This window comes from Oryctolagus cuniculus, chromosome Y (genome assembly GCF_051225735.1).
Source record: "Oryctolagus cuniculus isolate XC-2025 breed Fujian yellow rabbit chromosome Y, ASM5122573v1, whole genome shotgun sequence".
NCBI classification, from domain to species: domain Eukaryota; kingdom Metazoa; phylum Chordata; class Mammalia; order Lagomorpha; family Leporidae; genus Oryctolagus; species Oryctolagus cuniculus.
In genome coordinates, this window is record NC_142889.1 from 9,902,825 (window position 1) to 9,974,913 (window position 72,089).

At 39.0% G+C, this 72,089-nt stretch overlaps 3 pseudogenes; 2 read left to right on the forward strand and 1 right to left on the reverse strand.

Annotated features, from left to right (window-relative positions):
- Positions 1 to 8,429: 8,429 nt before the first annotated feature.
- On the reverse strand, positions 8,430 to 18,882 carry LOC138848728 (inducible T-cell costimulator pseudogene; annotated as a pseudogene).
- A 3,095-nt stretch (positions 18,883 to 21,977) lies between these two features.
- Positions 21,978 to 23,830, forward strand: LOC149119208 (RNA-binding E3 ubiquitin-protein ligase MEX3C pseudogene; annotated as a pseudogene).
- Positions 23,831 to 28,122: 4,292 nt separating this feature from the next.
- On the forward strand, positions 28,123 to 38,271 carry LOC149119209 (tripartite motif-containing protein 77-like; annotated as a pseudogene).
- The last annotated feature ends 33,818 nt before the right edge of the window (positions 38,272 to 72,089 follow it).

The following is a 72,089-nucleotide window of genomic DNA, read 5'->3' on the forward strand; positions in this document are numbered from 1 at the left end:
GTGCAGGGCTTTTCAGCTTAGAGCCAATAAGATCTGTGGCTCTGACCTGGATATCCTTTGACTCCAGGGCAGGTCCATTTCCAGGGATCCAACTCTTGGCTAGCAGAGCTGCCAGGGCTCTTCACAAGCTGACTTCTGCTGAAGACCAGGCTTACCACATTGAAAGCCACTGCAGTGGACTGGCCTGTTGGGTCTCGTTGAGGGCAGATCACTGTACAGAACAGTCATTAATAGGCCTGCCACCCATCTCTACATTTCTGATGCTTTCTTTTCCTCCTGGTTTTTGTTAAAGCAGGCCAGAGGATGCAAGTCAAGGGGGTGCTCAGGTCACATCTCTAATTGTCTGTGGCCTAAACTAGAAGTGTATAGTCACAGGCATGTTATATAGTAGTTTATTTTTAGGTAGACAATGCCCATGAGGAAAGCTATGTCCTTATTTTAAAGTTTACTTTTCTGAAAGGGAGGTCTTTTCTATTTACTGTTTAATTTTCTGATGGTGAAGTAAATCTAGCTATGAAATTATCATTTAAGTTCTAATTTTGGCTATGCTATTACAGAAAAATGTTAGCCCACCTCTTTTATAAGATCTAAAATCAAATTTTGCATCTTAGGGAGTCCTTCAGGATAAAATTAGTTTCCTATCTTGAAGAGAACAGAGAAATGACAGAACAAGTTGGCCTTAGAATAGAGAAATGGGGGTGCCAGTCTCAGATTGCTTACTGACAACAGCAATATCACATGAAAACTTAGAAAACAGATTTAACCATTAGATAACAACTTAAGAAAACATTTACTAGAAGGTCCAATGCCTTCCATAAATATTAAAAATACATATTTGGAAACATCTCTTAAATATCTAACATGATGTAGCTTGTTTAACCAAACTTAAGCACAAGCATATAAAATGTCTTTAGTTTCTTTCCACAAACAAAATTGAAACATCTGAAACAGAGATTCAGGTCACATGAATTAAAATATATCTTTGAATAATTTTAGCTATTTAAATTTATGGACAATCTTTTATCTATAAGCCAATTAAAAATAAAACTCAATAAATTTTCCAATGCAGACATATTGACTAGATTTGGGTTTGGTTTGCTGCAGCTTTTCTAGGTCCTTGAGATGCGCTGAAAGCTCATTTATTTGGTATCTTTCCCATTTCTTGATATAGGCAACTATTGCTATAAATTTGCCTCTCAATACTGCTTTTGCTGTATCCCATAAGTTTTGATATGTTGTGTTGTTGTCTTCATTTACTTCCAGAAAGTTTTTTATTTCTCTTTTGATTTCTTGAATGACCCAGTGTTCATTCAGGAGCATGTTGTTCAGTCTCCATGTGTTTGCATACTTTCTGGGGTTTCCCGAGTTACTAATTTCCAGCTTCATTCTGCTGTGGTCTGAGAAGCTGCAGGGTATGATTCTAATTCTTTTAAATTTGCTGAGACTTGCTTTATGGCCTAGTATGTGATCAATCCTGGAGAAGGTTCCATGCACTGCTGAGCAGAATGTGAAGTCTTTAGATGTAGGATTGAAAGTTCTGTAGATATCTGTTAGATCCATTTGGGCAATAGTGACAAATAAATCTGCTGTTTCCTTGTTGAACTTCTGTCCGGATGATCTGTCTATTTCTGAGAGTGGAGTATTGATGTCCTCCAGTACTATTGTATTGGAATCTAAATCTCCCTTTAAGTCCCTTAGCATATCTTTTAAATAGACCGTTGCCCTGTAATTAGGTGAATATACATTTATAATAGTTACATCTTCCTGTTGAATTGAACCCTTAATCATTATATAGTGTCCCTCTTTGACTCTCTTAACAGTTTTTGTATTAAAGTTTATTTTGTCTGATATTAATGTGGCTACACCTGCTTTTTTTTGGTTTCTGTTGGCATGGAATGTCTTTTTCCAACCTTTCACTTTCAGTCTGCATGCCTCTTTGTTAGAGAGATGTGTTTCTTGTAGGCAACAAATAGTTGGGTTGTGTTCTTTGAGCCAATCAGCCAAACGGTGTCGTTTAACTGGAGAATTCAGACCATTAATGTTTAATGTGACTATTGATGCATAGTGACTTTGCCCTGCCATTTTCCCAGAGATTTTTTCTAGTATATGCTTTGAGCTTCCCATGCTCTTTTACTGGTAGGTGTTCTTCCTTCCCCTTCTTTCATATTGATGGCCGTGTTTCTGTGTTTCTGAGTGTAGCACATCTTTAAGTATCTTTTGCAGGGCCGGACGAGTGGCCACAAAGTCTTTCAATTTCTGTTTGCTATGAAAGGTCTTTATTTCACCTTCATTCACAAATGAGAGCTTGGCAGGATATAATATTCTGGGCTGGCAGTTTTTCTCTCTTAGCACCTGTGGTATGTCTTGCCATTCCCTCCTAGCCTGTAGTGTTTCTGATGAGAAGTCTGCTATGAGTCTGATTGGAGATCCTCTGAGAGTAATCTGACGTTTCTCTCTTGCACATTTTAGGATCTTTTCTTTATGTTTCACTGTGGTGAGTTTAATTACAAGGTGTCGTGGTGAGGATCTCTTTTGGTCATGTTTACTGGAGGTTCTATGAGCTGCCTTTTCTAGGATGTCTCTGTCCTTCTCCAAACCTGGAAATTTCTCTGCTAGTATCTCACTAAAAAGGCCTTCTAATCCTTTCTCCCTCTCCATGCCTTCAGGAACTCCTAGAACCCTAATGTTGGTTTTTTTTAATAGTATCCTGTAGATTCCCAACAATATTTTTTAGATTTCTAATTTCCTCTTCTTTTCTTTGGTTTGACTGTATGTTTTCCTGTGTTCTGTCTTCTAAGTCCGATATTCTCTCTTCTGCTTCACCCATTCTGTTTTTACGGCTTTCTAATGTGTTTGTCATTTGATCTATTGAGCTCTTCATTTCATTTTGGTTTCTCTTCACTATCACACTTTCCTGTTCTACTAGTTTCTGAGTTTAATTTTGATTCTTCCTTAAAATTTCATTTTCACGAGAGAGATTTTCAATCCTGACCAATAAGGATTTCTGTAGTTCAAGGATTTGCTTTTGAAAACTTCTAAATGTTCTTATCATAAATTTTTTGAAATCCGTATCTTGCATTTCTTCTATCTCATCATCTTCATAATCTTGGCTTGGGGTGTTTTGTTTATTTGGAGGCATCATAGTGTCATCATTAATCTTGTTCCCTTGACTTCTGTGTTTGTTGCTTGGCATAGTTAATTCTTTCGTCACTGTGTGTTTTTTTTTTTTTTCATTTTTTTTTATTTTATACGAAGTCCATGTTAAGTGCACTGCCTGCTGTTGGAGGAGCCTTGGAGGCTTGAGATGGGTGCGGCCTGAGAGCTCTGCTTGGTTCTTCCTTGTTAAGGGTGTGCAAAGGTGACACCCTCAGGTTATGGGTGGTAAATCTCTCTCTCTCTATTTATTTATTTATTTATTTATTTATTTATTTATTGTTTAACTTTTATTTAATGAATATAAATTTCCAAAGTACGATTTATGAATTACAATGGCTTCCCCCACATACCGTCCCTCCCACCCACTACCCTCTCCTTTCCCACTCCCTCTCCCCTTCCATTCACATCAAGATTCATTTTCGATTATCTTAATATACAGAAGATTAGCTTAGTATACATTAAGTAAGGATTTCAACAGTTTGCTCCCACACAGAAACATAAAGTGAAAAATAATAGATGATTTTTTTTAAATGATGACGAAATCAGATCAGAACTATTGTCATGTTATTTATTTATTCAGGGGGTAAGTAATAACGCACGGCACGGCTGTGCCAAATTGATGGTATTTAGCTTCCAGTCTCTGGCTTCTACCCAAAGAGTCTGTGTAGGCTCCTCTGGACTCCCACTGGTTGCCTAGGCTACTGAATTGTAGTGACACAGTTCCTTAGCTTTCCCCTGTTGATATGCAAATCCAGAGAGGGGTCCTGCTCTTTGTCTCTTGCGAATTCTTCAAGCATTGCAGCCTTGCAACCTTTGCAAGGTTAGGGGAAAGAGAAACCCCCAAGCTTTTTTTTTTTTTTTTCCTTCTTTCCGGTAGTGAGTTTGCTGCACTTTCCGGCCCCCCTCTAGATTCTGACCCCCATTTCCCCATGAATGTCTTGGGTTATTGAGCTCACCTCCCCTTCTAGTGCCGATGTGTGGACTCGGAGCCCTGGGCATCCCAACTCTCCCCGCTGTTGTCTGTGTGACATGCACTCCCCTTCCTGCACTGGCGCGCAGACCCTGCGGCTTCCGGGGCACCTGCGGCTCCCGCGGCTCGACTTCCGCGCAGTGGGAGACCTTGTTCTCCCAGTAGGTCCTCCGCTTCACAGCCACTCGATCCAGAAGAGTTTCCTCTGCAATATTTTCCTGGTTCTTTTTTTCTGAGGCTACCATAAGTCCCCTTTTATTAAACTAAATTTTCCCGGACTATCGGTGCGCGCCCTCACTATTCCGCCATCTTGGCTCCCCTAATTTGCCAATTTTGGCTTTGATTCACTGGGCCTCTGGGGTCTTTTGCAAAAACTGTCTATGCCAGTGTCTTGTAGGTTTTCCCCAAAGTATTATTTAATAATTTGATGATATTGAGTCATATATTTAGGTCTTTAATCCATTTTGAGTTGATTTTTATAGGGAGTACAATAGTTGTCTTGCTTCATAATTCTCCATGTGGAGACCCAGATTTTCCAGTACCATTTGTTGAAGAGAATATCTTTGCCCCAGGGATTGATTTTAGCTCCTTTGTCAAAATAAGTTGGTTGTAGATGCATGGATTGATTCCTGGAGTTTCTTTTCTGTTTCATTGGCCTGTCCACCTGTTTTACTGCAAGTACCTGGATGTTTTGATTATAAATGTCCTGCATTATATCTTTTTTAAAAAGATTTATATTTATTTGAAACTCAAGTTACACAGAGAGAGAGAAAGAGAGAGAGGTCTTCAATTTGCTAGTTCACCCCCCAGTTGATTGCGATGGTTGGAGCTGAGCTGATCCAAAGCTAGGAACCAGGAGATTCTTCTGGGTTTCCCACATGGATGCAGGAGCCCAAAGACTTGGGCCATCTCCTACTTCCTTCCTAGGCCATAGCAGAGAGCTAGATTGAAATAGGAGCAGCCAGGTCTTCAACTGACATCCATATGGGTAAATGGCACTCAGGCTAGGGCATTAATCTACATTATATCTTGAATTGTGATGCCTCCAGGTTTGTTTACATTGTATAAGATCACTTGAGCTATTCAGGATCTCTCATGTTTCCATGTGGATTTCAGCATCATTTTCTCTATGTCTGAGAAACTTGTCTTTGGTATTTTGATTGGTATCACATTAAATCTGTAGATTTCTTTTGGCAGTATGGACATTTTGATGATACTGATTCTTCCAATCCCTGACCAGGGACAATTTGTGCATTTTTATGTCTTCTTCTATTCTTTAATGATTTGTGAATCTCATCAAAAAGAGCTTTCAAATCTCTCTTTGAAATCTATTGTGATAATCATATTTTTTTGCTTGCTTTCTCCAAATTAAGAAAGTTTTCTGTAATTATTTCACTAAATAAGCCTTTTTATCCATTCTCTCTTTTCACACCTTCAGAAATTTGTAAAAACTGTATGTTGGGTCATTTCATAGTATCACATAAATCTCTGGTACTGTTTTAACTTTTAAATTTCTTCTTGTTGTTCTTTTTTATCTGACTGTATAATTTTCAGAGATTTGTATTCTAACTCATATATTCTTTGTTCTGCCTCATTGAGTCTATTATTGAGGCTTTCTACTATATTTTTTGTTCATTGAATTCTCATATCTAATGTTTCACTTGATTTCACTTTAAAATCTAAATTTCATGGGGAAACTTTTTTTTTTGTCATGTTCGGATTTTAGTTCATGAATTTTTTTTTGATTACTTACAATTCTATGATTAATTTTTTTTAATTCCATTCCTGGAATTTCTTCAATCTCTTCTTCACATTCTATTATTTACGAGTTTTGTTCCTTTTAGATCATCATGTTTTCTTCCATATTCTTGTTTCTTGAATTATTTCATTTATTATTAGGCATTTGTGGTGATACTTGTTATTTTTTTCCTCTGTAATGCCTTTTATCTTTGGACTGTGGTTCTTTGGCTTAGAAGAGTGTTCTTTCAATGAATTCCCAAAGGTATTCGGGGTGTGGTCATGGAGTTCTGCACAGTGCTTCAAGATGAGGGAGTGTCCAAGGTGACATCCAAGTTGAGTGTGGTAAATCTTTTTTTTTTATATAAGGAAAGATTTGTTCTGCTCTGTTGGCATATTCTCATGCTCACTTCCTCTCCTCAAAGGAGACCAATGCCTGTGCATGTGTCCCAGTGGTATAGTTTTCATCCTTGCTGCCACAAGAACAACACAAATAATCTATACAGTCCTCCCTGTGAACATGGATTCTGCAGCAATGACCCTCACCAGAAAATCAGGTAGCCCTGAGCATGTACAGCCACCCGCACTGATGTCTAAAGTCCCAGCCACAGCCTGCAGCCTCCCACATAGCCAGTGTTTTCACAGTCCTGTCACCTTAGGATCCCACAGTAATGTTCATCCAGCCCCCTGTCTGACTTGAAATTGGAATAATTGTTACTAGAGACTCTTAATTATGGGTTAGATAAGGAATATCAAAATATAAAATAAATAAATTTTAATGTTCCACAGCACAGTGGGTCACTAGAGGTCATAATAAGTTATTTTTTGTTTAGTTTTATGAAAACAGATATACTAAAATGACAAAATGGATTCATGGCAATGATCAAAGCATAGGGGAAATTGGTATATTATAATGTGCATAATAAAAATCATAAAATAGTTTTTGTAGCTATACACAAATAATGTGTCCATGCTATTTTTATTCTTTTTCTATATTAATTACTATTGTCAGGGACATCAAAGACCACTGTGATCAATGAAATCAAACGGAGGAGTTTTAAAAAAAAAATTAAAAAAATTCAAAAAGGCTGGCGCTGTGGCTCAATAGGCTAATCCTCTGCCTGTGGCGCCAGCACACTGGGTTCTAGTCCTGGTTGGGGTGCCGGATTCCGTCCCGGTTGCTCTTCTTCCAGGCAAGCTCTCTGCTGTGGCCCAGGAGTGCAGTGGAGGATGGCCCAAGTACTTGGGCCCTGCACCCACATGGGAAACCAGGAGAAGCAGCTGGCTCCTGGCTTCAGATCAGTGTGGTGTGCCAGCCTCAGAGCGCTGGCTGCAGCGTCCATTGGAGTGTGAACCAATGGAAAAGACAGACCTTTCTCTCTGTCTCTTTCTCACTGTCCACTCTGCCTGTCAAAAAAATTTTAAAAATTAAAAAAAGGAGGAGTCTTTACTAGCCAGCTGGTGGCTGTCCTGCTCATAGAGCAAGTCCAGAGAAGACAGCCCTGAACTGCATTTTTTTGGGAATTTTTAAAGGCAAAAACTACTGTCTAACAAGCAAGCAAGCAGCTGTACAGAAGCCTAAAATGTGATGGTTACAGGTGAATAAACAAACCACAATCAGGTATTATATCTATCCTGTGGAAAAATTTTCTTAAGTGAGTCTGTGACAAATTTCCTAAGTTTCCAATTTTTTAAGTCTCCCTGTCACATTCCGCATTGGTTTTATTTGGTAGTCAAGCCATTGATTCTTCCTGGTTTAGGTACTATATTGTATTCTAACTATCATCAACTTAATCACTTTTAGGCAGCTAGTCACATAATGGGTTCAGCATTTAATAACATAAGGGTCCATTACTAGCCTGTGTATTATTAGAATCAGTGGACCTGCAATGCCAATAGGAGAGATGTTTACCAGGGTGTCCAAGAGAGTAAACTTTCATAAACAGTTTTGGCTTGCCAAATTAAGTTCATTTTTGACATCTTTTTTACAGATTTATTTATCTGAAAGTCAGTGTTACATAGAGGAAGAAGGAGAGGCAGAGAGTCTTCCATCTGCTGGTTCACTTCCCAGGTGGCCACAACAGCCAGAGCTGCACCAATCTGAAGCCGGGGGAGCCAGGAAATTCTTCTAGCTCTCTCAAATGGGTGCAGGAACCCAAGAACTTGGGCCATCTTCTACTGCTTTCCTAGGCCATTGTATAGAGCTGGATTGGAAGTGGAGCAATCAGGCCTCGAACTGGTGCTTCTATGAGATGGTGGCACTTCAGGTGGTGGCTTTACTTGCTATACCACAGTGCTGGCCTCCATTTTTGGCTTTTTTAAAGAAAAAAAGTAAGATACTTGTTTTACTGCATTGCTAGAAGTAGGCCTAGACAAAAAGATTCCGTCCCAGTGAGGTCTGTTTGTTGAGCGCATGTGAGATGGGATTTCTATAAAGCTAGTTGCAAGCTAGTTCTGAGAAAGCATCAGCACCAAGAAAATCTGCAAATCCTGCTGTCCTTTAGAGTTACTAGTCCAGAACGAACAAAAAGTGAGCAGGAGATGGATGTGGTCCAATCAAGTCAAGTCAAACTCTGTAGTCCAGGAAACAAGGGACTCCTACTTCAAGTTGAGGGGACCCAAGCAATATGTGCCAAGCCCAGGTGCCAGAGAGTTCTGTTGTTGTAGATTTTTTAGCAGTGTTCACTGCTGTCATGAACATGTGCTCACTATTCTGATCATGCATGCTTGATTGATATTTCTTTTTTGTTAGCCAAAACATAACTATGCATCCAAAAATATACACTACTGAAAAAGCTGCATATCCTATAGGTACCCAGAACTTCAGTTGGCAAAAGAGCTGTGATTCCTAAGTATGCAAATATTCTCTGAGAATCTCTACTTGAAAAGGAGGAGGGTCAAAAGTTGATAGTTTGCAGAAGTAAACTGGCATGAGAACTTTCCAAATTATATAGGAAAAAAGAGACACTGTTGTTGAATATTGACAGAATTTTGGAGCATTAATGGACACCATGTTTCCACTTTCCTTTGTCTGCCTAAGGTCACAGAGGACTCATCTCTCTGTCAGCATCTGCATTTTGAATTGCAGGACAATCTTGGGGTATTTGCATGAAATTTGAACACCTCCATTGTGAAATGTAAACATCTCATACTAGGCAGAGTAATTGATTTCTCCTTAAAGCCATTCCAATACAGCCAAGTAAAGGTTCAGGTGTCTGGAATTCTCCACTGAAGACCTCACTGTAAAGCCCCATCTTTGCATTTTAAAGGCTGTGGCAGGGCAGTCACTGTGGCATAGTGGGTAAAGACACCACCTGCAGTGCCAGCATCCCAAATGGCTACAGGGTTGAGTCCAACTGCTCCTCATCTGATTCAGCTCTCTGCTATGGCCTGGGAAAGCAGAAAATGGCCTGAGTTCATGGGCCCCTGCACCCATGTGGGAGACCTAGAGGAATTTCCTGGATCCTGGCTTCAGATTGGCATAGCTCCAACCATTGTGGCCAAATGGGGAGTTAACCATGAAAGACCCTTCTCTCTCTTTCTCAGACTCTCCTTTCTCAGGGTAACTCTTTCAAATAAATAAATTTTTAAAAAAGCTGTGGAAGACTAGTTACAAATACTGATAAATTTTGAGGTTCCCTTAAGTGATATCATCTTTAATTTACATTTAAAGAAAAGTTTGTTTTTATATGTAATTATAATGAGCTACTTCTCAGCAATTTCCCTTTTATCTCTGTTATTTTATTATTGTTCTGACCAAATTACTGATTTTTATGCAGTAATGATAATATATTTTACCTCACAAAGTGTGTATCACTTTGAAACTATCTTTTCTTTGAATTTAGACGTATCACTCATGAGCATCTTTAGTATCTTTGTTAAAGGAAGTACTTACACTGTGAAGGTGAGTCATCAGATTCCTCAAAGTTCTATAAGTTGTCCTGATGATGTTCATATACACAATTTCTCAGGGCTATCTTTTTCCAATGTAATCATTCACAAGTATAAGGTAATATACTTAGTACATTTTTTATTGTTAAGGGACTTAAAATTCCATTGGCTTTAAAAGCTAACATATTTTGAGATAATTCTAATCAACAGCACATCTTTGATGTATAATTTTAATATTTTTACAAATATTTCCATTGTAATGTATTATAATAGTCTATTTTTACCAGCTTTCCTAATATCTCATTGCTGATTATTGCTCCTACTGAATTGCTCATTTTTACTCACAGTAATCATATTTTATTTCATAAAAATCAAACATGTTTTTATTATTGTCTTTAAGATTACCACCACCTATGTTTTTATTTAATATGCCAGTGTAATACAATCCTGCCTCTGTGAATTCATGGCCATCTTGATTGAGTGTTCCTTATGAGGTCATCAACTCCATCAAACATTTCTAAGTTGTGCTAGCAACCATCATTCACACATGTTTTTAGAGACATCTTAGACCTACGTGGTATTCTTTTCAGGTAACATTTTTCTTTTTTATATTTTCATGGAGTTCTAAACTTCCCATTAATATATGAGAGTTTCAATAGAATGTATTAAAAATCCATCTTTTGAGGTGGGCACTTAGGCACAGTGGGTTAACACCCTGGCCTGAAGATTCAGCATCCCACATGGGTGCAGGTTTGAGTCTCAGCTGCTCCACTTCCTATATAGCTCTCTGGTATGGCCTGGGAAATCAGTAGAAGATGGCCCAAGTCCTTGGGACCCTGCACTCAAGTGGGAGACCCAGAAGAAGTACCTGGCTCCTGGCTTTGGATCAGCGTAGCTCTAACTATTGAGGCCAATTGCGAGTGAATAATCAGATGGAAGACCTCTCTCTCTGTCTCTCTCTCTTTCTTCCGCTCTCCCTCTCTCCCTCTCTGTGTAACTCTTACTTTTAAATATAAATAATCTTTAAGAAATAAAAATAAAAAAAACTAAAAAATAAATTATAAAACCTTTATAAGATATACCAATAGCCACTTTTATACTGAAAAGTATAAAGTAGAAATCACTTCCCTTCAGCTATGGAACAAGAAAAGAATGTCCATTTTTCACCAATCTTATTCAATTTATTGTTGGAAGTACTAGCAATAACATTTTGAGAGGGAAAAGAAATAAGGTAATCAAAATTGGAAAGTAGGAAGTCAAAATAGCCATATTTGGAGCCAGCTTGGTGGCTTAGTGGATAAAGCCACTGCCTGCAGTACCCATCCCATATGAAATCAAACTTATGTATGATCAATAATGTAGCTTTGGATTTGGTTTGCTAATGTTTTGTTGAAAACTTCTGCATTTATGTTCATTAGCATATTGGTCTGCAGTTTTATTCTTTATGCGTGTCTTTGGTTTTGGTATCTGTAATGCCAGCTTTATGGAAAGTATTTTATAATTTATTTTTCTTTTTTTAAAATAGTTATTTACTTGAAAAGTAGTTATGGAGAGCTACAGGAGAGAGCAAGAGCAAGAGCAAGAGCAGGAGCGAGAGCGAGAACGAGAGTGAGAGCGAGAGTGAGAGTGAGAAAGAAACTCTTCCAACCAGTGGCTCACTTCCCTAATGGTTGAAATGGCCAAAGCTGAGCCAATCTAAAGCCAGGAGCCAGGAGCTTCTTTTGGGTCTCCCACATGGTTGCAGGGGCCCAAGGACTTGGGCCATCTTCTGCTTTCCCAGACCATTAACAAAGAGCTGGATCCAAAGTAGAGCAGCCAGGCTTCAAAACTGTACCCATATGGGATGCTGGCACCCAGGCCACAGCTTTACCCACTCCTGCCACAGTGCTGGCCCCTTACAGTTTTGTATACTTTAAAATATTTTGCAATAATTTGAAAATTATTAGTTATTCACTTTTTAAATGTTATGTAGAATTCAGGGCTTTCTTTGATGGGAAACTTTTAGTTACCACTTCAGTAGCATTTCTTCCTATGGGCTGTTTATATTTTCTATATCTTCCTTGTTTAATCTTGATATGCTATACATATTCAGGAATTTATCCATTTCTTTGTGGATATTCAATTTGTTAACACATGTTGCTAATAGCAGCTTTTTTTCTTCTTTTTTTATTGAGTAGCTTTTAATGACCCGGATATTCTGTGGTATCAATTGTAATGTCTACTTCTCTAATTTTATTTATTGATGTTTTTTCTCCTTTTTTATTTTTTATTTAGCAAATATAAATTTTCAAAGTACAGTTAATGGATTACAATGGCTTCCCCTCCATAATTTCCCTCCCACTCACATCCCTCCCTTCTCCTGTTCCCTCTCCCATTCCATTCACATCAAGATTCATTTTCAATTATCTTTATATACAGAAGATCAATTCAGTATATATTAAGTAAAGATTTCATCAGTTTGTACCCACACAGAAACACAAAGTGAAAAATACTGTTTCAGTATTAGTTATAGCATTACTTCACATTGGAAAATACACTAAGGACAGATCCTACATGAGAAGTAAGTACACAGTGACTCCTGCTGTTGACTTAACAATTTGACACTCTTGTTTATGGTGTCAGTAATCTCCCTAGGCTCTAGTCATGAGTTGCCAGGGCTATGGAAGCCCTTTGAGTTCGCTGACTTTTATCTTATTCCAACAGGGTCATAGTCAAAGTGGAAGTTCTCTCCTCCCTTCAGAGAAAGGTACCTCCTTCTTTGATGGCCCCGTTCGTTCCACTGGGATCTCACAGAGATCTTCCATTTAGGTCTTCTTTTTTTCTTTTTCCCTGGGTGTCTTGGCTTTCCATGCCTAAAATACTCTCATGGGCTCTTCAGCCATATCCAAATGCCTTAAGGGCTGATTCTGAGGCCAGAGTGCTATTTAGGACATCTGCCATTCTATGAGTCTACTGTGTACCCCGCTTACCATGATGGATCGTTCTCTCCCTTTTTGATACTATCAGCTAGTATTAGCAGGCACGTCTTGTTTATGTGATCCCTTAGACTCTTAGACCTATCAGTGTGATCAATTGTGAACTGAAATTGATCACTTGGATTAATGAGATGGCATGGGTACATGCCACCTTGATGGGAATGTATTGGGATCCCCTGGCATGATTCTAACTCTACCATTTGGGGCAAGTCAGCTTGAGCATGTCCCAAATTGTACATCTCCTCCCTCTCTTATTCCCACTCTTATACTTAACAGGGATCAATTTTTAGTTAAAATTTAAATACCTAAGAATAATTGTGTGTTAATCACAGAGTTCAACCAATAGTACTAGAACAAAACAAAGAGAAAATACCAAAATGGATAAAGTATTACATTGTACATGAACAGTCAGGACAAGAGCTGATCAAGTCACTGATTCTCATAGTGTCCATTTCACTTCAAAAAGTTTCCCCTTTGGTGCAAAGTTAGTTGTCACCGATCAGGGAGAACATACATTTGTCCATTTGGGACTGGCTTAATTCACTCAGCATAATGTTTTCCAGATTCCTCCATCTTGTTGCAAATGACCGGATTTCGTTGTTTTTGACTGCTGTATAGTATTCTATAGAGTACATGTCCCATAATTTCTTTATCCAGTCTACTGTTGATGGACATTTGGGTTGGTTCCAGGTCTTAGCTATTGTGAATTGAGCTGCCATAAACATTAATGTGCAGACGGCTTTTTTTTTTTTTTTGCCAATTTAATTTCCTTTGGGTAAAATCCAAGGAGTGGTATGGCTGGGTCGAACGGTAGGGTTATATTCAGGTTTCTGAGGAATCTCCAGACTGACTTCCATAGCGGCTGTCCCAGTTTCCATTCCCACCAACAGTGGGTTAGTGTCCCTTTTTCCCCACATCCTCGCCAGCATCTGTTGTTGGTAGATTTCTGTATGTGAGCCATTCTAACTGGGGTGAGGTGAAACCTCATTGTGGTTTTGCTTTGCATTTCCCTGATTGCTAGTGACCTTGAACATTTTTTCATGTGCCTGTTGGCCATTTGGATTTCCTCTTTTGAAAAATGTCTATTGAGGTCCTTGCCCCATCTCTTAAGTGGGTTGTTTGTTTTGATGTTGTGGAGTTTCTTGATCTCTTTGTAGATTCTGGTTATCAACCCTTTATCTTTTGCATAGTTTGTGAATATTTTTTACCATTCTGTTGGTTGCCTCTTCAGTTTCCTGTTTCTTTTATTACTCTAGGTGAAGGTTTTTCTATTTTGTTTGTCTTCTGAAAGAACTGGTTATTTGTTTTGTATCTCTAATATTCTTTTATATTCAACTTCATTTATGACTGTTTTTTATGTGTTATTTATTGTGCCCTGTGTATTTTGCCTGTGGTTTGGTTTTCTTTTTCTGGGTTTTGAGATGCATCATTTGACCATTTATTTAAGATCTTTCAAATTTCAATGTAAGCACTTGTCACTATAAAATTCCCTTTTAATACTTGTTTCCCTGCAGTCTATGCTTTCATATGTTGTGTTTTCATATGCATTTGTTTTAACAAATTTTCCACCCTCCTTTCAAATTTTTCAAATTATACATTTGTCATTCAGTCTCATGTTATTTAATTTTCATGTACCTGTGAACTTTCCATTGCCCTTTCTATTTTTATTATTGATGTCTAGCTTGATTGATTTCATTCTGAGAAGGTACATGATATGATTTCAGTCTTTTGAAATTTTTTGAGACTTGATTTCTTCAGCAGTAATCAGTGTCAGCATTTTCTACATGTGCCACAGTTTCTGTTCTTCAGCCTTTTGTGAATGTTATAGTATGACTTTTAAGTGGCATGAGCTTCCATAAGTCTTTAGTCCCTAGGGAGTTATCAGTCATACTGGGGTTTGTGATGTCTGTATCCACATTTCTGGTTATGCTACCTTTTTCTAACAGGAAAATAAGAGTATTTAGTGGCAATAAAATTATGCTGTGTGAATAAGGAATTCATCAGGTCCTGATATGTTAGCCTAGTACCCAGAAATTTAGCATCATGAGTTCATGTCCCAAGTCTGAGAAATATTAAGGAGATATTCCCCCAGTCCTACAAGGTGAATACAATATATGCTGATGGTTGTGCACTGGCAGGGCTGGATCTGGAGTACTGGAATGCGGCCTGAGGATTGTACATCAGGACTCATGGTAGAGCAAGCAATGGATAACAACAAATTGCAAAATCTGGAATAATTTAAGTAATAACATACATGAATTAGTATATGAACTTGAAAATTTTGTGGAAAATTGAACTAAGATATGTATATTTCAGTTCAAAATTTTGAAAACCATGTATATGATTCTTTTTTCATAATGTGTATTTTCTGTGAACTCTTTAAAGGCCCTATTATTGGATAATACTCAAAGTATAAAGTAAATATTCCTGAATCAACAGTGACATGAATGAATGATTTAATACATAAATAATGAGGGGAAAGTTCCTCAAGCCAAAGAATCCCAAATAAATTCCACCCTCAAAAATATGTGTCAGCTCTCTACTCCTTAAGCATGAGCTATATGTAGTGACCTCGTTCCAAAGAGTAGAGTGTGGAAAAGGGTTTGAGGAAGACACAGAGTAGCTTCACATTAGAGAAACCTGAGTAATACTACTGCCATCAGGTGTTCAAGTCAACATCAACAGTGATGTCATGTTGCCAGTGACTTATTCTTGTTGTAATGCAATAAAAATTTTGGCCTTATGCACAAAAACCCATAAACCCAGTATAATCATGAGGGGAAAAAATCACATGAATCCCCAATGAAGAACAGTCTGTAAAAATCCAAGGAAACCAAGGAAAAGTCACACAAATCTAAATTTTGGGTTCAGACTTAAGGAATATTTCAGACTTTTCAGGAAGAAAAGACAAATTGTGTTTCCCAGACCTACCCAAAGTGAAACTAACTAGAGAATATTTAAATTTCTTTTGGAAAATCAGTATTACATTGATAATGATGCAGGTTTACAAGGGCTTGAAATAAAAAATGAGTTCCTTAATAGTATCCCTTTCATAAACAGAGCTAGAAGTATCCTAAACAAAATATTAGTATAACAAATTAAATTGCATATAAAAACATAAAAGATCAATAGCAAGCAATATATAATAAAAAATGCAATTGTGGTTAAGATTCTCAGACAAGTCACCCCGGCAGGTAAAAAACTAAAATAAGAAAACCACATGATCATTTTGGTTACATGCTTAAAAGCATTTAGTAAATTTCAGCACCTGATTAAAAAAACTGTGAGAACAAAATAATAAATAAAACACAACAACAACAAAACTCCAGTGAGTTTCTTAATCAAAGCAATAGAGAAAGGAACCTACAACAAACACAACTAATACAGAGTCATTGAAATTGTTTTCCTCTGGGAGTACACCTAGACCCCGATGCCTGCACTCTTTCTTCAACTTTTTTTTTAAACTTTTATTTAATGAATATAAATTTCCAAAGTACGGCTTATGGATTACAATGGCTTCCCCCACATAATGTCCCTCCCACCCGCATCCCTCCCCTTTCCCACTCCCTCTCCCCTTCCATTCACATCAAGATTCATTTTCGATTCTCTTTATATACAGAAGATCAGTTTAGCATACATCAAGTAAAGATTTCAACAGTTTGCTCCCACACAAACATAAAGTGAAAAATAATAGATGATTTTTTAAATGATGATGAAATCAGATCAGGTCTATTGTCATGTTTAATCCCAGTGAGAGTCAAGTTGGGATTTGATAATTTCTTTTTTTTTACATAAGATCAGTTTAGTATACATTAAGTAAAGATTTCAACAGTTTGCACCCCCATAGAAACGCAAAGTGAAATATACTGCTTGAGTACTCATTATAGCATTAAGTCTCAATGTACAGCACATTAAGGACAGAGATCCTACATGAGGAGTAAGTGCACAGTGACTCCTGTTGTTGACTTTACAAATTGACACTCCTGTTTATGGCATCAGTGATCTCCCTATGCACCAGTCATGAGTTTCCAAGGCTATGGAATCCCCTTGAGTTCTCCGACTCTTGTCTTGTTTAGACAAGGTCATAGTCAAAGTAGAGGTTCTCTCCTCCCTTCAGAGAAAGGTACCTCCTTCTTTGAAGACCTGTTCTTTCCACTGGGATCTCACTCACAGAGATCTTTCATTTAGGGTTTTTTTTTTTTTTTTTTTTTTTTTTTTTTTTTTTTTTTTGCCAGAGTGTCTTGGCTTTCCATGCCTGAAATACTCTCATGGGCTTTTCAGCCAGATCGGAATGCCTTTAGGGCTGATTCTGAGGCCAGAGTGCTGTTTAGGACATCCACCATTCTATGCATTGCAGGAATAGTGAAATACAACAGCAAAAGAGAAATAAGATGTAAATTTCAACTCCTGAGCAGTAAAATAAGAATATATTGGATGATGTTCATAAACAGAGCTAACCCATGAAATGTAAAAACAAATACTGATAAATGAGATGATTGGAAACATAACACCCTGGGCCGGGGGTGAAAAGCCTTCCCATTGCAGGCAGGGCAGAGACCTGGAGAATGAAGTTTTGGTACTGAACCCAGAACTCCTCTCTTATTTTTTCCCATCTGGCATGTCAGCACTGTGAGGATGTTGACTGGTTACAATTGTGACATTGTGTGTGCTCATGGCTTTCTAAATTATCCAATTAGGAGCAGTGGCATAAACACCACATAATCATGTGGGATCATGACATATTAATTGTTGTCCAGTTCTATGGCAGAGAGATCCTTGCAGGGGGTTGTGCTGCTGGGAGATTCATCCACTGTACTCAAACGGTCTTTCCCCACAGGATTCTGCACACCTCAGTAGCCATGAGATGGTGAGTGTAGGGCAGGCATGTGAAGCTGGGAAAGGTGGTGAGGGCTCTGGAGCCTTTGGCCCTGTCTCACTGCTGGCACAGCACAGTGCTCAGCCCCTCTGTCCACAGTGTAGGGGCTGGGCTGGCACCCCGTCTCCAGGAGTCCTGTCCCTTCCTGGCAGGGACTTGTTGGCCCAGGAGCCTGGGAGTCATCTCTGGGCAGCTGTGTGGTGGTAGCATTGCATTTTCCCTGATAGTGTGGTGGGGACCAGGTGGTCACTAGGGAGAATCCAGGCTGTGTGATGGGGTTCATGCAGGTGAGGGGCTGCCATTTATGGGGTCCTTGGTTCCTCTTTTCTTCCCAGGGTGACCTGATTCCCCAAGTTTTCTGAGTATATCAGAGTGGGGTCTCAGTCCCACAACTTGACCTCTCAGCATAGCTTTTTCTGGGGTCTGACTCATTTTATGTTGCTGACATAAGTGTCCTAGACTAGGTAGATTAAAAACAAAGCAAGATCATTTGGCACAGGGCTTTTGCCGAAGTGTTACAGGGGCAGAAGGCCACTGTAATGTGGTAGTTGGATGTCATCTTCACCCTTACACATTACCATGACAATTGGTCATCTGTCTTTGAACTTTCAAAATAGAAATTTTAGCTAGTCACATTTAAGAGTGCTTTAAAAATTATTTCTGTTCCATGATAACCTTCCCAATCCCAAAGATGCAAATCTAGATTCTTAAATTATTTTTAAATTGTAATTCAACATAGGGTAATTTTTCAAGAATATGTGAGTATAATTGACAAAATTTGTATGTACTCAAGTTCTGTGACCTGATGTTTTGATATATTAGGGGATTTTAAGGCTTATGGAAAATTCATATTATCTTGTAATACCAATCTTCACAAACCTCTCTATGAAGGACTTCAAGTTTATGGAAAATTCTCCTTTTTATCCTTTTTAAATGAACCTTTTGTATCCTCTTGTACTTATACATTATGTAATGATAGGGCAATCAAACTAAAAAATCCATCCCCTTATATAGTTAGTATAAGAATAATTAAGATCTAATACTGTATTTATATTTAATATACTATGCTGTGTATTAGGTCTCAAGGAGTTAATTTACATCCTAACTGCAAATATGTGTCATTAAACTACTCTCTTATTTCTTTCATTCTCAGCCCCCGGCAACCACTATTCTGTTCTGTGCTTAAGTTTGATGTCCTAAGATTCCTCATTTAAGTGAGCTTGTGTGGTATTTATCTTACTGTGTCTTATTTCAAGCATTCTGATATTCACATTCATTCTTCTGAACATTACTGAGTTTTACTTTGTGATTTTAGTGAATATCTTAAAATGCCTTTTGCTTGTAAGATATGTCTTAGGTGTTACAAGTCTCATTTGCTCTTTCATATGCAATCTGGAATTTGTTCTGTTGTGTGTGTGTGATTTATTCAGCAAAATTTTCCTCTACACTGTTGAATAGAAGATTTAAAATATCTATGCCTTGTTCACATTATGTGGGAATTTACTATAGATTTTCCATAGGTGCCCTTCCAGTGGTGAGATTCTCTTCAATTCATAGTTTGTTTAGGGTTTAAATCGTAAGCTGAATTTACTCAGTTTTATCTCTATCAATGAATGTACAAAATCTAGATTTTCTTTTATTAGCATAGCTTATTATATTAAATGCTTGCCCTTAATATTAATATATTTTTAATATGAGAGGCAAAAGGAGAGAGAAAATGAGGGAGAATGATGAAATGAATGCTACTATCATCTGCAATGACCAGGTCTGGTTTGGAACTAGAACCAGAGCCAGAAGCCAGAAGACACAGACACAATCCTGGCCTCCTTTGTAGTGGCAGAGACCCAAATTACTTGTCCCATCACCACTTCCTCCCATACTCTGCATTGACAGGAAGCTGGAGTCCCATAAGTTTTGATATGTTGTTATCATCTTGATTCATTTTGAAGATTTTTTATTTCTCTTTTGAATTTTTCTATGTCCCACTGTGTATTACAAGTGTGTTGTTCAGTCCCCATATGTTTGCATATTTTCTACAGTGTTGATTTCCATCTTCAATACGTTGTGTTCAGAAAAGATAAATGATATGATATACATTATTTTGAGTTTGCTGTGACTTGCTTTATGGGCTAGAATATGTTCTATTCTAGAGAAATTCCCATGCAATTAAAAAAAGAATGCATATTCTTCAATTGTGGAATGAAATGTTCTGTACATATTATTAGGTCCATTTAGTCCATAGTGTAGATAAATTCTGTCATTTATTTGTTGATTTTCAGTCTAATAGATCTGCACATTGATGAAAGTAGGGTGTTGAAATCCTTCATTATTATTGTGTTGGAGTCTATATGGCACTTCAGACCTATTTACATTTGTTTTAAATAGGAATGCACACTGGAATTGTGTGCATGGACATTTGCCATAGTCACATCTTCCCCATTAATTGATCATTTAATCATTACTTAATGTTCTTTTTGTCTTTTAATAATTTTTAGTTAAATTCTCTTTTTTGTGATATTAAGGTGGTTATTCTATTTTTTATTTCCTTTAGCATCAAATAGCTTTATTGATTCTTTCATTTTGATTCTGTGGATATCTATGTTTTTGAAGTTTGTGTCTTGCAACCAGTAAATAGATGCATCTTATTTTTATCCTACTATCAATTTATCTCATTATTTATTTCAGGGAGCCTATTCTATTTTTAGAGGAAATGCCCTTTCCTCCACACATGCGGTTGAGTATGAAAGACATAGATGTGAAGCAAATGTGTAAACAGATTGCTCATCACCCAACATTTTCCAAGCTGTGTAAAAGGGAAGTGGCAAATTATGATTAGATTCAGGTAATGAAAGACACCTCAAAGACCTTTGTAAGATTCCAGACTCACTAAGGTTCCTAGAATGCCAAACACAGTTATCGACTTTGTTCTTTCAAGTGAAGACCAAGAGTCAAATATAATCCTTCAGACTAGTTTAAAATTTTTATCCATTGGCCTCATTTTTCCTTTCCCCAATCCTGTCCCAGACCCTAAGCCTCTGGTAGCCACTTTTCTACTCTTTGTTTCTAAGATATTATTTATTGAAGCCCACATATAACATGAAATATTACAATATCTATCTCTTTACCTGGTTAATTTTGCAATATAATGTACTGTAGTTTCACTCATGATTTGCAAATGACAGGATTATCTTCTCTACTAAAGCTGAATAGTATTTCATTGTATATGTACACAGATACCATTTTATTTATTCATCTTTTGGTGGACAATTAGATAACATCTCTATGATGATTGTGAGGAATGCTGAGGGCCAGCACTGTGGCAGAGTAGGTTAAACCACTGTCTTTTTTTTGTCAATTCAGAATAAATGCATAAATATGTAATTGGCTGTCAAAACCATGAATCTAATATGGGCACTGATTTGGGTCCCAGCTTACCCACTTCATGTCCTGCTCCCTGTTAATGTGTCTGAGATTGGGAGACCTTTTTGAAATTTCTGGCTCCTGGCTTCAGCCTGGCCCCTGGCTGTTGCAGCCATTTAGGGATTGAACCAGCAGATGCAAATACACACTCTGTGGGTTTGTGTGTTTGTGTGTGTCTGTGTGTCTCCTTCTCTCTGTAACTCTGCCTTTCAGTAAAGAAAATAAATCTTAAAATGATACTGATATGAACAAGGGACTGAAGATCTCATTTCAATACAGTGATTTTAATTCCTTTGGTTATATACCCAGGAAGAGGATTGGTTGGTTATGATAGGATTGGTTAGTTATGATAATTTTTATTGTTATTGCTTTGTTTTCCAAACTGCTTGTGCTGGTTTACATTCCTATCAACTGTGTAGTCTCTTTTGTCTATCTTTGCTTTTGGTGTCTGTGCTTTTAGATTCTTATCCAAGAAATTACTGCACAGAGCAATAAAGTTTCCCTCTGAGTTTTCTTAAATAGCTTTATAATTTTTGGCATTACATTTAACTACTTTGTCCATTTTCAGTTGATTTTTGTAGATGACCTGCAAAATAGATCTAATATCATTCTACATCATTTGCATTGTGTGGAGATTATCTTATTTGCATTGTGTGTTCTCAGCATTTTTGATAAAAAATCAATTGACTCCATTCTTGAGTTTATTTTTGGGCTTCTATCCTTTTCCACTTATCTGTGTATCTGAATCATGCTGGTGTTATGCTATTTTAACTACAACAGCTCACCCTGCCCACTCTGGCATGCAGGCCAGAACTTGTGCACCTCGCCCCGGTCGCCAGCCCCCCAGCTTCCCCAATAGGAAAGGTGTGTGCACTGAGCAGAGTTCTGGCCCTGTCTGCTGTAGGGCCCACAGCCCGCCGCCCCTTACACGGCAGCCGCAGTCTGGAGCTTGATGGGGAACAGGCTCCTGCTGAGGGCGCCCCTGGTCACGTTAGGCCTCGAGGATTCCAGCCTGGAGGAACACAGATCCCCGACTCCCTGGGCCCCGGCATCTGTGGAGGCGATGCAGGGCGAGGCTCAGTGGGTGGCAGGGTGGCCTCCTGAGGAGCGGGTGCGGCCCAGCTTTCCCGTGGTTCCAGAAATGGCCAAGCTGGAGCTGGAGGAGAAAGAAGTGGGGGAATAAGCGGAGCTGGACGGAGAGCTTCTAGAGGAGGAGCTGGACAAGGCCTAGAAAGAGGACTCAACCTTCTCTGCTGCTGCTGTCGCCACTTGCAGCCGCGGCCTCCCAGAGCCAGCCAATCCCATTGGGCCCCTGGGCTTGGTGCTGCTGCCAGCTGCAGGCTTTGATGCGCGATAGGCGGCTGTGGTGGCTGGGGTGCTGTACCGAGGGGAGGATGTCCAGGGCATGTAGGTGGTGATGCTGTTCCATGCCGGCTCAGGGGCGGCGGCCAGGCTGACAGGGGAGCAGGTGGTCCTGCTGTAGAGGAACAGCATCAGCATCAGCTCTAGGGAGTGTGTGCCAGTGCATAGCTCTGACACACCGCCAGGATCATAGATCACCAGGGTTGTAAAATTAGAGCAGTGAGAGCCAAGACAAACACATATATCAAGACTTTGTTCCTGGTGAAGAGCCAATGACTTGTTTGTGGTGTTGTGCTGGACAGAATGAAGATGTTGCCATGGCCAAAAGAGAAATCCTCTCAGCTGCAGAGCACTTCTCCATGATTCATGCATCTCAAAACAAAAATGACCCTGCCCTAAGAGGCCTGTAATGTAGTGCTTATCTGCTCTGTCACACCACCGTCCAAGTCAGGGTCCCCTATCATATGGTGTGATTAGTTGTTGGACCCAAAGGGGCAACTATTAAAAGAGTTTAGCAACAAACCCATACCTACATCGTAACTCTGAGCAGAGATAAGGAGCTTGTGACAGGGGTGCCAGAAAATGTGGCCTGGGCACAAGAAATATAGATGTGCCATGCATACAGGAAACTTTATAGAGCTCAATGAAGATGAATTATATTACAATTGCACCGACCTAAACTTTAAAGGTGGCACTCTTGGCTCTGCATGACTGCCTTCCAATCCAGTTCTTCCTAGCTACGCAAGGATGGTATCCATCTATTGAAATAGTTCCACAGATTCCTACTTTGGAAGCAATAGGCTGTCTGACTTCAGTCCAACAAGCCCATTTGGGACAGGGCAATTTTTATTTGTAGACACACTACCATCTGTGGGCTCAGATCTTGCAGTTCACTCTCCTGCCTTTGATTCTTTACCAACATCTGTTCAAACTATCTGGACTCCGTTTGAGCTGGTTAACCTACTCTCTGGCTTTGAGAGTGAATATTCTGGTAACATGAAGTTTCATCATAGAGGAAGACAACCATCTACTCCTTGTCTATCTACTTCATTTCCTGAGGGCGTAGAACACCCATTTGCTTGGTGGATTAGGAGCGACTCACATAGTACATGCAACTATGCTGGCCTTCAAGTATACATCCCTGCTTTTTCTAATGGTGTCAATAGTTACTATTCTTCCAATGGTGGTTCAACTTCAGGCTTACCTCCAGAATCAAGAAGAAAGCACAGTTGTGTGATTTGCTTTGAGAATGAATTATTGTTGCACTAGTTCCATATGGCCAAAACCTCTTCTGCATTGAACATGTCAACAAGATCTGTGCAAAGAAGAACACAAACATGTCCATTTTACCAGCCAGCTGTTACACTGGCAATCCAAATTCATTCTTCACTATATATATTTATATATATACACATATATTTATATATACATATATACACATAAATATTATATCTCTATATGAACTCATAAAGGCATGGGCATAATGGTACCCCCCCAACCTCCTAATGAATATCTATGACTGTTATCAGACTTTATTGGGATTAGGCTGCTATGGTACCACTAAACCTTAATGGTCTCTTGCCTATTAGTTTGGTTTATATTATTAATACTGTCCTTTAGACCCAGAGATATAGCTTGTATAAGAACTACTAAAGCTGAGGTTTACCTTAACTGAGTGAAGATTGTAGGATGTGTGAGGCTATGAGAAAAGTGTATACATTAGAGTAGGTTCCATGCACTGCTGTGAAGACTATAAATTCTTTCAATGTAGGATTGAAAGTTCTGCAGATATCTGTTAGAACAATTTGGGATATAGTGTCGATTAAATTTGCTGTTTCCTTCTTGATTTTCTGTCTGGTTGATCTGTCTATTTCTGAGAGTGGAGTATTGAAGTCCCCCAGTACTATTGTATTGGAGTCTAAGACTCCCTTTCAGTCCCTTAACATATCTTTCAAATAAACCAGTGCCCTGTAATTAGGTGCATATACATTTATAATAGTTACATATTCCTGTTGAATTGTACCCTTAATCATTATATAGTGCCCCTCCTTGTCTCTCTTAACAGTTTTTGTGTTAAACTTTATTTTGTCTGATATTAATATGGCTGCACCAGTTTGTTTTTTTTTTTTTTTTGTTTCTGTTGGCATAGAATATCTTTTTCCAACCTTTCACTTTCAGTCTGCATCCATCTTTGTTGGAAAGATGTGTTTCTTGTAAGCAGCAAATAGATAGGTTTTGTTCCTTGAACCATTCAGCCAATCTGTGTCTTTTAAGTGGACAGTTCAGGCCATTAACGTTCAATGTAACTACTGATAAGTGGTAAATTTGCCCTGCCATTTTCCCAATGATATTTTCTAACATATGCTTTGAACTTCCTGTGATCTTTTGCTGTGAGGTTTTCTTCCTTTACCTTCTTTCATATTGATGGCCATGTTTCTGTGTTTCTGTGTGTAACATATTTTAAGCATCTTTTGCAGGGCTGGAAAGTGGTGACAAATTCTTTCAATTACTGTTTGCTATGAAAGGTCTTTATTTCACCTTCATTCACAAATGAGTGCTTAGCAGGATATAATATTCTGAGCTTGCAGTTTTTCTCTCTTAGTACCTGTGCTATGTCTCGCCATTCCCTCCTAGCCTGTAGTGTTTCTGATGAGAAGTTTGCTGTGAGTCTATTTGGAGATCCTCTGAGAATAATCTGATGTTTCTCTCTCGCACATTTTAGGATCTTTTCTTTATGTTTCACTGTGGAGAGTTTGATAACATGTCGTGGTGAGGAGCTCTTGGTCATGTTTATTAGAGGTTCTATGAGCGTCCTGTACTAGGATGTCTCTGTCCTTCTCCAAACCCATAAAGTTTTCTACTAATATCTCACTAAAAAGGCCTTCTGATCCTTTCTCCCTCTCCATGCCTTCAGGAACTCCTAGAACCCAAATGTTGGTTTTTTTAATAATATTCTGTAGATTCCTGACAATATTTTTTAAATTTCTAATTTTTTCCTCCTCTCTTTGGTTAGAATGTGTACTTTCTTGTGCTCTGTATTCCAAGTCTGATATTCTCTCTTCTGCTTCACTGATTCTGTTTTTAAGGCTCTCTAATGTGTTTGTCATTTGATCCATTGAATTCTCTTTTCATTTTCATTTCTCTTCAGTTTCACAGTTTCATGTACTACTAGTTTTTTCATTTCATTTTGATTCCTCCTTAATATTTCATTTTCACAAGAGAGATTTTCTATCCTGTCCAATTAGGATTTCTGTATTTCAAGAATTTGCTTTTGATAACTTCTAGATGTTTTTATCATAAATTTCTTGAAATACATATTTTGCATTTCTTCTATCTCATCATCTTCATAATCTTGAATTGGAGTGCCTCATTCATGTGGGGACATCATAATATCTTCCTTCTTGTTTCCTCAGTTTCTATGTTTGTTGCTTGTCATTTTGGGAATATTCTTTGGTTTCTTCTTTTTTTTTTCCTCACTGTGGTGGTTTTTCTTGGTATACTATGGCCCTAGATTAAGTGGACTGTCTGTTTTTGATGGATCCTTAGAGGCTTGTGATGGGTGTGGCCGTTGAGTTCTGTTCGGTTCTTCAGGGTTAAGGGTGTGCCAAAGGTGACATACCCAGGTTAGCCATGGTAAATCTCTCTCTCTCTCTCATTTAGTAGGGAAGTAAATGCACGAAGCTGAGTGGAGTTGAAGGCAGTCATTGTTTTAGCTCTGTCCCCTGTGGGTATAATATTTGTCTGCTCTGTCCCAAGGACCTCACAAAGGATCTGTGCATTCCTCAGTGTAAGTTCAAATTCCCACGGTCTTCCACTGGGTTGCCAAGGTTACCGAGATTTTGACGTCTCCCCTCCCAAGCGAGTACTCACATCTCCAGTACTCCATGAGTCTTTTCATAGACTCTCATTTTTTTTCACAGTCTCAGTTAATTAGCTCCACACATTCAGTAGGTCCTAACCTCCTATAATTTCTCCCCACCAGAGTAAGGTTTTTCTGCTTGGCTGATGGCAAGTGCAGCTTTTACATATGTCCAGAATGGCACCTGCTTTTTGTCTATATATCTATATCTATCTATATCTATATCTATATCTATATCTATATCTATATCTATATCTATATCTATATCTATATACTCTCCTCTAGTTAGGCTGGTGAACTTTCTCCCATGGGGCTTCAAGCCTTGTTCCCTCTAGGCTCTTCCTTCTGCCTTCCTGCCAGTGTCTTGGGCTACTGAGGTTTGACCTTACCTCCCTTTCCAGTGCTTGTGCATAGATTCTGTGTCTGGGGCCTTGAACCATGGACGCCCATGCCTTCCATGTAGGTCCACCATGTCCACTAGTTCTGGAAGAGTTTGCTCTGCTGTTTTTTCCCTAACACTTCTCTGAACCTATAGTATCTGCACTTTTATTAAATCACCCTTTCCTGGACTATCAGTGTGCTCCCTCCCTAATCTGCCATCTTGGAGGAAAGCTGGAAAATATTTTTTAAAAAAAAAGATTCATTTTGTATTTGAAAGTCAGAGTTACAGAGAAGGAGAGTCAGTGGGGGGGGAGAGAGAGAGAGAGAGAGAAAGAGAGAGACCCAAGGCCCCAATGAATCATCTATGGGTTCATTTTGGATTTTTCTGAAAGCACAAATGTAGCATTTTGTCCCAACCCTACAAATTGAGGACTACAAGCAGGAACTTCCAAATGGCTAATGTGCAACTTCTGTATTATGAGCCCTTGGGCTGAGACCTCTGGCTATTTCCTGCTGAAGGTCTTGAGCCAGGCTGGTGAGATGTAGGTAGCAATTCTTGAGATCTATGGATTGTGACCTGGAAGTCTTAGAATCCTGAGTGTAAGAAATAGATAACACATCTATCCCAATTGTTATCCAATGTGTTTTTGTCCTAGATATTTATTTCATTAAAAAGTCAAAAACAAATTTTAGAGCTTTAAAAAGACTTCCTGGGTCATTCAATTATTACTGCTGCAAACCAGAGTTCTCTCTCAATTGCTTGTTTGTTTTCTTTCTTGCCTCCTTCTAAGGGCCTATATACTTCCTCTCCTTCCCATCTTTTCCTTTCTCATGGTTGCCTGCTTTTCCATCCTACAATATCATTTTCCTGCTGTAATTAAATCTTGTGCGAAGTACTGACTTAATTTATCTTCTCTCTCTTTGTGTGTGTTTATGCATGTGTAACTTACATATTGGTATATAGTACCTAAATATGTATGATATGATTTTGTACATTATCATATATATTGCTTCTCTATGTGATGGGTATGGGAATCAAACCTGGGCAACCGAGCTTCCAACTTGTGCTTATAACCATGATGCCATATTAGCACTGATTGTCTTTCTCACTTTGGCATTGATGAACAGCAGAAAACTTCATGTGAATCCCTTATAAGGTAAGCACTCAATAGTTATTTTCACATGTATATGATCTCTCATCACCCTCTCCAGGATCCTGTATTCCCTGATTTTTCATGTGATCACCAAGGATTATCTTTCTCTAGGATTTATTGGTACATTCAGCTAAACAAAGAAAATTTTACTTTGTAATAAATACAATTTGAACCTCTTTTTCCATAACTGCCTACAGAACTACTTTGAACCTTCTTGGTAAATTTCTCTATAACTGCACCTCCTATTGTGTAGAGGTCCTTTTCTAAGATCCTCTAGATTTAAGGTCATCTCACATGCTCAGGGGTAAAGAATGATATTTTCCTTTCATTTTCTCAGAAATATGAGTTCTCTTAGCCTACAGTGTTCCCTGAATAAGCTCATCTGCTCCATACGCACAGAATATTTCACAGACCCTGTCACAATTACCTGTGGACACAGATTTTGTAGTCCCTGTTTCTGCATCTTCTTGGAAGATGTCCAACCTCCTGTTTGCTACTCTGTATGCCAGCCAATACCACAGAAAATAGATTCACAAGGTATTATATTTGCTGAGAAACAAGCTCCTCACACCATAATCTGTATGACACACCAGAAAGAACCTCATCTGTGAAACTGACAATAGCTTTCTGTGTGTGCTCTGCTCTGAATCCCCAGAACATGCCACTCACAAACTTTGCCAAATACAGACGGTTGCTGAATACTGCAGGAAGAGTATTGAAGTGTGCATGTTTACCTGAAACTGACAGGCAAAAGCAAGGATATGCCAATTATTATTGTTGTTATCCTTTTGTGCAATTAAAAAAATAAAATTACTAACCATCACATGTTAGTCATTATTCTGAACATGTGAGATGGAGCAGTGAAGAAACCATACAAATAGCTCTGGTCACCTGTAGCTTAAATTTTCTTGGGCTGAGACAGAGGAATGTGCAAAGATGATGAAGATGATGATATTATAATTCTGATATTTCAGGATAAGTATCAGTATAAATTTCTGGTGGCCATGACAGTCACTGGCTAATTTAGTCATGATCACAATGAACTTATGTTACTGTATCTAAATCTGCTCAGAGTGTCATAGACAAAAACAGCATTTCAAAATAAAATATGAAGCAAGATTCCCTTCTGAAAATTTACCAGGTTACATATAATTTCAGTGCTGTATTACTCAGATAATGGGTCACATTAGATTCAGGAAATCTATCCTTGGTTTGAGAGATCTCTCATATATGACAGATTTCTCTAGGAAATGTCCACTATTTCTGCTGTCTTTATGCTTTAGTTACTTTCTGTATATCCACATGTCTTTAACAAGTAGCAGAAATGTACTATATTTTTCTTTTCTAATGCTCAAATTTATATTTCTTTTTCAGGATAAACTCCTAAAGCAAATGAAGTCTGTATGGAAAAAGAGACAGAAAAATCAGAGGAATTTAAAGAAAGAGACAAGCATAATCAGAACATGGCAAGTAAGTTTTTTTTTTTTTTTTTTTTTTTTTTTTTTTTGACAGGCAGAGTGGACAGTGAGAGAGAGAGAGACAGAGAGAGAAAGGTCTTCCTTTTGCCGTTGGTTCACCCTCCAATGGCCGCCGCTGCAGCCGGCGCACCGCGCTGATCCTGGCAGGAGCCAGGAGCCAGGTGCTTTTCCTGGTCTCCCATGGGGTGCAGGGCCCAAGCACCTGGGCCATCCTCCACTGCACTCCCTGGCCATAGCAGAGAGCTGGCCTGGAAGAGGGGCAACCGGGACAGAATCCGGCGCCCCAACCGGGACTAGAACCCGGTGTGCCGGCGCCGCAAGGTGGAGGATTAGCCTATTGAGCCACGGCGCCGGCCATGGCAAGTAAGTTTTATAAGCCCTTGTCTCTGAAGCAATTTGAGAAAGGACACTACAGTAATACACAGAGGAAGAACTTGAGTTAGGTTATAATATCTCCTAGTGGGCTCACTAGAAAAAACAGTCCATGTTTCTCTATAGGGTAAACTAATGTTGAAATTTTATGCTGGACCCACTGTACACCAAAATATTTTCATGATTTAGGGATAAAGCGATATATATGAAAGGTCAAAAATATGACATTGCAAAATAGAATGCAATGGTGCCAAGGATAAAATAAAAATGTGGTTCTATAAGTGGGAGGACTTTATCCTGGCCAAGGAGAAATCACTGTGAGTTCCCTTACGAGTAAAGAGCTCTAGGTGCCAAGAGAATGGATAAATGGCTTTCTGAGAACACATATTTCAGGGGCAGAAAATGCAATGTATAAGTCAAACAAATGAGTGGAAAATAATACAAATGTACATATAAGGGAAGTGAGGTTTTGGGAAGGAAGGCTCTTGGTGAGTTGTAATACATAGTTCAAAAACTGTAAGAACTGTAAGGGTTGGTCTCACACATGGCCACAGCAAGTATGATTGCATTTGATCAGTAAGTCTGACCTTGATAGAAATAAAGTTTTAGCAAGAGAAAGAAGTCATTTGGAAAGGAGATTTTGTTCTATTATTTTTCCCTTAGTAGATCTGAAAGTTTGCACATGCTTAAAGGCTATATAGAAAGAATGGAAGAGACATTTTAAAAAAGCAATTAAGTGAAAGAGATTCAGAGAAAGAGACCAAAAAGATAGACACATACCCTATAAATAAGGAGAGGTGGAGGTAAAGGAAAAGAGAGAGGGTGGGAGTGAAGATAGAGAGAAACATGAATTAAAAATTCAATACAGAAAGAGACAGAGGTTGAAAGCAAGAATAAATATCTCAGGATAGTAGTCTAGAGAAAGAGCAGGTATGAGTAGCCTTGGGAAGTAGGAGGCACAAAAAACCAACCATTGATGGAAACATAGGGTTTGGGAATGAAAGTAATTTAGAAAGATAATGTCTGATGTTGTCTGTTGTACTAAAGTAGTAAATTGTTCTTTTGCTGAGAGTGTCCAGTCAGTTTCTGAGAAGCTTTGAGCAGAATGGATTTTTAGATTTAGGAACAAAGATTAGAATATCATATGAAACCATACACAAATAAATCTTAAGGTTTATTTACATAAAACATGGAAATTTGAAGGAAAAGATGTGGAAACAATGATGCAGGAAAATTAATGAGTAGGAAGGTAGGATGGGAGGGAAGAAAAGTGGAAGAAAGCAAAATCTGGGATACCTAAAAGCATAAAGGAATAAAACTGTAATTACTACATCAGAAGACAAAGCAGAAAAGGAGATAAGGACAGAATAAAACCAAATAGATGTGTGATCTAACAAGCCAAATGTCGTTGCAGGCATTGATAAACCTATGGTTGGTGATGATCAATGCTGAGTATCGTACAGTGTATCAGTACCTTCATGAAGAAAAGCAAAGACATTTAAAGAGCCTAGCAAATGAAGGAGGGACCCAGCTGCTCTACTTCTGATCTAGCTCCCTCCTATTTTGAAGAGAAAAGCATTGGAAGATGCTTCAAGTGCTTGGGCCTCTTCATTGTGTGGGATACCCAGATGGAGTTCCAGGCTCCTGGCTTAAGCCTAGCCCAGATCAAATCATCATGGCCATGTGGTGAGTAAACTAGCTGATGGAGGATTTCTCTGTCTCTTTCTTTCTCTCTTCCTTCCTCTCTCCCTTCTTCCTGCTGTATCTGTAAGTCTGTTTTTCACATAAATAAATCTTTAAACTATTATTTTTTGCACTATTTACTGAGTTCAATTCATATTTATTTGTGAAGGGTGCTGATAGAGCATCTTGCATGGTTTGATAATGATACATTTGGGGGCATGTTGTCAGCAGGTCCTTTCCTTTACAGGAGTGAGTCAGTGCAACTGTATCTGCCTCAGCCTGTGAACCCACAGCTCAGTTCCTGGGTCACCACTGGGATGCCAAAAGGGCTTAACTTCTTCAGAGGCAAGAGGCAGCACTCTGTGACAGCAGCATTAACATTGCTCACATCAGTAGATTCTCATGTAGTGCTCTCTTCATTTCTGTTATTCATTTCAACAAGTCTTTATAACTACCTTTATAAATGACAATTGCAAGGAGCCTGACCAAAAAAAAGGGCATATTGTTGTATAATTCCAACACCAAAATATTTTCATGATTTAGGGATAAAGCAATATATATGAAAGGTCAAAAATATGACATTGCAAAATAGAATGCAATGGTGCCAAGGATAAAATAAAAATGTGGTTCTATAAGTGGGAGGACTTTATCCTGGCCAAGGAGAAATCACTGTGAGTTCCCTTATGAGTAAAGAGCTCTAGGTGCCAAGAGAATGGATAAATGAATGGATAAAAATAAACAATAGACATTGGAGGGATGATGTGATAAATTATTGATTTTTCATTATGGCACATAAAACTGTAAATCCATTCAGTTTATTTTAACTATGGTTATTTTTGATGTTCACATTCTTAGAAACTTCGTAGTAATATTTTAAATGTTTACTTGGATCTGGCTTTGTGACATAGCAGGTGAAAACACCACATGCACTGCAGGCATCCCATATAGAAGTTAGTTCCTGTCCCAGCTGCTCCACTTCTGATCCAGCTCTCTGCTATGGCCTGGGAAAGCAGAAGAAAGTTGTGCAAGTCTTTGGGCCCCTGTGTTTCAGTTGATTTTTCAACAATGTTGCAGTGGATTTACTTCTGAGAGGAGGAGCATGGTGGGAGCAAGAGGTGTGGAGTCACCGCACAGACCCCAGGAGTCAGGTGAAAGCAGCCATGAGGCAAGCAGCCAGCAGACTTGTTTATTTTGGTTGGTACATCTTATATAGTCAAGACCAGCAAATCTGGTCAAGGGGTGGTCTATTGTTGCCAGGCAATTTCCAAAGCCATCCAATCACAGCCTGTTGCCAGGCAGGCTCCATTGCCAGGTGGGATTCAAAGCCATTCCTGAGTAACTGATGCTCACTTGCCAGTGGCCACCTTGGCATGGCCTTTTCATTCCACCACATTTCCCCCTTTTTGTTTATTTTTGAGCAATGGGAAGCATGGTTCTTGGCCATACCATTGTTGACCCTGTTTCCATGTGGTCTCCATATGCAGCTGTGCCTGTCCTAGGTTGTCCCCCAGGGGATCTCTTACCCATCATTGACTAACCAGAGCTCAAATTGAGAGACCACAGGAGTGCTTGCTCAGATAGGGGTAGGAACGAGGAATAATGGTTATCAGGAATGGCATGACTGCACACAGGCTGTGGGCCATTTGAGTGGCTGATCAGAGCTAGTGGGACATAAAACAGTAACAGATACAGCTATGGGCAGTTTCTCAGGGTAGGATGCTAGGGCAGGTGCATCTGCTAACAAGGCAGATTCTGTCTTGTTCAGCTGGTTCTGGTTGGCTGTCAGTTGCAGGCTTGATGTTTCTGGCTGGTTTCAAATGGGCTGTCCTGCATTCTCTGGAAAGACACAAGCATATCCTTGACCCTTGGTTATCAGAATTCTTCTTATGGGTGTTGGAATCCAGGCCCTGAATTTTTCATACAATTCAACATTAACAACAAACATGCAGGTGGCATGGGATCTAGCAGCTGCCCTGAGAGCCTGGGGTGCCTGAGTACTGCCACAAATGTGGGGATCCTCACTGGGTGTCGATAGGATGACCTCACAGGAGTTATTGTCTAGAGTTCCTCTAAGTTCATCCCACAGGTATGTGGGGGGTGGCTGACTAGTAATTGCTACATTGTTTGCTACATTTTTTTTTTTTGCTGCCAGAGCTCTCTCTCCCTAAGTCATCAACTGTTGTCTGTGAGACAGGGACCTGAAGTGTCAGGCTCTTATCACTCACAGATTCACTATGTTTGATAATCTGCATGAGACTCTGAGAGGGGGGTATCTTTCCCATGTCTGAGTGCTTAACAGTGGCAAGCACAGCAACTCTAGCCAGAGGAAAGACCCGCACAGCACTGCTGCCATAACAAAGCAAATTCCTAGCACCTCAGCTGTTGATAGCATTTTGCAGGAGGTTTCCCTATGTTAGACAAACAGATAATGGTGTATCAGATCATAAGTATGTCCTGTTCTTAGTGAGGGACTTCCTTGATAGGTCAAGGCCGAAGGCCCACATGGTGTCTCTGGAGTGTCACCTCTCTCCAGTGAGGGAAGATGACTTGGTTCTGAATTCTGGGATGATCAGTCCCTTATGTGAATTCACTGGGTGAACTGAAATTAAAGGAGGAGCTGAGAAGTGACATACACTTCTGTGTGGTGTGTGCCTAACCTGGGGTCACTTAGATCAAGGACAAGGACAAGGAAAAGGCCATAGGAGGGGGCTCTGTGCTCACCCTCACAGAACCGAACAGCACACAAAACACCAAGGGGCCTTCTTGCCAAAATCCAGGGGGGACCTTGCCAAGTTTGACATGCTGTCTCTTTCTCAGTCAGATGTCGTGCCAGATGTTGCCTTGGAAAATAAAGCCAGATAACCCAGTGTGTGATCTTATGTGTGATATATACCATAGGTATGTTCTGTTCTCAGTTAGCTCTTTAAGTGTTGTGAACATCTGGTCAATTGGCTTATTGGTCAGGTTAGAGACTGCAAAAGGGATTGTCTTTTCTATCTGTACTGAGTATTTGCTGTCTGCAAATATATTTACTGGTCCATCTTGGCTAAGGAGTAGAACCTTGACTATTGCTCTTTTTTCTCCCATCTGTACTGTTCCCCCGTGGGGTTATACATGGATCTTATATTTTTCTGTTAAAGATTTGATCACTATTCCAAACAGTAATTTATTGGCATCCATAAACGCACATGGTGCCATGGGTATAGGCTGATTAGCAGGGAAAACATGTTTTGTATAATCTATTTCTAAGGCTCGTAGTGTCTGGAGTAGCCTGTCTGCTGGCAGGTGATTGTCAACCTGTCCTGGGAAATTTATCATTAAAGTTTGAAAGAGCCTGCTATTCTGCATCAATGTTGACAGTTCTAATTGAGATAGTGGTAGGACCACTATGTCTGGCTCTGTGTTAAATATTTTATTGATATAATACCTTAATTTAAGTCCCATCATAAGGATGGCATCTACTAGGTTTACTATTTTACAATTGCTCCAGACTATGTGCACCCAAACAACTGGTCTGTGTTGTTGCCAAATAACTCCTAAGGGGGCATTGAGGTTAGATATGTTTATGGCAAATAGAGGCACCCGAGGGTCATATCTAAAGGTTTTTAAATTTGACAACTGGGTATTAAGCTTTCCTATAGTGGATTTGGCTGCTGGTGTCAATGCAATTTTTGAAGAAGGGCTGTTTCCCTTAGTAAATCATATAGTGGCTTACGTTCTGCAGGTGTTAGGGGAAGGAAGGGCTTCAGCCAATTGATTTGGCCACATACGTTGCTGAAGTTCATTAAGTGAGTATTTATGCTTGACTTTTAGGTTTGTGCCCATTGCAGATATATGGGAGGAGATTTGATAAACCAAGAATTGAAAGGGAGGAAAATATTGTACCTTTTCTGTGGCAATAGACAAACCCAGGAATTGTAAATTTCTTACTGTCTCAGGCAGTCATTCAGAGTAGCTGCATTCTTGTGAGCAAGTAAGATATCATTCACATAATGTATGACCAAGCACTAATCTGTAAGTGTGCTGGTTGCATGAGAAACATATCTTTGGAAAATGGCAGGGCTAATTTTCATGTCTTGTGGGAGTACTGTCCACTGGAATCTTTTTGCAGGGACCTGGAAATTGGGCTCCCATACTGTAGAGGCAAAGTAAGACTTATCCTGCTCCTCAATGGGAATGGAAAAGAAACAATCTTTGATATCAAGGGTAACTATGTGGTATCCATTAGGAATAGCCCTTGGATGGGGAATGCCAGCCTGGAATGTTCCTATCTTTTTTATATTTTTGTTAATAGCTCTCAAATCCTGTAGAAGCCTGTATTTTCCCTATTTCTTTGGTATCACAGAAATGGGTGTGTTATGAGGACTAGTGGAGGGTTCTATGTGTCCCTTTTCCTATTGTTCCTGTACCAATTCTTTAAGGATGCTAAGTTTGGGTTGTATTATTGGCTACTGCTCTACCCAGATGTTTCCTGTTTTTACCATTCAATGGGGGATTGGGCTTGGCTTTTGTATGTGGTGAGCAGTGGCCCCTTGAATTGGGGATGCATCTTACTTGTAGGTTCTCCATTAAAGCTATTGGCTTGTGGAGATTTGTGATCTGTAGTAAGGACTTCCTGCACTTGTGAGAGCACATCTCTCCCCTATAAGGTCATGAAAACCTCAGCAATTAGTCGAAAGATGGTTCCTGTATCTCTACTTTCATCTCGCCAAGTTACAGGCATGATGACCTGATCAGCCAATTTCAATCCTCCAACATCTTGGAGGTTAGGTCCGGGTGCTGTCTTCCAATGTTGCATTTTTCTTGTGTCCCTAGCTTTTAAGACAGTAACATCTGCTCCCATATCAATTAAACCCACAAAGGCAATGTCATCTAAATATAGGGTCAATTTCAGCCTCAGATTGAAGATGGGCATCGACCAGTTAATGTTGATGGGATTCCTTCTTACTTGCTGGGCTGAGGGCTGTCCCACTGGGAGTTAAAGGCTTGGTTTTGCAATCTTTAGCTGAATCAGAGCATTTTTACATCTGGGACACAGCATTTTGGTCTTGCCCCATCTTTGAATCCCACCACAGCCCTGAACCCACATGGGAGACATGGAGGAGTTTCCTGGCTCCTGGCTTCTGATTGGTGTAGCTCCTGCCATTGTGGCCATCTGGGGAGTGAACCAACAGATGTATGACCTCTTTCCCTCTCTGCCTCTGCCTCTCTGTAACTCTGCCTTTCAAATAAATAAATACAAATTTTTAAAAATAAAAAATATTTACTTAAAGATTGAATTTTCCAGGAATGAACTTTCATGAATCATAAGATTTAATTAATCATAAAAATGTTAGTAAATGCTGATAAAGAGATTAAACCTACAACTCTGCACAGAGCTGTGTAAGTGATGGAAAGAGAGTAATTTTGACATCTGGTAGAGACGGTGGGATGGGATGCACAGAGTTGTGGTTCAATGGCCCCAAAATCATATGTTCTGCTTGAAAAATGACACAAGGGCAGCCATGATGTATATCAGGTTAAGCCACTCCTTGCTTTGGCCTCGATAGGGTTCTTGCTTTGGCCTGGATAGTGGTTAAAAGGTTAAAATGTCACTATCATGACCTCTGTCTCATACTGGAGTCCCTGGGTTTGATTCCTGTTGTAAGTACAATTCCAATTTCCTGTTAATGCATATCCTGACTGGAAGCCTATGACGGCTCAAGTACTTACATCTGGATCATCTGTGTGGGAGATCTGGATCAAATTCTAGGTTTTTGGCTTCTGACTGGCCTGGTTTGGGCTGCTGTGGATATCTGGGGAATGAACCAGTAGGTGGAGAATCTTTCTCTGTCTCTCTCTCTCTTTGCTTTTCAAATAATTTGAAAATAAATAAACTTTAAAAATTAATAAGAGTAAAGGCTCTTTTAAACAAAGGGCTCACATAGACTTTAAGTTTGTTTCACCTTTGCTTACTTAGAAATTAAGCAAATAAGTCACTCAGAGCTAATAACAATACCACAGTATAAACATAACTAATATAGTTGTTATTTTATTACATTCATTTTATGATAGTTGAGTAATAAGGCTTAAGTAAATCAAGGGCCAGTGGCTATTTCCTTCTCATTGTAAGAACAAGCTCCTTAGTGTTTAGTGGAATAGTGAAAATGAAGTCAGAACTTTGCTTCTTATACATTCTATACATGTTCTTCTGTGTGATTAGAGAAAAGACCTTTCTAAACTCTTTTCATATTTCCAGTGATATACTGTCTATACCCATTTTGTTAAAATGTGTGCTATAGCTGACTAGTACTGATTTGTTAAAGCTAACTATTGAGTGTCTGGGAATTTTTTGAATGAGTATTAAACAGTAAATTGTAGTATCCTCAGCAAACAGCACAAACTGGTTGTTTTTCTTTATTTCCAAGGATTTATTTGACTGTCAAACATTTTCTAGACTACCACTTTATGGATTCACTGTTCTCTTTTTACTGTAGTGTACATTACCTTGGACATGTAAATTGCTTCTAATGGAAGACCTGAAGTGTTTGCAGTATAGCCTCTACTCTTCAGATATGTCCCAACTTCCAGCAAGTTCACACTTCACTCCTTCAATGGTAGCTCAGACCTTTACCTCAGGCAAACACTACTGGGAGGTGGATGTGGGAAACTCCCATTACTGGGCTGTAGGACTTTGCAAATAATCCTGGACAAAGAGGAATGGCATGCGACTTGAATCTGAAGGTATCTTTCAACTTGTGTGTGTCAGAGTAGATGACTATTTCATTCTCTTCTCAACTTCCCCACTACTACTTCACTATATCCAGACACCCTGGGGCTGGGTCAGAGATTTCCTGGATTGTGAGTTTGGCATAGTGAAATTTTGCTAATATTGCCCAAAGTTCCCTCATTTGTAGGTTCCTTTCATGCTACTTCCATTTCCCTCTGAGACCTTTCATTTTCCATGGACCCAAATGATTAGCAAGAGGTCACAACCTTGACCAAGTTCTTGGGAATTCTAATTGCAAAGGAGGCTCTTATCCTGGAGACTTATTTAATTGGGAAGATTGTTTATAATTGATTCTATTTAGCTTCATTTTACCTTTGGGAGGCATACTCATTTTATTATTTCTAAAGCTATTGATGTTTAATATGCATCTTGTTTCCATTTGTATTTGTATTTCTATTTTATTTAAATAAAATACTCTTGGGCCAGCACCATGGCTCACTTGGCTAACCCTCCACTGTGGTGCCAGCATCCTATATGGGAACCAGGTTTTAGTCCTGGATTCTCCTCTTCTAGTCCATCTCTCTGCTGTAACCTGAGAAGGCAGTGGAGGGTGGCCCAAGTGCTTGGGCACCTGCACCCCTGTGGTAGACCAGTAGGAAGTATCCGGCTCCTGGCTACCATTCAGCATAGCTCTAGCCATAGTGGTCATTTGAGGGGTGAACCAATGGAAGGAAGACCGTTCTCTCTGTCTCTCTCTCACCTATCTCTATCTGTAAAATAAATAAAAATAAATTAATAAATAAAATACTCTCTTTTATTATTGTATCAGATACATTTTCTTTTTGCTTGCTCTTGGTGCTAGTTGGAGGTGAAAGAATAGGTGGGTGTGGAAACAAAAATAAGTAGGTCAATGCAGAGCATAGGTGATTCTCCTTCCTGACAACCCTCCCTGGATCCCTGTGTCAGCCTGGAATTCTGTCTTCTCCACTCATCAGGCTGCATCCTCTCTGCCCTCAGTTCCCAGCTTCCTGCAATCAATGAGATCTGATTGTTCTACAACCTCGGGAGCAACTTATCCTTTCATTTTGTAAAATGCTAACAGAACTCTGATTCTCTTTCATAGTTTGTAAATAACAAAAGGAGAAGGCCAATGTCACTCCTGCTTATCATTTCCAGAAATGAAACACCATGAGATATATTTAAGAAATATTTGAAAAAGTAAAATAATGAAAGGATAAAAAATTATTAAAAGTAAAGACTACAGGTGGGGTGGAGCCAAGATGGCACAATAGTGAGGGCCCGCACCGATAGTCCGGGAAAATTTAGTTTAAAAAAGCGGAGTTACAGTAGCCTCAGAAAAAAGGATCAGGAAAAAATTGCAGAGGAAACTCTTCCAGAGCTAGTGGCTGTGACTCAGAGGACCTACTGGGAGAGCAGGGTCGCCCACCACACGGAAACCAAACCGTGGGAGCCACAGAGTCTGAGCGCCAGAGTGGGAAGGGGAGTTGATGTGACACAGACAGCAGCGGGGAGAAGAGGGATGCACAGAGATCTGAGTCCACACATCGGCGCTAGAGGCAGAGGTGAGCTCAGTAACTGGAGACATTGGCAGGGAAATGGCCGACAGAATTTTAGAGGGAAGCGGGCTTTGAAGTGGGAAAGTTCAACAGACTACAGGAGAGAAGGAAAACAAAATAGGTGGGGGCGTACTGGTACAGACAAGTTCCTCTCTCCGCCAACCTTGCAAAGGCAAGCAAGAGCCAAAGAGCTGGGACATATATAATAAAAGGGGAGAGTTAAGGCTACAATTCAGTAGCCTAGGCAACCCAGTGGGAGTCCACAGGAGAAACTGAGCCTGCACAGACTCTTTGGGTAGAAGCCAGAGATCGGAAGCTAAAGACCATCCATTCTGCTCAGCCTTGCAGTATTACTTACCTCCTGAATGAAAAATAAAATAAAATAAATAAATAAATAAATAGAGATTTACAATACATAACCTGAGGGTGTCACCTTTGCACATCTGTAACCCTGAAAAACCAAGCAGAGCTCTCAGGCTATACCCATCTCAAGCCTCCAAGGCTCCTCCAACAGCAGGCAGTCCACTTAACACAGACATCGTTATAAAAAAAAAAAAACCTCACAGTGAGGGAAAAAGAATTAACCATGCCAAGCAATAAACACAGAAATCGAGGGAACAAGATCAACATTGACACTATGACGCCTCCAAATAAACAAAACACCCCAAGCCAAGATTATGAAGATGATGAGATAGAAGAAATGCAAGATACAGATTTCAAAAAAATTATGATAAGAACATTTAGAAGTTTTCAAAAGCAAATCATTGAACTACAGAAATCCTTATTGGACAGGATTGAAAATCTCTCTCATGAAAATGATTTTTAAGGAAGAATCAAAATGAAACGCAGAAACTAGTAGAACAGGAAAGTGTGATAGTGAAGAGAAATCAAAATGAAATGAAGAGCTCAATAGATCAAATGACAGATTAGAGAGCCTTAAAAACAGAATGGGTGAAGCAGAAGAGAGAATATCGGACTTAGAGACAGAGAACAGGAAAGGATACAGTGAAACCCAAAAAAAGAAGAGGAAATTAGAAATCTAAAAAATATTATTGGGAATTTACAGGATACTATTAAAAAAACCAACATTCGGGTTCTAGGAGTTCCTGAAGGCATGGAAAGAGAGAAAGGATTAGAAGGCCTTTTTAATGAGATACTAGCAGAGAACTTTCCGGGTTTGAGAAGGACAAAGACATCCCAGTACAGGAAACTCAAAGAACCCCCAGTAAACATGACCAAAAGAGATCCTCACTACAACACGTTGTAATTAAACTCTCCACAGTGAAACATAAAGAAAAGATCCTAAAATGTGCAAGAGAGAAACGTCAGATTCCTCTCAGAGGATCTCCAATCAGACTCATAGCAGACTTCTCATCAGAAACACTACAGGCTAGGAGGGAATGGCGAGACATACCACAGGTGCTAAGAGAGAAAAACTGCCAGCCCAGAATATTATATCCTGCCAAGCTCTCATTTGTGAATGAAGGTGAAATAAAGACCATTCATAGCAAACAGAAATTGAAAGACTTTGAGGTCACTCGTCCGGCCCTGCAAAAGATACCTAAAGATGTGCTACACTCAGAAACACAGAAACACGGCCTTCAATATGAAGAAGGGAAAGGAAGAACACCTACCAGTAAAAGAGCATGGGAAGCTCAAAGCATATACTAGAAAATATCTCCGGGAAAATGGCAGGGCAAAGTTACTATGTAACAATAGTCACATTAAACGCGAATGGACTTAACTTTTCAGTTAAAAGACACCGTTTGGCTGATTGGCTCAAAGAACACAACCCAACTATTTGTTGCCCACAAGAAACGCATCTCTTTAACAAAGATGCATGCAGACTGAAAGTGAAAGGTTGGAAAAAGATATTCCATGCCAACAGAACCAAAAAAAGTAGGTGTAGCCATATTAATATCAGACAAAATAAACTTTAATACAAAAACTGTTAAGCGAGACAAGGAGGGACACTATATAATGATTAAGGGTTCAATTCAACAGGAAGATGTAACTATTATAAATGTATATGCACCTAATTACAGGGCACCGGTCTATTTAAAAGATATGTTAAAGGACTTAAAGGGAGATTTAGATTCCAATACAATAGTACTGGGGGACTTCAATACTCCACTCTCAGAAATAGATAGATCATCCGGACAGAAGATCAACAAGGAAACAGTAGATTTAATTGGCACTATTGCCCAAATGGATCTAACAGATATCTACAGAACTTTCAATCCTACATCTAAAGACTTCACATTCTTCTCAGCAGTGCGTAGAACCTTCTCTAGGATTGATCATATACTAGGTCATAAAGCAAGTCTCAGCAAATTTAAAAGAATTAGAATCATACCCTGCAGCTTCTCAGAACACAGCGGAATGAAGCTGGAAATTGCAACTCAGGAAGCCCCAGAAAGTGTGCAAACACATGGAGACTGAACAACATGCTCCTGAATGAACATTGTGTCATTCAAGAAATCAAAAGAGAAATCAGAAACTTTCTGGAAGTAAATGAGGATAACAACACAACATATCAAAACTTATGGGATACAGCAAAAGCAGTATTGAGAGGTAAGTTTTTTGCAATAGAGGCCTATATCAAGAAATTGGAAAGGCACCAAATAAATGAGCTTTCAGTGCATCTCAAGCACCTAGAAAAACTGCAGCAAACCAGACCCAAATCTAGTAGGAGAAGAGAAATAATTAAAACCAGAGAAGAAATTAACAGGTTTGAATCCAAAAAAAATTACAAAAAATCAGCCAAGCGAAGAGCTGGTTTTTTGAAAAAATCAACAAAATTGACACCCCATTGGCCCAACTAAAAAAAGAAGAGAAAAGACAAAAATCAATAAAATCAGAGATGAAAAAGGAAACGTAACAACAGACACCACAGAAATAAAAAGAATCATCAGAAATTACTACAAGGACTTGTATGCCAGCAAACAAGAAAATCTATCAGAAATGTATAGATTCCTGGACACATGCAATCTACCTAAATTGAATCATGAAGACATAGAAAACCTAAATAGACCCATAACTGAAACAGAAATTGAAACCGTAATAAAGGCCCTCCCAACAAAGAAAAGCCCAGGACCAGATGGATTCACTGATGAATTCTAACAGACATTTAAAAAAGAACTAATTCCATTTCTTCTCAAACTATTCAGAACTGAAAAAGAGGTTATCCTCCCAAATTCTTTCTATGAAGAAAGCATCACCTTAATCCCTAAGCCAGAGAAAGATGCAGCACTGAAAGAAAATTATAGACCAATATCCCTGATGAACATAGACCCAAAAATCCTCAATAAAATTCTGGCCAATAGAGTACAACAACACATCAGGAAAATCATCCACCCAGACCAAGTGGGATTTATCCCTGGTATTCAGGGATGGTTCAACATTCACAAATCAATCAATGTGATTTACCACATTAACAGACTGCAAAAGAAAATCCATATGATTATCTCAATAGATGCAGAGAAAGCATTTGATAAAATTCAACACCCTTTCATGATGAAAACTCTAAGCAAATTGAGTATAGAAGGAACATTCCTCAATATAATCAAAGCAATTTATGAAAAACCCACGGCCAGCATCCTATTGAATAGGGAAAATTTGGAATCATTTCCACTGAGATCTGGTACCAGACAAGGATGCCCACTCTCACCACTGCTATTTAACATAGTTCTGGAAGTTTTAGCCAGAGACATCAGACAAGAAAAAGAAATTAAAGGAATACAAATTGAGAAGGAAGAAGTCAAACCATCCCTCTTTGCAGACAATATGATTCTTTACTTAGAGGATCCAAAGAACACTACAAGAGTACCAATGCAATCTCACTACTCCAAGTGGTCAATTTCAGTTCACAATTGATCATAATGAAAGGAGTAAGAGTCAAAGGGAGCACATAAGCAAGTCTAGTACCTACTAATACTAACCGATAGAATAAATAAAGGGGAGAGTGATCCAACATGGGAAGTGAGATACTCAGCAGACTCATAGAATGGCGGATGTCCTAAACAGCACTCTGGCCTCAGAATTAGCCCAAAGGCATTCTGATCTGACTGAAAATCCCATGAGAGTATTTCAGGCATGCAAATCCAAGACACTCTGGAAAAAAAAAAAAAAAACCTAAATGAAAGATCTCTGTGAGATCCCAGTGGAAAGAACAGGTCTTCAAAGAAGGAGGTACCTTTCTCTGAAGGGAGGAGAGAATCTCCACTTTGAATATGACCTTGTCTAAACAAGATAAGAGTCGGAGAACTCAAGGGGCTTCCATAGCCTTGGAATCTCATGACTGGAGCATAGGGAGATTACTGATGCCATAAACAGGAGTGTCAATTTGTAAAATCAACAACAGGAGCCACTGTGCACTTACTCCTCATGTAGGATCTTTGTCATTAATGTGCTGTACATTGGATTTAATGCTATAATTAGTACTCAAACAGTATATTTCACTTTGTGTTTCTATGGGGGTGCAAACTGTTGAAATCTTTACTTAATGTATACTAAACTGATCTTATGTAAAAAAAAAGAAATTATCAATTCCCAACTTGACTCTCACTGGGATTAAACATGACAATAGGTCTGATCTGATTTCATCATCATTTAAAAAATCATCTATTATTTTTCACTTTATGTTTCTGTGTGGGAGCAAACTGTTGAAATCTTTACTTAATGTATGCTAAACTGATCTTCTGTATATAAAGAGAATCGAAAATGAATCTTGATGTGAATGGAAGGGGAGAGGGAGTGGGAGAGGGGAGGGTTGCGGGTGGGAGGGATGTTATGGGGAGGAAGCCATTGTAATCCATAAGCCATATTTTGAAAATTTATATTCATTAAATAAAAGTTAAAAAAGTAAAGGCTACAGAATTAACAAATTAATACTGCAGTGTGGCAACATTAGTGTAAAATGTCTTGTTGAGAATGTTACTTAAAGGAGTGAATTATGTGAATTTTCAGTCTTGGTTTTACAAGTTCCTTACAAATGATAAAGCAAATATGGGCTATATAAAATTTGACACCTCAAAATTTTGATTCCTCATTATTTCTATAAGTGTTAGTGAATAATGGCCAGAGTACTATAGGAATACATAACCATTTCATTGGCATGATAATGGCACAGATGATGCCTCAGTGCCTATGCACTGAGCTGTGTATAAGAAGTAAACATAATTTGAACTATCATTTTGGTTCAGCAGGTGAATAAACTGCCTGTGACAAGGGCATCCCATATGAGCACCAGTGCAAGTCCTGGATGCTCCATTCTGATCTAGCTTCCTGCTAATGTGCCTTGGAAAAACAGAAGATATTTCAAGTTCTTGAGCCCTTATACTGTGTGGGAGACTGAAATAGAGTTCCAGACTCCTGGCTTTAGTCTGCTCCACACTTAACTTTCATGGCCATTTGGGGAGTGAACCAGAAGATTAAATCAATCTATATCTGTCCCTCCCTTCCTCCTTCTCTACTCCCCCCTCCTTCTCCCTCATCTTCTGTGTTCCTCCTCCTATTTTGTCACTTCCTTTTCTCGTTATTCCTCTTCCTTTTCTTTTACCCTTCATCCTTCTGCCTTCTTATTTTGTTTTTTTTTTTTCCAAGATAATGTCACATAGACAATAATCTGAAAACCAGATTTACTTCTCTGTATGTGTAGGATGAAAGAAACTACTTATGAATCTTCAAATAGATATATAGATATTATTCAGCTTATAGTTACTGCTTCCATGAAATAACTAATGCAAATGAGGTAGGCATATTCTTCTCAAGGATATTGGAATCCATGATTCTGAGGCAAAAATATGCACAAAAAAGGTGGGAATTATTTCTGGTTCATTAAAGAAGATATTTTGAAAACTCTCAATAATGCTACTGAGTAAGAGAATTCTCTGCTGACTATTTTTATGGATATACTAGTTTGTATGACAAGGCAGGCTATGTATTGCATAATGAAGGAAATAGATTTTTTTTTATCCATTTAGGGTGTTGATTTATCAAATATGGTCTTTCACCCATGGGTTCCAACTCTGTAAATAATCTCAATTTTGTTTATAGCCTTTCTGATAAATGGACATGAAGTCAATATTGCTAGTCCAATCTTCAACCAGAAAAAGTGGGTAATATTCCACATAACAACCATGTTTTTATTTTAGTAAGTTGCTGTAATTGCCATTTGAATTTATCTTTTCTAATGAGGTAATGAGACTATTAAGACCTTATAAAAGGTGTCCTTACTCCAAAAAAGAAAGACAAGGAAGAGACAATTGCTTTATCTTCCTCTGAAAAGAGTTTTAATATAGTTCCTGGAACAATGATTTTGTGACCACACATATTCTAGCTTAAAGAAAATACCAAATATCTGGAGTATGATTGAGAAATGAAAACCTGAGTCTTTGACAATGTCTTCATGATATTAATCAATCCTGGATCTGATAATCTACAAATGTAATAGAAATTATGGAAATAGAAACTTACTTTTAGCCACAACAATAATATATTCAGGTAAGTATCATTGGATATAATGGATGTGAATACAATTAATGCAAAGTATCATTCCAAAGAGTACTCGTTCATACAAGGCTCATTTTGAATCACTGTCAGACAATATATAAAATAACTATTTAGTTTTATTTAAGAGGTAGAAGCGGGGAGGCAGAGGACTCCAAGATGGCAGAAGAGGGAGGCAGTTCACTAATAGTCCAGGAAAAGATAGTTCAATAACAGTGGAGATACTGTAGTCTCAGGGATGAGTTAGGGAAAAATCTGCAGAGAAAACTCTTCCATAATTAGAGGGACAAGGTGGACCTGTGTGGAAGGCACAGGAGCCCATTACTTGGGAGCCCAGCTGCTGAGAGATTCTCTTCTCCAGTTCTGGAAAGCGAGGTGAGGTGAAATTGCAGTACCCAAGAGCCTAGAGGGAATGAGGCTTGAAGCCCCATGCAGGAAAATACACCAGCCTAACTAGAGGAGAGAAAAAAAATAAAAGGGACCATTATGGACACAATTCTCTCCTTCCACTCACCTTACAACAGTGAGCAAGGCGATAGAATAGGCACCATCCTGGACATATGTTAACAGCTGTGCCAGCTTGGGGCTGCACCCTCCCTCAGCCAAGAAGAAAAATCTGACTCTGGTGGGGAGAAATAAAAGAAGGCTAAGACCTAGTGACTGTGTGGAGCTTATGAACCAGGACAGTGAAATAAAAAGAAAAACTGAGGTTGTGTGAACTCATAGTGTGGCTGAGCAGTGAGTAGCCTCAGTGGGAGATGCAACAAATTTGGGCAGCCTTGGCTAACAGGGGATTGATATTGAAGGGGAATCCTGAGCATCCACTGAGGACTGCACAGATCCTTTGTGTGGTTCTTGGGACAGAGCAGACAAATATTATACCCACTGGGGCTAGCACTCAGGCACTGATTGCCATTGAGTAGAAGAGCTCATTTGAGCAGAATTATTTCCCTTCTAAGTTGAGAGAGAGAGAGAGAGAGAGAGAGAGAGAGAGAGAGAGAGAGAGAGAAGATTTACCATGCCAAACCTGGGTGTGTCACCTATGGCACACCCTTAACCCTGAAGAACTGTACAGAGCTCTCTGGCCACACCCACCAGAAACCTCTAGAGATTCACCAAAAGCAGACAATCCACTTAATCCAGAGTCATAGTATAATGAAAAAAGCCACCACAGTGAATATTAAAAAAAATAAGAAGAAAACAAAAAATATCTCCACAATGACAAACAAGAATCACAGAAAATGAGGGAAAAAAAAAAAAAAAAAAACAAGGAGGACATCATGATGCTCCCAAGTGAACATAATACTCCAATAGAAGACTATGAAACTGATAAGATAGAAGAAATGCAAAATATGGATATCAAAAAATTTATAATAAGAACATTTAGAAGTTATCAAAAATAAATGCATGAACTGCAAAAATCCATACAGGACAGGACAGAATATCTCTCTTGTGAAAATGAAATATTAAGGAGGAATCTAATGAAATGAGGAATTTAGTAGAACATGATATTGAGATATTGAAGAGAAATCAAAATGAAATGAAGAATTTGATAGAACAAATGGAAAACACATTGGAGAGCCTTAAAAACAGAATCAGCAAGATGAAAAAAATAACTCTGACTTAGAAAACAGAACACAAGAAAGTATATAGTCAAACCAAAGAAAAGAAGAAGACATTAGAAATCTAAAAACATATTGTTGGGCACATACAGAAAACTATTAAAAAATCCAACATTCAGGTTCTAGGAGTTCTTGAAGGCATGGAGAGAGAAAAAGAATTAGAAGGCCTTTTTAGCGAGATACTAGCAGAAAACTTTCTGGGTTTGGAGAAGGATAGAGACATCCTAGTACAGGACGCTCATAGAACTTCTAATAAACATGACCAAAAGAGATCCTCACCACAACATGTTGTAATCAAACTCACCACAGTGAAACATAAAGAAAAGATTCTAAAATGTGCGAGAGAGAAACAGATTATTCTCAGAGGATCTCCAAATAGACTCATAGCAAACTTCTCATCAGAAACCCTACAGGCTAGGAGGGAATGGTGAGATATAGCCCAAGTACTAAGAGAAAAAAATTGCCATCTCAGAATATTATATCCTGAAAAGCTCTCATTTGTGAAAGAAGGGGAAATAAAGACCTTTCATAGCAAACAGAAATGGAAAGAATATGTCACCGCTCATCCAGCCCTGCAAAATATGCTTAAAGATGTGTTACATACAAAACACAGAAACATGGCCAACAATATGAAAGAAGTTAAAGGAAGAAAATCTCCTAGTAAAAGATCATATGAAGTTCAAAGTGTATATTAGAATATATCTTTTGAAAAATGGTAGGACAAAGTTACTACTTATCAATAGTCACATTGAATGTAAATGGCTTCAACTCTCCAGTTAAAGTGCACAGATAGGCTGAATGGATTAAAAAGCAAAATTCATCTATTTGCTGCTTCCTAGATACACACCTTTCCAACAAATATGCATGCAGACTGAAAGTGTTAAGGAAATTAAAGGGAGACTTAGACTCCAACACAATAGTACTTGGGGACTTCAATACTTTCAGAAACAGACAGATAAACTGGATGGAAGATCAACAAGGAAATAATAGATTTAATTGACACTACAGCCCAAATGGATCTAAGAGATATCTGCAGAGCTTTTCAACCTGCACTTAAAGAATTTACATTCTTCTCAGCAGTACATGGAACTTCTCTAGAATTGACCACGTACTAGGCCATAAAGCAAGTCTCAGCAAATTCAAAATAATTGAAATCAAATCATGCATCTTCAAGAACACTATGGAAGGATGGAGTGTATTAGCAACTCAGGAATCCCTAGAGCATATGCCAACATGAGGAGACTGAAAAAAAAATGCTCCCAAATGAATACTGGGTCATAGAAGAAATGAAAAAAAAATCAAATCTTTCTGGAAGTAAATGAGAACACAACATATCAAAATTTTTGTTATACCACAAAAGCAGTGTTAACAGGGAAGTTTATAGCAATAGGAGATTACATCAAGAAATTTGAAAGGTACCAAATAAATGAGCTATCAATGCATCTCCAGGATCTTGGAAAACTGCAGCAAACCAGACCCAAAACTAGTAGGAGAAGAAAATTATTAAAATTAGAGAAAAAATCAACAGAATTGAATCTAAAAAAATCATTTCAAAAGATCAGCCAAATGAAGAGCTGATTTTTTTAAAATAAACAAAATAGACACACCATTTGTCCAGCTAACAAAAAAAAAAAAACACCTAAATCAATACAATCAGAGATGAAAAGGAAATGTAACAAAAGACACCACAAAAATAAAAAGAATCATTAGAAATTACTACAAAGAATTGTATGCCAGCAAAGAGGGAACTCTATCAGAAATGGACAGATTCCTGGACACATGAAACCTACCTAAATTGAACACATAGGAAATTTAACAGACCCATAAATGAATCAGAAATTGAATCAGAAATAAAGGCCCTCCAACAAAGAAAAGTCCAGGACCAATGGATTCACTGCTGCATTCTACAAGACGTTTAAAGAACTAACTTCAATTCTCCTGAAAATATTCAGAACAATCAAAATAGAAGAAATCCTCCCATATTCTTTTTATGAAGCCAGCATCACCTTAATTCCTAAACCTGAAAAAGATGCAAAAGAGAAAGAGAATTACAGACCAATTTCTATGATGAACATGGATACAAAAATCCTCAAAATTCTGGTCAAAAGAATGCAACAACACATCAGAAAGATCATCCACCCAGACCAAGAGTAATTTAGCCCTGGTATACAGGGCTGATTCAATGTTCGAAAAATAATCAATGTGATAAACCACATTAACAAACTGCAGAAGAAAACCATATGATTATCTCAATAGATGCAGAGAAGGCATTTGATAAAATACAACATCGCAACATTGTTTCATGGTAAAACTCTAAGCAAATTGGGTATAGAAGGAACATTCATCAACACAATTAAACAATTTATGAAAAACCCATGGCCAGTATCCTATTGAATGGGTCAATGTTGGAAGCATTTCCACCGAGATTGGGAGCCAAACAAGGATACCCACTCTCACCACTGCAATTCAATATAATTCTGGAAGTTTTACCGAGAGCCATTGACAGAAACAGAAATTAAAGGGATACAAATTGGGAAGGAAGAAGACAAACTATCCCTCTTTGCAGATGATATGATTCTTTATCTAGGTGATCCAATGAACTCTACTAAGAGATTCCTGGAACTCATAGAAGAGTTTGGCAAAGTAGCAGGATACAAAATCAATGCCATAAAATCAATAGCCTTTGTATATACAGGCAATTCCATGGCTGAGAAAGAACTTCTAATATCAATCCTATTCACAATAGCTACAAAACAATCAAATACCTTGGCATAAACTTAACCAAGCATGTCAAAGATCTCTACAATGAGAATAACAAAACCTTAAATGAAGAAATAGAAGAAGATGAAACAAATGAAAAAAATCTTCCATGCTGATGCATTGGAAGAACCGATATCATTGAAATGTCCATTCTCCCAAAAGCAATTTATAGATTCAGTGCTATACCAATCAAAATATTGAAGATATTCTTCTCAGATCTGGAAAAAAATGATGCTGAAATTCATATGGAGACACAGGAGACCTCGAATAGATAAAGCAATCTTGTACAACTAAAACAAAGCCAGAGGCATCACAATACCAGGTTTTAGGACATGCTACACGGCAGTTATAATAAAAACAACATGGTACTTGTACAAAAACAGATGGATAGACCAATGGAACTGAATAGCAACACCAGAAATCAACCCAAACACCTACAGCCAACTTATATTTGACCAAGGATCTAAAATGGTTTCCTGGAGCAAGGACATTCTATTCAACAAATGGTGCTGGGAAAACTGGATTTCCACATGTAGAAGCATGAAGCAAGACCCCTACATTACATCTTACACAAAAATCCACTCAACATGGATTAAAGATCTGAACCTCTGACCTGACACCATCAAAATTTTAGAGAACATTGGAGAAACTCTGCTAGATATAGGCACAGGCAAAGTCTTCTTGGAAAGTACCCCAGAGGCACAGGCAGTCAAAGCCAAAATTAACAATTGGGATTACATCAAATTGAGGAGTTTCTGTACAGAAAAAGAAACCATCAGTAAAGTGAAGAGGCAACAAACAGATTGGGAAAATATTTGCAAATTATTTAATCGATAAAGGATTAATAACCAGAATCTACAAAGAAATCAAGAGACTCCACAACAGCAAAATAAATAACCCTCTTAAGAGATGGGCCAAAGACCTCAATAGACATTTTTCCAAAGAGGAAATCCAAATGGCCTACAGACATGAAAAAATGTTCCGGATTATCAGGGAAATGCAAATCAAAACACAATGAGGTTTTACTTCCATTGGTCTATCCATCTGTTTTTGTACAAGTACCATGTTGTTTTTATTATAACTGCCGTGTAGTTAGAATGGCATACATATATAAATCAACTAACAACAGATGCATGTGAGGATGTGGGGAAAAAGTGTCTCTAATCAACTGTTGATGTGAATTCAACCTGGTAAAGTCACCATGGAATTCAGCTTAGAGAGTCCTCAGAAACCTGAAGATAACCCTACCATACAAGCCAGCCATCCCACTCCTTGGTATTTACCCGAAGGAAATTAAATTGGCAAATAAAAGAACTGTCTGTACCTCAATGTTTATTGCAGTTCAATTAACAATAGCTAAGATCTGGAATCAACCTAAATGCCCATCAACAGAAGCCTGGATAAAGAAATTATGGGATATTTACTCTATAGAATACTATGCAGCAGTAAAAATAAATAAAATCCAAAAATTTTGACTATGACCTCCTCATGTAGGATCTCTGTCCTTAATGTGCTGTACATTGAGATTTAATGCTATAACGAGTACTCAAACAGTATATTTCACTTTGTGTTTCTATGGGGGTGCAAACTGTTGAAAGCTTTACTTAATGTATACTAAACTGATCTTCTGTAAAAAAAAAAAGAAGAAACTATCAATTCCCAACTTGACTCTCACTGGGATTAAACATGACAAAAGGTCTGATATGATTTCATCATCATTTAAAAAAATCATCTATTCTTTTTCACTTTATGTTTCTGTGTGGGAGCAAACTGTTGAAATCTTTACTTAATGTATGCTAAACTGATCTTCTGTATATAAAGAGAATCAAAAATGAATCTTGATGTGAATGGAAGGGGAGAGGGAATGGGAAAGGGGAGGGTTGCGGGTGCGAGGGACGTTATGGGGGGGAAGGCATTGTAATCCATGAGCCGTACTTTGGAAATTTATATTCATTAAATAAAAGTTAAAAAAAATCCAAAAAATTTAAACAAAATGGAGGAATCTGGAAAACATCATGCTGAGTGAAGTAAGCCAGTCCCAAAGGGACAAATATGTTAGGTTCTCCCCAATCGGTGATAACTATCTGAGCACTTAAAAGGAAATCTGTTGAAGTGAAATGGACACTATGGAAAAACAAGACAAGATATGCTCTTGTCCTAACTGTCGGGGAACAATGTACTATTTTATTCCTTTTAGTGTTTTTTTTTTTGTTCTAATTAATACCATTGGTTGAACTCTGTAATTAACACACAATTATTCTTAGTCATATAAATTTAACTGATAATTGATCCCTGTTAAATATAAGAGTTAGAATAAGTAGGGAGGAGATGCACAGTTCATCACATTCTCACTTGGACTTACCCCTAATTGTAGCATTAGAAATGTACCAGGGGATTTCAGTTCAATCCCATCAAGGTGGCATGTACCAATGCCATTTTACTTGTCAAAGTGATCAGTTTTAGTTCATAATTGATCATAAGAATAGGATTAAGTGTCAAAGTGATTACATAAATAAGAACAGTGTCTGCAAATAATTCATAGAATTAAAAAGGAGCTAATGATCCTTTGTGGTAAACAGGCTACTCAGCAGACTCATAGAATGGCAAAAGCCCTAAGCAGCACTCTGGCCTCAGAATCATCCCTTAAGGCATTCAGAGCTGGCTAAAAAATCCCATGAGAGTTTCACAGGCATGGCAAGCCAAGACATTTTGGCAAAAAAATAGGACCTACATGAAAGATCTCTGTGAGTGAGATCCCAGTGGAAAGAACAAGCCATCAAAGAAGCAAGTACCTTTTTCTGAAGAAAGGAGAGAACTTCCACTTTGAATATGGCTTTGTCTAAATAATATCAGAGTTACTGAGCTCAAGTGGCTTCCATTGCCTTGGCAGCTCATGACAAGAGCCTCGGGTGATTGCTGACATTATAAATAAAAGTGCCAATTGTTAAATCAACAATGGAAGTCACTGTGAACGTGCTCCCCATGTAGGACCTCTGCCCTTAATGTGTTGTACTATGTGAATTAATGGCATAACTAGTACTCAAACAGTACTTTATACTTTGTGTTTCTGTGTGGGTACAAACTGTTGAAATCTTCACTTATGATATACTAAATTGATTTTCTGTACATAAAGATAATTGAAAATGAATTATGATGAAGAATTGGATGGGAGAGGAGTGGGAGATGGGGATTGGTTTTGAGTGGGAGGGAAGATGTGGGGGGAAAAACTGCTATAATTCAAAAGTTGTACTTTGGAAATTTATATTTATTAAATAAAAGTTGAAAAAAAAGCACAAAGAGAGTGAGAGAAATACACATTCCATCTACTGGCTAATTTGCCAAATTTCCACGATGTCCAGAACAGACCTAGTCAAAAATCAGGAGCAAAGAACTAAGTCCAGGTCTTTTACATAGCTGACCTAACTACTTGAGCCATCACTAGCTGCCTCCCAGAGTTTGCATAGCCAGAAACTTGGAATCAGGAGCAGAAGCCAGGAGTCAGACCCAGATATTCTGACACTGGATACAGGCGTTCTAACTATCCACTAGTTTAATTGCTTTCCCATGGACTTTTATTTATTTATTTAAATATTATGTTATGTTGCTCTAATTGTTGACTAAAAGTTGTAATTATGTGGTTGTCATCTCTTATCTATGGGAACATATTTCTAAAGCATTGTTTGGTCCTATGGAAGAATGGAGTATACAACTGATTTATGCAATAACTAAAAATCTAAGATACCTCTTTGGAAAATAGACAGCCATAAGGTGATGATGTCTATGGATATGTTTACAGATGAAATCTTGAGAGGGAAGATTTTATAGACTTCTGATGAGATATTAAGATATTAATTCAATTAATTATAAAATATTTGAAATGGAGAGGCAGCATGAGAAATTTGAGGAGAGTTCTAATTAACTTTATAGAAAATGAGTAAGTTACTAATAATTAAATATAAATTTACTCAATGGTACATTGATAACATAATCACGTTTAATAATGGTATTAGCTAATATTTATTATATACTAACTTTAGGAATTGAATTAACACCTTTAATTGGGCAAAAAATATTAACTCATTTTCTATTTTGAACAACACTTCACAACATGGAAATATGATAGAGTGTAAATAAGTTACTTACATAAAATGACAATTAAATAAATGATTTGTCCAGATTCCCTTATTTAGGGGCTGGTGCCATGGCTCACTTGGTTAATCCTCCACCTGCAGCACCGGCATCCCATATGAGTGCCGGATTCTATTCCTGGTTGCTCCTCTCCCAGTCTAGTTCTCTGCTGTGGCTCAGGAAGGCAGTGGAGGATGGCCCAGTTGCTTGGGCCCCTGCACCCACATGGGAGACCAGGAGGAAGCACCTGGCTTCTGGCTGCAGATCAACACAGTGTGCCGACCATAGTGGCCATTTCGGGGGTGAACCAATGGAAGGAAGACCTTTCTCTCTTTCTCTTTCTCTCACTAACTCTGCCTATCAAAATAATTTTAAAAAAACAGTCTTACATTATATTACAATAGGGTTTTTGTTCTTGTTATCATTTATTTTTGTTTTTTCTAGTTTCTTAAATCCAAGTCTGAAATTGGCTTGAAAATCTATAATTCTGGAATTTATTTTTATTAGTATATACTGATTTATAAAAATTTTATTTATTTGAAAGTCAGAGAGAGAGAGAGAGAGAGAGAGAGGGAGAAGAAGAGAAATACAGAGAGGGGAGAGAGAGAGAGAGAGAAGAGAGAGAATATATTTTATTCACAACAGCCAAGACTGGACCAAGCCAAATCCAGGAACTAGGAACTCCATGTGGGTCTCCCATGTGGGTGGCTGGGATCCTAGTACTTCAGCCATTACCTCTCACCTGCCAGGCTATTAATTAGCAGGAATCTGGATTGGAAGCTGAGGTGGGACTCAGTCCAGGCACTCGGAGAAAGGATGCAGGTGTCTCAAGTGGTAGATTACAACTCAGTTGCAGCGATTGTAAAATATTGTTTCCTTTTACAATAAACTGTATTGTATGAGGTGATTCCTCATAATGAATCAATCATTTTTAGTTTTTATCTGTCCCTCTGTGTGGGTCCTTTTAATCTGGAGAACTCCTACTAATACACTAAGGAAAAAAGGACATTGATATGTGATAGAAAGTATTTCATAAAAACAATGCATATTAGGAATTAAAACCAATTAAGAATATAAGCAAATAGCCATTTTCATAATATGCCATTTTATTAATATATATCAGCATAATTTCATAGTTAAAAATCCTCTACGAAAGTCCTAGACAAGACCTATCACAACCATGAGTGAAGAATTGTTAGTCTCAAGTTCTATAATTGAACGTAACCTGATTAAGATAATTAAACTTAATTGTTGTAACTTTGTCTTCTGAGATTACTGTGCAATTCATGCAGGTATTACCCTGAGTATGGGTTCTTGTCAATTATGTATTGATTTAAGTCTCATTACTATTAAGCTATGCTATGATTCTCTAGTTGAGAGTTTTTCACAGCAGAACTGATTACTTTGGGGATCAGATAATAACTTGTTATAAGGGCTGTCTTGTTTCTTGTAGGATATTAACAGAATTCCTGACCTCTACATTGTAGGTGCCAGTTGTGACAATCAAAAATATTTCCAAGCATCAACAAATGTCATCTGGAGGGAAAAGCCACTTCCTGTTGGAATTATTGTATTAACTATGGGAGAAGAAATACAGATTCCTCAAAACTAGATGAACATACAAGGCAGTAACCAATAAGATTATTAGTAGGTTTACTTATAAAAACATAAGTGAGGCCGGTGCCGCGGCTCACTAGGCTAATCCTCCACCTTGCTGCGCTGGCACCCTGGGTTCTAGTCCTGGTTGGGGCACTGGATTCTGTCCCAGTTGCCCCTCTTCCAGGCCAGCTCTCTGCTGTGGCCATGGAGTGCAGTGGAGGATGGCTCAAGTACTTGGGCCCTGCACCCCATGGGAGACCAGGATAAGTACCTGGCTCCTGCCATCGGATCAGCGTGGTGCGCCGGCCGCGGCAGTCATTGGAGGGTGAACCAATGGCAAAGGATGACTTTTCTCTCTGTCTCTCTCTCACTGTCCACTCTGCCTCTCAAAAACAAAACAAACAAGCAAACAAAAAAGTAAGTGCATCAGCAAATTAGTATCATTGTGAAATGAAACACAAACCAATTAGAAATACTCTAGAAAAAGCTACCATTTCATACACACACTGTACAGAACTTAAGGTAACTGTTTAAAGATAGGATGATGGAGAAAAGTAGTATCTCCCAAAATCTATTCTTACCTGGTGGTGGGAGGAAGGTCATTGGATATAGTGAGGAATGAGATCAGAGACCTCTGAAATTCTCCAGCGGCCACACTGCCTTCACTTGACAGGAGAAGCCACCCAGAGCCACTACAATTATATAGTGTTGAGGCAAGTATTGAGTTACAGTAGGTAAAGCCACCATAGGCATCCCATATGGGTACCAGTTCAAGACACAACTGCTCCACCTCTAATCCAACTCTCTGCTAATATGATAATTTGGGAAAGTTGCAGAAAATGGTCAAGTGTTTGGGCCCTTGCATCCATGTGGGAGACCTGGAAGAAGCTCCAAGCTTCTAGCTTCAGCTTATCCCAGATCTGGCCATTTCGTCATTTGTGAAGTGAACCACTGGAAGGAAGATTTCTTTTCTCTCTCTCTCCCTTCCTACCCTCCCTCTCTGTGTCTGCTTGAAATGACACCTTAAATGACAAGAGGGATTCCATTTTGAGAAAGAAACCCCACTGTGGAACACTAATCTGAAACTAAGGTCTAAAACGAAGATAATAACAGCAATACACTACATCCTGCTTGACAAACCACAGAAATCCGCTAATATAAATTTTCAAGCTTAAGAGAGACTGCACCTGGATTAAAGTTAAGATTGTAATCTGTGCATGTCCCACATATGATTTAGCACAGTATCTGGACTAATGTCAAGATTGTAATTAGTATTATCAATAATGCAGTTGATATTAGTTTCCCATATGCTTTATGTCAGCTTGTTCCCAGTAACCACATATGCCCCCAACACTAGCAACCATGTTGAAAATCTCTGGGCTGGACAGCAGCTCGTCCAGCAGGTTGGGAGCCTCTGCCGGGGCCCTGCCGCGGGCCCTGGTGGCTGAGAGCTGGGCTGGCTGGCTGCCCATGGAAGACCTGGGCCAGGGCGGATGCAGCATTCGCCTGCGGAACGTGTGACCAGTACCACATCTGGCCCAGAGGCCCGGGCTGCTTGTAGGTTACGGGTGAGGGCCCCTCGGGGCTCCGGGGCGGGGGGGGGGGGGGGGGCAGCAGGAAGAAGGGTTAGGGTTGCCCCCCGGCATCCCTTCCTTGGTGTGGGAGCCACCATGGTGCGTGTGTAGAGGAGAGCTCCGCGGCTCCAGAGGGCGGTAGCACCCCAGGGAGGCCACCAGTTGGCGCCAAGGGGCAATGCCCAAGCCTGCCCAGAAGCTCTTCGGACCCAGGACTGGGACAGGAAAAGGGTTGAGGGCAATGTAGAGATCTGTGAATTGTTGGATGTGTGCTCTCTCTCTCTCTCTCTCTCTCTCTCTCTCTGTGTGTGTGTGTGTGTGTGTGTGTGTGTGTGTGAGAGAGAGAGAGAGAGAGAGAGAGAGAGAGAGAGGGAGAGAGCGCGCGATAGAGACCAAGCGATGTTTGTTAAAGACAGAGAGACAGAGGACAGAGGGGGAGAGAGAGGTGTGGGAAAGAGAGAGTTAGAGAGCCCAAACCCGAGCAAACTGCCACCCTTCCCCTCCCACCCCATGCCGGGTTTCCCCAGCTTCCACCCCAAGTGTCTCCTGGGCCTAGGAAGGTGTGTCTTGCCACAGGCATTCCAGGATTGGTGGTGGCGTGCTTGTGTGCCTGCCGAATCCCAGACCTGGAGTGTGGCATTGTCTGGTGATGTCCGCTCCCTCAGGCTCAGAACGCCCTAAGAGGCACCTAGAACACGGCCTTTGTCTCCCTGGGCCCCAGCATCCCGGAGGCCCCAGTGCCTTCCGATCCTGTCGCCCTTCACCTCTCCACCTCAACACCCCTCCCCAACCTCTCCCGCCTCACGTCCCGCCCCCCCTACCGCCATCCTCACTGGATCTTGGACGTTTCTGTCGGGAGGGAGGCTCCCTGAGACCAAAGGCACCTCGCCCAACATACCCTAGACCCGCCGCCCCGGGGAGGCCTGCAGCAGCTGGAGGAGAGCCTTGTATTCACCCTCGCTGAGGGGCGGCTCTGCGGCCACCTGGGGGCCCTCTTCACAGCCTTGGAGAGGGCCAAAGGCTTGGGCCATGTGGAGAAACTGCGGGCTGGACAGTAACTCGTCCCGCAGGTTGGGGGTCTCTGCCAAGGGCCCGGCCATGGGCCCCGGTGGCTGAGAGCCTGGCTGGCTGCTTGCTACGGCTGCCCCTGGAAGATCTGGGACCGGGCGTGTGAGGTGTTTGCCTGCGGTGCAGGTGCCCAGCACCATATTTGGCCCTGGGGCCCAGGATGGCCCCCTGCCATGGACCTGAAGCGGCCTGGGCTGCTGGCAGGTCACTGGTGTGGGCCCACAGGTGTCTCCAGAGGGCGGCACCAGGAAGAAGGAACACGCATTGCCTCCAGGCATTCACACCTTCCTTGGTTTGGGTGCCACCATGGTGCCTGCGTAGGGGAGAGCCCCGCCACTCTGGTGAGCCATGGTGCCCCAGGGCCCGGAGGCTCAGAGGAGGAGCCCAGGTCTGCCAGCCCGGCATGGCCTGGCTGGGCGTGACGCCCCTGGGGCATGGCAGCCAGGCTCCTGAGACCTGTGAGAGACAGAGGACAGAGACAGAGAGAGAGAAAAGAAAATGAAGACTCAGAAAACTTAAACAAAGGTAACCAAGGTGGAGTTAGAATCAGTAATAAAGAGCATCCCAACAAAGAAAACCCCACCTTCACTGCTGAATTTTCCCAGACATTGAAAGAACTAATTCCATATCTTCTCTATCTATTCAAAATAATTTAAAAGAAGGAATTCTCCCAAACTCCTTCTTTGAAGTCTGCTTCTATTTAATAACAAATGCAGTCTGAATCTATTTAATACCAAATCCTGGAAAAGATGAAACAGAGAAAAGAACTATAGACCAATATCCTTGAAAACACAAACACAAAAATCCTGAACAAAATATTAACCAATAGAGGGGCTGGTGTAGTGGTGCAGTAGGTTATTCCTCTGCCTGCAGTGCCAGCATCCCATATGGGCCACAGTTCTAATCCTGACTGTTCTTCGTCCATTGTAGATATCTGCTCTGGCTTGGGAAAGCCAGATAGCTTAAGCGTTTGGGCACCCACAAGAGACACTGGGAAGAAGCACCTGGCTTGGATGCTGGCTTCAGATCAACACAGCTCTGGCTGTTGGGGCCATTTAGGGAGTGAACCAATGGAAGGAAGACCTTTCTCTCTGCCTCTCCCTCTGTTTGTAACTCTACCTCTCATATAAATTAATAAAAACTTATAAAAAGATTTAGAGCTGTTGAATTTTTAAAAAATACATTTACCAATCAAATCTAAAAACACAAAAGAACAATCATTCACCCTGAACAAGTGGGATTTATCCCCAGATATAGAGAAGGTTCAACATTCACAAATCAGTGTGATACATCACATTAAAAGATAGAAGCACAAAAACCGTAGGATTATCTCAATAGATGCAGAGAAAATATTTGAAAAATTCAACACTCTTTCATGATGAACATTTTAAGCAAATTGTAAATAGAAGGAACATTTCTCAACACAAACAAGGCTATTTATCACTGTTCCATGGCCAGTGTCCTATTGAATGGGGGAAAATTAGAAGCATTCCAATTGAAATCCGGAACCAGACAAGGATGCCCATTCTCACCATTGCTATTTAACATAGTTTTATAAGTTTTAGCCACAGCCATTAGGCAAGAAAAGAATGAAAGGAATACAAATCAGAAAGGAGGAAGTGAAATTATTCCTATTTGAGGATGGCATGAACCGATATATAGAGGATCCAAAAGACTATACTAAGAGAGTATTGGAACTCACAAGAGAGTTTGGAAAAGTAGCAGGATATAAAATAGCACACAACAATCAACAGCTTTTATGTACATAGACAAGCTTTACATCAGATGTCCTGGAGAGAACTCATTAATGGATGCTCCCATCCACACTTGAGGAAAAAATCCTACTTGTTCTTTAGAAGTTCCACCTGGTTCCACCTTTTATTTTCTGATAATGGGGATTCAATTTTTTTACAAGGGATTCTGTTCAGATGTCTCCTCTGAGCTGGTCCCTTTCATAAACTTTATGGAATCTTGCTGATATTTGATTGCTTTTAGCCTATCAATTTAATTTAGGAATTAATTCAATTAGTTTCATAATATTTTTTGGATGAAACTTGAGTTGTTTCAATGATAATGTCTGGCCTAAATATGAATTAGTGGCTCAAAATAGCCAGAATTTGGCACTTTTGATTTCTGAATTCTCTATGACCTTAATAATTTTATGCAGAGAAGAGGAAAATGGTCAGAGGTCTCTTATGTTCAAGCTTTCTACCTCCTTTTGGGTCAATTTTTCTCACTCCAATTTCTCATAGAAGAAGAAGGCTAGAACCCTTACCTTATATTTTCTACCTCCCCAACTCACCTTTCTCTCTCTCCACCTGAGAAGCTGGCACCTCAGGTGTATGCCCTTTAGGTCACTACACCTTTATTTCTTTCTCCCCCATCCTCCTCTTCCACCCCAGTGGCCACAGCAGGCATAGGTGCCACCATCCCTCCCTCTTCTTCCCCAAATTATCTTTATCCAGTTCTCCCCAATAAAGAAAAACTTATTATAAGCCTTCTGCCCTGTCACAATTTCCACCTTTATCTCATCCACTCTGATCCTGATCCTGCTGATGATCCCCCACCCTATCCCACATCTCAAGGAATTTTGGAGCCTCAACTTCCAGAATCTTCTCTGACCAATCCACCTAATCCTCCATCATATCCCACTCCACACTCCCACCACTCTATTCTCTCCCACCCTGCCTCCTTCCACTACTCAAACCTCTCCAACTTCACCTTCTGCCCCCATCCTATCTCCTCCTCACTTGTGCTCCCACACTATGCAATCCAAACTCCTCCTCCCCTTTTCTCTATCTGACCTTTCATTGAAGAATTTCTAGGCTCATTCTCAGAGAGGCCCTTTAAATATAGAAAGGGATTTCTCCACCTGACTCAGTCCTATAGCTTCACTTGGAATGATCTGCATTTAGTTCTATCCTCTACCCTAACTCCAGATGAATTTGAATGTATCTGGCATGCTGCCGCGCAGCATGCAGATGACATGCCCTGCCAGAAGAATACCTAGAAGCAGCTAGAGCTGTTGCCAGAGTCAATCCTAACCCAGACTGGGCTTACCAACCCAGGGACTCAGGGCTACAGGTCTGAGACCACAAGATCTCATACCTGCTGGTGGCTATGGATAAGAACAGCCATAAACAGGTTAATTATAAGAAGATCCAAGAAATTACTCAGGAATCCAATGATAATTCTGCTCTATTTATGTCCTGTCTTACAAAGGCAATGATAAAATACACTAACACCAATCCCAATTCCCCAGAAGGACAGCTATTTTTAAATTTCCATTTTATGTCTCAGTCAGCTCCAAATGTCTGCCAAAAACTCTACAAATTACAATATGGCCCACAAACCCTCAGAGGGACCTCATACATTGGCTTTTTATGTTTTTAACATTAGATTTCAGGATTTAAGTATTCAGAAGGAAATAGAAAACTAAAGTTTCCGATGCTTGCCTCTGTAACCCATCAAGACCCCAAATGTCAGCTAAGTCCTAACCCTCAGGGTCCTTGTAATCAATGTTGCAATGCTGGGCACTGGAGAAAGGCCTGCTCCAACTTGAAGACCACCTTAGTTAAAGGATCTAGCCCTCCTTGGGTCTATATTAAGTGTGGCAATACTGGACATTGACCAGGAGCTGCCCTAACCCAAGGCATGTTTCATGTTCCAAGTGCAGATAATGAGGTCACTGGAAGATAGACTGCCCTCAGAGAGGGAGACTCCCCATTTCTGGAACAGCCCTCTGCTCAAACCACTCTGGCACAGGATATCTCATCTCAAACTTAACAGAATGAGTAGGCCCAGATTCCACAGCCTCCATCACAAATGAGTCCATGGACACAACAGTAATAGGGACAGTGTCCAGCAAGTGAGTTTCTTGGTGGAAACTGGGGCTAATTTATTTGTTTTAAATAAATATTGTGGTCTACTCCTTTCTTCCTCAATCTCTGTTGTTGGCAAGAAAGTCTTAATTGAAATGCCTTATAAGACCCCTCCCTTATATTGCTCCTTCTGAGATGTTACTTTCCTGCATTCCTTTCTCATCCTTCCTAACTGCCCCACCCTCCTTTTAGGCAGGGACCTTCTCCAATGCTTGAGGTCATCTATCTCCATTTCCACCAGGGATAAAACATGAGCTTTTATATTTCACATTATGGACCCTCCTCTCCTCATCTCTCCACCCCAGATTCCCTCCCTTCCCTTAGTTAATCCTGTAGTGTAGAATACTCCCACCTAGTAATTGCCACTCACCATACCCCCATTCACATCTTTCTATAAGACCCTACAAAAACTATTGTTGCCCAATATTCATTAAGCCCAGAAGGCCATAGAGGTCTAAAGCCTGTTAAAGATCACCTCGTCCAAGCTTACATACTCATTCCCACCCACTCCCCCATAACACACCTATACTTTAAGTTAAAAAATGAGAAGGCTCTTATCATTTATTACAAGATCTCTGATGTATTAATTCTGTTGTCCATCCCATATGTATTTCTCTGTAGCCTCTTCTGAAACATGTCTCCAATACACTAGTCTTTCAAACTTTCTAGCTGAGAAAGGTTATAGAGTATCTCTGAAGAAGTTTCTTCTATAAGCATCTACTTTTAACCTTCCCAATCCTCTTAAACAGTTTCTCCTCTATATTCATAGTTCTAAGGGGCAAGAACTCCATCACCTGGGCCAAAAGGCTGAAGATTCTATTACAACTGAGGCCCAGTTCTGCCAACAATTAGATGGGGTTTACCAAGGCTGGCCCCAATGCCTAAGTGTCCTGGCCACAGTAGCCCTTCTCATACCTGAGGCCCAGAAGCTGACTCTTTATCAACTCATCTAAACCTGCACCTCTCATGGATTGCATGATTCTGTTAGGAAAAGAGGCATAGAATAAAGTAGAGGCAGTGTACAAATTTACAGCCAGACCAAATTTATTCAGAAAAAATAAATTCACAGAAGTCGGTGCTCAACCACTGGCATGCATGTGATGGAACATATGGCAGAAGGTCCTGTCCCCAGGGGCAGACTTTTTATATTTTAGAAGGGCTAGTGATGGGGGAGGGGGAGGGAGTATAGGTGCAAATGAATTCCTGGAACTGGTCTTTCAGCTTCAGAGTTTTGTAGGGGAGGGATGTTAGATGAATGAAGAAGCCTTCCATAGAGATTTTCAAACAGCCTAAGCATTAAGGGCTTCCAGCGAAGAGCTCTAATTCTTAACAGAGCTAAAGGAAGGAGTTTTACCCAATATAAGTAGACCTAGGCAGAGGATTTCATTGGAGCCTATTTTAAAATTCTATTCATCAATTCTACTTTTTCTGAAGAATGGAGATGATAGGGAATGTGAAAATGCCATGACATATGAATATACTGTTTGAGTAATTTGAGAGGTAAACTCTAGTCCATTGTCTGACTGAATGGAAGCACATAATCCAAATCTTGTAATAATATCATTTAATAGTAGAGTGGAAATGGTGGAAGATCTTTTGATAGTAGTGGGGAAAGCTTCCACCCACCCTGAGAAGGTGTCCAAAATTATAATTCACTGGCATTTTCTAAAGTGTGCATCTAGATACACTTTCTCAAAATCTTTGTAATAGGTTGAATGAAGTTTTTTTTTTTTAAGATTTACTTATTTATTCAAAAGGAGAGCTATAGAGAGCCAGAGGCAAAGAGAAAGAGACAGAAAGGTCTTCCATTCATTGGTTCACTTCTCAAATGACCATAGTGACTGGAGCTGAGCTGATCCAAAGCCAAGAGTCAATAGCTCTTTCCAGGGGTCCAATGTGTGTGCAGGGGCCCAAGGGCTTGGAACATCTTTTGTTGGTTTCTCAGGCCATAGCAGAGAGCTAGATCAGAAGTGGAGCATCTGGGAAATGAAATGGCACCCATATGGGATGCTGGCACTGCAGGTGGTGGCTTTCTCCCCTCCACCACAGTGCTAGCCCTGGAATTAGTTTTATATTCATAGATTTTTATATTTCACTTCATGCAATTTTAATTATTTTTCACCAAATTTCCTTTTATTTGTATTCTATTTAATTTATTGACTGTAAATTAACATTTGATTTTAGAAATATTCTGGAGTGTACTTTTAGATACTTGGATCATTGCTTGATGATTCTTTTTAAAGTGATTTGATCTATGATATGGTGAATCCCATATGTAAAGGAATATTTTCCTCCAAATTCTCACATCTGCATGTAAGACTCAATCACATAAAAATTTTTATCATGAGCAACTTTTTGATTTTTAGGTTTTGAAAGATATTTTGCCCATATGAACAATACTATGTGAATGTTATTTTTATTCAATACTTGAAGAATGTTTTCCAGTATAATGCAATTTGTATGTATTCCAACTAGATATCTGCTGTTAGTGTTCTATTTGATCTGCAAAAATGCATATTTTTCTTCTCCAAGGATTTTCAGATTTTAACTTTATTTCTGGGCTTATACAGCTTAATTGTGATCTTAATTTGTGATCTTAGTATGGTGCTTTTTTTTCCATCCTATGATTGGAGTGAAATGACCTCTTTGGTTATGTGGATTTATAGTTTCTATAAAATAGAAAAATTTTACCATAATTTTCCCCAAAACATCTACCAGACCATTTTAGAGTCTCTCTCTCTCTCTCTCAAAATCTTCGTAGTAGGTTGAATGAAGGTTTTTTTAAAGATTTATTTATTTATTTAAAAGGAGAGCTATAGAGAGCCAGAAGCAAAGAGAAAGAGACAGAAAGGTCTTCCATTCATTGGTTCATTTCTCAAATTGCCACAGTGACTGGAGCTGAGCTGATCCAAAGCCAAGAGCCAATAGCTTCTTCCAGGGCTCTGATGTGGGTGCAGGGACCCAAGGACTTGGAACATCTTCTATTGGTTTCTCAGACCACAGCAGAGAGCTGGATCAGAAGTGGAGCATATATACATATATACATATATATATATGCACATATATATGCGCATATATATGTGTGTGCATATATGTGTGTGCATATATATTATATATAATATATATATATATATATATATATATATAATATAAAATTGTGCTGGGGGCTGATGCCATAGCTCACTTGGTTAATCCTCCACCTGCAGCACTGGCATCCCATATGGATGCTGGGTTCTAGTCCTGGTTGCTCCTCTTCCAGTCCAGCTCTCCACTGTGGCCTGGGAGGGCAGTAGGTGATGGTCTAAATACTTGGGCCCCTGCACCTGCATGGGAGACCAGGAGGAGGCACCTGGCTCCTGGCTTCGGATCAGTGCAGCACTGGCCATGGCGGCCATCTGGGGGTTGAACCAATGGAAGGAAGACATTTCTTTCTCTCTCTCACACTAACTCTACTTTTCAAATAAAAAAAATTGTGCTGATTTTCTGTACAGACTTTTCAGTCTTCTCCCCAGATTTCTTTTTGATGCTTTACACTGTCATATTTTCATGTTCACTTTTTCTTCTTAAATGTCTCTTTTGCACAACTTTCAAAAATTACACACTTCAGACCTCATCATTTTTACCTCTAGAAGTTGGTCTTTTTTTATACTTTCTCTGTGTATACTTCTATATATAATTCTGATACCTGTCTAGGAACTATGGCAAACTCTTCATTAGAACTGTTCTCTGTATCTTTTGGGTATTAAGTCTGCCTTTAACTTTTATCACTGTTGCTCTACCATTGCAATATTCAGAGTAATATCAGAATCTCTGGCAGTAAGGAGCACCTTGAATCTCACTTGGTTTGAAGTGAAAGCATGAGATAATTCCAAGTGGGGGACTCAGCTCACCAGAAAAACCTTCTGATTGGATGTGGTCCCTCATACAGAGGTTTCTGCAATATCTAGTGTCTACTAACAAAAAAAATGTATACTGAATAATCTATAAATGACATGGATCTACATATGCATCTCTGTATAACTTTCTGCATATATATTCAGCTGCATATGGGTCTACATTAATGTCTTCAACTCTGATCCATAAATGCATAAAATTTCTGGCTATTTTCCTTGCTTATCTATTAAGTTCCAATCCAACAGTGACAAATTAGTCTCCCTTCCATTATCACATATCTAGTAGGAAATTATTTCTTGAATTAGAGCACAGTGATATTGCCTTAAATAGATTCCACTCATTTTCATAATTTCTTAAGTTTATACAATTCTCACCCCAGTTCAATAAGGTTGCTGTATACATTTATAATAATTTAGGTTCTTTCATCACATTCTGTGTCTAGTTTCTTAAGTACCTCGTGGGTTACATTTACCCCAGGCAACAGTTTCTCTTTCTGTAACACTGCATATACTGTAAAATATATAATTATACATATATTGGCCAGCGCCATGGCTCAATAGGCTAATCCTCCACCTGCAGTGCCAGCACACTGGGTTCTAGTCCCAGTCGGGATGCTGGATTCTGTCCTGGCTACCCATCTTCCAGTCCAGCTCTCTGCTGTGGCATGGGAGTGCAGTGGAGGATGGCCCAAGTGCTTGGGCCCTGCACCCACATGGGAGACCATGAGAAGCACCTGGCTCCTGGCTTTGGATCAGCGAGGTGCACTGGCTGCATTGTCCTGGCCGCAGTGGCCATTGGAGGGCCGCAGAGGCCATCTTCCTTACCAATGGTGAAGGAAGACCTTTCTCTCAGCCTCTCTCTCTCACTATCCACACTGCCTGTTAAAAAGAATTTAAAAAATAATAAAATATATAATTATACATATATAAATAAAATATATATGCTTATTATATAAATATAAGAAAACATTGCTCAGGCTAGGTTTCATTCTACTCAACAACAGCCACACACAACCATGAAAACATGGCACTCAAAGAAGGAAGAGAAATTGGTTATTTGATCCAATTTCGGGTAATTACAGGCTTACGTAATGGATTCTCTATAAGTTGCTTTTAATGTTTAATAGCATATTTTACTTCATACAAATAATAATATATATCCAGCTCATTATAGTGATGCAGTAAAAAAATAGGAAATGTCTTCCAAAACCATAATATGCTACAGAAATGCAATTCTTATAATATATAATATTCCAAAATTAAATATTAATTTGGTTATTTTTTAAAAATACTCCATGATCAATGAGTTTAAAAATTACCAGGTAAAACAAAGTAAATCATCTTCTTCGTATAGTATTCTTGGGAGTTTGTACTTTGTCTTAATGAATGTCAATCAATAGGAACAGAAAAGAGAATAGAATTGACCAAATACATGTCAGCACAAAATCTCTTTTCTTGAAGAACCCATAGAAATTATGTTTATTTTAGCATCTTTTAGGAAATGTTTCACATTTGCAGGAAAAAATTCTTATTTGGAGAGAAAATAAAAATAAGTCATTTTAAAATGTTGTAATTTTAGGATGTATTAATGACATTTCTTATCTTAATTATATTAGTTCATATTTAGATGCAGAATAGAGGACTATTTGAAAACTTGAGCCATGCAGTTGGGAAATCCCAATTCTGGTAATGGAAATATCCAAATAAAAGTTATGTCTTGAAAATAGATATTGTGAGTACTATGACAGAAGCTTCAGATTCCCATCAACAACAAAGAGCCAAGACAACTGAAGTGTAGAACTGAGTGCAGAACCTGAGTCAGAAGTTAATGAGGCTGCAAGTTGGATGCAGGTGCATTGAAAAGACTATAGGTAAGGGGGCATCAAGTGGTCTCTTAAGAGTCAGGGTAGAGCCTGAACTCAGATAGGAATGAGTTAAAGAACAATTACCTCAGAAGGTTTTTTTTTTGGTTATTTAATATACATTTTATCCAAGATATTTAAGTAATGGATTATGTATATTAGGACATATCATGTATGTCATATGTTCAGTAAATTTCTAATGTCTGCATTATTTACTGGAAGATCATATAGCCCAATTATTATAAGACTTCAATATATCAATGCATTCTTTAGTGTGTGGAATAAATAATTTTTGCTCTTTTTAAATTTATATTACACAAGTTTCATATATTTCATATATACAGATCTATGAACATAGTGATACTTCTCAACTTACTTTCTCTCCTGCCCAAATTCCATACCTTCTTCCGCCTCTCTCTCTCATTTCCACTATTAATTTTTATAAAGATCTACTTTCAGTTTACTAATGATTATAAAGTTAACCCTACAATAATTAAAAGAGTTCAACAAATACTACAAAGAAAAAAAAAACTGTTCCTCAACAGAAGAGACAAAGGCTGCAAACAATCATCAAGTCTCAAAATGTCCATTTCACTAAAATGCATAACATTTTATGTAGTCTATTAGTTACCTTGGATCAGGAAATACATGATATCTATCTCTTTGGGACTGGCTTATCTAACTTAGTATAATGTTTTCCAGATAAATCATTTTTTTTTTTACAAAAGACAGTATTTCACTTTTTTACAGCTAAGTGAAATACTCCATAGTGTTTATATACAATAATTTCATTATCCAGTCCTCAGTTGACGGACATTTGAGTTGATTCAATAGCTTGGTTATTGTGAATTGAGCTGGAGTGAATATAAGGGTACAGATAACTCCTTCATATGCTGATTTCTTTGCGTTTGGGTAAGTTCTCAGGCATGGGGTGGCTGGATCATAATGTAGGTGTATATTCAGATTTCTGAAGTATCTCCATACTGTCTTCACAGTGGCTGAACCAGTTTACATGTCCATCAACAGTGGATTACGGTACTATTTCTCCAAATATCACCAGTATTCTGTAGGAGAACCATTCTAAACTTGATGAGGTGAAACTTCCTGTGGTTTGGTAGCATTTCCCTGATGGCTAGCAATTCTATGCATTTTTTCAAATGTCTTTTGGCCATTAGAATTTCTTGGAAAAAAAAAACTGTTCAAATTCACCCATTTCTTAATTGGATTCTTTGTTTTGATGTTGTTGAGATTTTAAGCTATTTATAGATTTTATATATTAACTCTTCATCAGTTGTGTAATTTGGAAGTATTTCTCCCATTCTGTTGGTTGCCTCTTCACTTTTTTGAGTGTTTCTTTCTCAGTGCAGAAGCTTCTCAGCTTGAAGTAATCCTATTTGTCAATTTCATTTTTGATTTCCAGTTCTTCTGGAAATTATAAGAAGTCTTGCCTATGCCAGTATCTAGTAGAAAAACTATTTTTAACTTTTATTTAATAAATATAAAATTCCAAAGTACAGCTTTTGGATTACAGTGGCTCCCCCCCATAAGCCCCTCCCACACAACTCTCCCTTCACCTGCCCCTCCCCCATTCCATTCACATCAAGATTCATTTTCAATTATCTTTATATACAGAAGATCAATTTAGTATATATTAAGTAAAGACTTGATCAGCATAGCCCTGACTGTTAATGAACAACTTAATACATTATCCCTCTTAGTAGTTTTTTTTTTTTTTTCTGTTCTACTTAATATGACTGGTATCACTATGTTCATAGATCTGTATATATGAAATATATGAAACTTGTGTAATATAAATTTAAAAAGAGCAAATACACAGTTATTCTTAAGTGTTGAAAATTAACTGAAATGTGATCCCTGTTAAACATAAGAGTGGGAATAAGAGAGGGAAGAGATGTACAATTTGGGGCATGCTCGGGCTGACTTGCCCCAATTGGTAGAGTTGGAAACATACCAGGGGATTCCAATTCAATCCCTTCAAGGTGGCATGTACCAATGCCATCTCACTATTCCAAGTGATCAATTTCAGTTCACAATTGATCATAATGAAAGGACTAAGAGTCAAAGGGAGCATGTAAACAAGACTAGTGCCTGCTAACACTAACCGATAGAATAAATAAAGGGGAGAGTGATCCAACATGGGAAGTGAGATACTCAGCAGATTCATAGAATGGAAGATGTCCTAAATAGCACTCTGGCCTCAGAATCAGCCCTAAAGGCATTCGGATCTGGCTGAAAATCCCATGAGAGTATTTCATGCATGGAAAGCCAAGACACTCTGGCAAAAGATCTCTGCGAGTGAGATCCCAGTGGAAAGAACAGGTCATCAAAGAAGGAGGTACCTTTCTCTGAAGGGAGGAGAGAACCTCCACTTTGACTATGACCTTGTCTAAACAAGATAAGAGTCGGAGAACTCAGAGGGCTTCCATAGCCTTGGAAACTCATGACTGGAGCATAGGGAGATTACTGATGCCATAGACAGGAGTGTCAATTGGTAAAGTCAACAACAGGAGTCACTGTGCACTTAACTCCTCATGTAGGGTCTCTGTCCTTAATGTGCTGTACATTGAGATTTAATGCTATAACGAGTACTCAAACAGTATATTTCACTTTGTGTTTCTATGGGGGTGCAAACTGTTGAAATCTTTACTTAATGCATACTAAACTGATCTTCTGTAAAAAAAAAGAAATTATCATTTCCCAACTTGACTCTCACTGGGATTAAACATGACAATAGGTCTGATCTGATTTCATCATCATTTAAAAAAATCATCTATTATTTTTCACTTTATGTTTCTGTGTGGGAGCAAACTGTTGAAATCCCTACTTAATGTATACTAAGCTGATCTTCTGTATATTAAGACAATCAAAAATGAATCTTGATGTGAATGGAAGGGGAGAGGGAGTGGGAAAGGGGAGGGTTATGGGTGGGAGGAACGGTATGTGGGGGAAGCCATTGTAACACATGAGTCGTACTTTGGAAATTTATATTCATTAAATAAAAGTTAAAAAAATAAAAAAAAATTGAGGAGAAAAAGATGATAATCTAAAAATTGAATAATAAAAAAATCTGATAAAAAAAGATTTCAACAGTTTGCACTCACACAGAAACACAAAGTGAAAAATACTCTTTGAGTACTAGTTATTGCATTAATTCAAATTGTACAACACATTAAGGACAGAGATCCTACATGAGGAGTAAGTGCACAGTGACTCCTGTTGTTGACTTAACAAGTTGACACTCTTGTTTATGGTGTCAGTAATCACCCTAGGCTCTTGTCATGAGTCACCAAGCCCATGGAAGTCTTTTGAGTTCACTAACTCTGATCTTATTTAGACAATAAGATTGTACAAGAGTGTATAGTTAACATGCTAAGAGATGAAAACATAGCACACCAAAAATAATTTAAACTCCAGTATGACATGGCTCATATAAAATGTAAATGTTTCTGTAAAAAATAGAATATTTTCAATGTCCATGTCTCAATATCCAGCAACCCTGGAAGACAGTAAACCATAGGTTAGGAAACACTGATTAAAACATAGTAAGAGGGGCTGGCTCTGTGGTCACTCG